At 35.1% G+C, this 68,850-nt stretch overlaps 11 protein-coding genes and 2 pseudogenes across 15 annotated transcripts; 7 read left to right on the forward strand and 6 right to left on the reverse strand.

Moving 5' to 3' along the window:
- The first annotated feature begins 13,625 nt into the window (after positions 1–13,625).
- LOC125580393 lies at positions 13,626–15,683 on the forward strand (annotated as a pseudogene).
- Positions 15,684–16,139: 456 nt separating this feature from the next.
- LOC125580390 (pectin acetylesterase 5-like) lies at positions 16,140–19,372 on the forward strand. The gene is made up of 12 exons (XM_048744784.1): positions 16,140–16,685; positions 16,757–16,839; positions 16,948–17,077; positions 17,155–17,234; positions 17,316–17,405; positions 17,516–17,640; positions 17,852–17,912; positions 18,020–18,073; positions 18,159–18,236; positions 18,403–18,508; positions 18,757–18,902; positions 18,995–19,372. The coding sequence occupies exons 1-12, from the start codon at positions 16,460–16,462 to the stop codon at positions 19,100–19,102; spliced, it is 1,287 nt and encodes a 428-aa protein (XP_048600741.1). The 5' UTR covers positions 16,140–16,459; the 3' UTR covers positions 19,103–19,372.
- A 214-nt stretch (positions 19,373–19,586) lies between these two features.
- On the forward strand, positions 19,587–21,418 carry LOC125580392 (metallothionein-like protein type 2, MT2-18). The gene is made up of 2 exons (XM_048744787.1): positions 19,587–19,835; positions 20,977–21,418. The coding sequence occupies exons 1-2, from the start codon at positions 19,771–19,773 to the stop codon at positions 21,152–21,154; spliced, it is 243 nt and encodes an 80-aa protein (XP_048600744.1). The 5' UTR covers positions 19,587–19,770; the 3' UTR covers positions 21,155–21,418.
- Positions 21,419–21,565: 147 nt separating this feature from the next.
- On the forward strand, positions 21,566–22,782 carry LOC125580391 (protein AE7-like 2). Its single transcript, XM_048744786.1, has 4 exons — positions 21,566–22,121; positions 22,204–22,303; positions 22,392–22,437; positions 22,533–22,782. The coding sequence occupies exons 1-4, from the start codon at positions 22,048–22,050 to the stop codon at positions 22,607–22,609; spliced, it is 297 nt and encodes a 98-aa protein (XP_048600743.1). The 5' UTR covers positions 21,566–22,047; the 3' UTR covers positions 22,610–22,782.
- A 25-nt stretch (positions 22,783–22,807) lies between these two features.
- On the reverse strand, positions 22,808–25,492 carry LOC125580389 (transcription factor MYB3R-3-like). Its single transcript, XM_048744783.1, has 8 exons — positions 25,315–25,492; positions 24,963–25,114; positions 24,798–24,849; positions 24,649–24,706; positions 24,336–24,430; positions 24,150–24,253; positions 23,936–24,064; positions 22,808–23,855 (listed from the first exon to the last, which is right to left on the reverse strand). Exons 1-8 carry the CDS (start codon positions 25,354–25,356, stop codon positions 23,006–23,008), a joined length of 1,482 nt encoding a protein of 493 aa, XP_048600740.1. The 5' UTR covers positions 25,357–25,492; the 3' UTR covers positions 22,808–23,005.
- Positions 25,493–27,116: 1,624 nt separating this feature from the next.
- LOC106427963 (cytosolic sulfotransferase 11-like) lies at positions 27,117–28,392 on the reverse strand. Its single transcript, XM_013868685.3, has one exon. It carries the CDS (start codon positions 28,276–28,278, stop codon positions 27,268–27,270), a length of 1,011 nt encoding a protein of 336 aa, XP_013724139.2. The 5' UTR covers positions 28,279–28,392; the 3' UTR covers positions 27,117–27,267.
- Positions 28,393–29,484: 1,092 nt separating this feature from the next.
- Positions 29,485–30,976, forward strand: LOC125580394 (kinesin-like protein KIN-5B). 2 transcript variants are annotated; one of them, XM_048744789.1, is made up of 5 exons: positions 29,485–30,146; positions 30,327–30,397; positions 30,467–30,623; positions 30,699–30,768; positions 30,847–30,976. In XM_048744789.1, exons 1-5 carry the CDS (start codon positions 29,910–29,912, stop codon positions 30,915–30,917), a joined length of 606 nt encoding a protein of 201 aa, XP_048600746.1. In that variant the 5' UTR covers positions 29,485–29,909; the 3' UTR covers positions 30,918–30,976. The 2 variants fall into 2 exon arrangements, with proteins under 2 accessions (XP_048600746.1, XP_048600745.1); XM_048744788.1 differs by having other exon boundaries at positions 29,486–30,397.
- Positions 30,977–36,757: 5,781 nt separating this feature from the next.
- Positions 36,758–37,717, reverse strand: LOC125580395. Its single transcript, XM_048744790.1, has one exon. It carries the CDS (start codon positions 37,715–37,717, stop codon positions 36,758–36,760), a length of 960 nt encoding a protein of 319 aa, XP_048600747.1.
- Positions 37,718–38,713: 996 nt separating this feature from the next.
- LOC125580396 lies at positions 38,714–40,297 on the forward strand (annotated as a pseudogene).
- Positions 40,298–43,743: 3,446 nt separating this feature from the next.
- Positions 43,744–46,016, forward strand: LOC106427961 (cytosolic sulfotransferase 11-like). Of its 2 annotated transcripts, XM_048744792.1 has the most exons (3): positions 43,744–44,908; positions 45,116–45,692; positions 45,790–46,016. In XM_048744792.1, exons 1-2 carry the CDS (start codon positions 44,568–44,570, stop codon positions 45,621–45,623), a joined length of 849 nt encoding a protein of 282 aa, XP_048600749.1. In that variant the 5' UTR covers positions 43,744–44,567; the 3' UTR covers positions 45,624–45,692; positions 45,790–46,016. The 2 variants fall into 2 exon arrangements, with proteins under 2 accessions (XP_048600749.1, XP_048600748.1); XM_048744791.1 differs by having other exon boundaries at positions 43,747–45,692.
- LOC125580397 (anaphase-promoting complex subunit 7-like) lies at positions 45,940–47,369 on the reverse strand. 3 transcript variants are annotated; one of them, XM_048744794.1, is made up of 6 exons: positions 47,080–47,362; positions 46,962–46,998; positions 46,804–46,874; positions 46,443–46,679; positions 46,276–46,371; positions 45,940–46,202 (listed from the first exon to the last, which is right to left on the reverse strand). In XM_048744794.1, exons 1-5 carry the CDS (start codon positions 47,088–47,090, stop codon positions 46,299–46,301), a joined length of 429 nt encoding a protein of 142 aa, XP_048600751.1. In that variant the 5' UTR covers positions 47,091–47,362; the 3' UTR covers positions 45,940–46,202; positions 46,276–46,298. The 3 variants fall into 3 exon arrangements, with proteins under 3 accessions (XP_048600751.1, XP_048600752.1, XP_048600750.1); XM_048744795.1 differs by lacking the exon at positions 46,276–46,371 and having other exon boundaries at positions 47,080–47,369; XM_048744793.1 differs by having other exon boundaries at positions 45,940–46,371; positions 47,080–47,361.
- A 287-nt stretch (positions 47,370–47,656) lies between these two features.
- LOC106427960 (oxysterol-binding protein-related protein 3B) lies at positions 47,657–50,157 on the reverse strand. Its single transcript, XM_013868682.3, has 9 exons — positions 49,863–50,157; positions 49,449–49,659; positions 49,284–49,356; positions 49,092–49,210; positions 48,892–49,013; positions 48,628–48,804; positions 48,394–48,538; positions 48,136–48,314; positions 47,657–48,056 (listed from the first exon to the last, which is right to left on the reverse strand). The coding sequence occupies exons 1-9, from the start codon at positions 49,973–49,975 to the stop codon at positions 47,819–47,821; spliced, it is 1,377 nt and encodes a 458-aa protein (XP_013724136.2). The 5' UTR covers positions 49,976–50,157; the 3' UTR covers positions 47,657–47,818.
- A 1,296-nt stretch (positions 50,158–51,453) lies between these two features.
- On the reverse strand, positions 51,454–52,947 carry LOC106427962 (transcriptional regulator TAC1). The gene has a single exon (XM_013868684.3). The coding sequence runs from the start codon at positions 52,458–52,460 to the stop codon at positions 51,945–51,947; it is 516 nt and encodes a 171-aa protein (XP_013724138.2). The 5' UTR covers positions 52,461–52,947; the 3' UTR covers positions 51,454–51,944.
- Positions 52,948–68,850: the final 15,903 nt, after the last annotated feature.

Consider the following 68,850-nt stretch of genomic DNA (forward strand, 5'->3'; position numbering starts at 1 on the left):
TTCCAAAATCTCATGTATGTGTCCGTAGTATACATCATCTCCTGATGCAGAACAAACGCCAGCATCATAAGTCGTACTCGAACGTCTCCTCTTCTGAGTTGTGAATGCATATCCTCGAGTACAAAATCTCGGATATGACTTCACAACAAAGTTTGGTCCAACGATCATCTCACGTATCCAATCGTCAAATGTTTCACCTCTGGCCAAACCAGCAGACACCTATTAATAGCATATATATATATATTATATCAATAAATGTGAATTAGTATAAATATGTGATAAAATATATTTTAATTTGTTTAAAGCACTCACATAAGTAAACATCCATCCAGTAAATTCTCTCTGCTTCATTTCTTCTAGTTCGTCCTCTGTGGCGTATCTATACTCGAACCGCTTTTCTGCCATGAAAATCCTGTATATGATGACAATAATGTAATTAATTAAGATTTAAATTTCAACTTGTTAAAATAAAAATTTGTAAGCTCATTTATTTACCTCTCATATTGAAGAACGTCTTCGCAGTTGGTGAGCAAATATGTTTGCAAATGACTGCGCTCCTGCTCAGTAAGTCGACGGTCCTTTGGTTTTCCGCTAAGTCGTCCAACGTCTGTGAAAATGTCTGGAACCGTAACATGATATGTTGCCCGTTCGCCTCTATCATCATGCCGAGCAGGTCTTCTGTTTTTGGTCTGAACTTCTGCTGGAAAGTAGTACTCGGCAAAGTTTGAAGTTTCTTCATTGATCATCTGTGCGACTATAGAACCTTCCACCCTACTTAATTTTTCACCATCTTCTTCAAATGGAACATATACCGCTCATACAGATACATCCATCTATACTGCACAGGACCACCAAGTTCCAATTCTCTTGCCAGGTGAATAACAAGATGCTCCATAACATCAAAAAATGAGGGAGGAAATATCTTCTCAAGGTTGCACTGAATCACGGCTATGTTAGTCTTCAAATTTTCAATACCTTCAAGAGTCACTGATCTCGTGCATAAATCGCGGAAGAAACCACTTATCCCTGCAATTGCTTCATGAACATTTCGTGGTAATATTCCTTGAAGGTGAACGGAAGGAGGCGCTGCATCATTACATGGCAATCGTGGCTTTTCAAGCCAGTAAACTTTCCTTCCTTTCTGTCGATACAGTTACGCAAATTTGATGCGTAACCGTCTGGAAATTCCACATCGTTTGAAATCCAATCAAAGAACGCATCTTTTCCCGCTGCATCAAGTCGGTATATGGGAAAAGGAGCCCTACCATTCTCATCAACATGAAGTTCTGAACGAGCACATATATCGACTAAATCCAGTCTTGACTTCAAATTATCCTTTGTTTTACCTTGAACATTAAGGATCGTGTTCATGAGATTGTCAAAAAAGTTCTTCTCAATATGCATGACATCTAAATTATGCCTTAGCAGATGATCCTCCCAGTATGGCAGATCCCAGAAAATACTTTTTTTGTGCCAGTTATGTAGTTCTCCAACAGCATCTACCCGAAAACGCTCATGTCCACCGACTTCTGGCGTCCTTACTGCACCAAAATCTCTTAGTTGTATCTTCAAATCTCTCCCACAAATTTCCGGAGGTGGACTGTCAAACACCCTCTTGTTCTTCGTAAACAAATTCCTACTCCTACGATATGGATGATCAGGTGGTAGGAATCTCCTGTGACAGTCAAACCAACACGTTTTCCTTCCGTGCTTTAGTTGGAAAGCATCAGTGTTATCTTGACAATATGGACATGATAGCCTTCCATGCGTTGTCCATCCAGACAACATACCATATGCTGGAAAATCACTTATTGTCCACATTAGTACTGCTCGCATTTGAAAGTTTTCTTTACACGAAACATCGTATGTTTCAGCACCTTGAGCCCATAGTTGTTGCAACTCATATATTAGTGGCTGAAGAAACACATCAAGTGATCTCTTAGGATGCTCTGGTCCGGGAACGAGAATCGAGAGAAACAAAAACTCTCGTCGCAAGCACAAGTTTGGGGGGAGGTTGTATGGTGTAAGAATGACGGGCCATAGAGAATACTGTCTTCCACTCTTGCCAAACGGACTGAAACCATCAGTACATAATCCAAGGTAGACATTTCTTCTCTCATACGCAAAGTCGGGATACTTTGATTGGAAATGCTTCCACGCTTTTGCATCTGAAGGATGTCTGATCTCACCATCTGTTGAGTGCTCCGCATGCCATCTCATTGGTTGCGCTGTGCGTTCAGACAGATACAACCTCTGCAACCTATCCGTCAAAGGTAAATACCACATCCTTTTATATGGCACTGGAACTCTTCCACTTGTATCTTTATAACGAGGCTTTCCACAAAATTTGCATGTAACCCGCTGTTCATCCACCCTCCAATAAATCATGCAGTTGTCGCTGCATACATCTATTACCTGATACGATAAACCAAGACCAGCTACGAGTTTCTGAACCTCGTAGTATGAACCAGGAGCTACATTATCCTCAGGTAGAATACCTTTTACAAAATCAGCAATCGAATCCACACAGTCTTCAGCCAAATTATAATCTGTTTTAATGCCCATCAATCTTGTAGCAGATGATAAAGCTGAATGACCATCTCTGCAACCTTCGTACAATGGTTGCTTTCCAGCATCCAACATATCATAAAATCTCCTAGCTTCTGCATTGGGTAAATCTTCCCCTCTAAAATGATCATTTACCATCTGCTCAGTACCTACACCATAATCTACATCCGTTCTAATTGGTTCTTTTAATCTAACCGCTGGCTGAGGTTCACTAGTACTACCATGTTCATAATCAGTTTCCCCATGATGATACCAAATTTTGTAACTTCGTGTAAACCCACTCAAATATAGATGAGTCCAAACATCCCACTCTTTAATAACCTTTCTATTTTTACAATTAGAGCAATGACATCTTAACATACCTGTTTTTGCTTCCGGTTGTCGGTGAACTAACCCCATGAATTCAGTTATACCTCGTTGGTATTCTTCCGTAAGCAATCTCGTGTTCGGATCCAAATGAGGTCGATCGATCCAAGAACGAAAATAATTTGAAGAAGACATATTTTTTATGAATCAAATTCGTGTGTAAATAGAGTAAGAGGGAGGATGAAGATATGAAGTGAATGAAGAGGAAGAGGAGTGCTTGTATTTATAGTTTAAATCCTGCCGACATACCGAGGAAATTCCGACGGAATTCCGACGGACAAAACTAGTTCGTCGGAATTTCCTCGGAATTTTGTAAAATCCCCCATCGGCTATAATATTTCCTCGGAATTCATCGGTTTTTTCCGAGGAACACAGTTTTTCTCGGAATTTCCTCGAAATATTCCGACGGACTGTAGTTTCCTCGGAATTCCGTCGGTATATTCCGAGGAAATTCCGAGGAAACCCAATTTTGTGTTTCCTCGGAATTTCCTCGGAAATTCTTCGGTATATTCCGAGGATTTCATTTTCCGTCGGAATGTCCGTCAGAATATCGCTGTTTTCTTGTAGTGGCTGCACGAACGGAGTTCTCAAGAAGAGTCGTTGTATTCAACAGGGCTAAGTTTCTTCACTCCAGAGATGATATCAGATCTTCGTTATCTATATGTTTCTTTAGTGGATGAGAGAGTAGGATAGGTCCTAGAGGTGAGGAGGGGTCATCATCAAACCAGGAGACATCCAAGAGAAATACAAGCAGTGGACAGAGGTGGACCAATGTCCTCCTTGCCGTTAACGTTATGTAATGTGTTTAGTTCTTCTCTCTGTTACATGTAACAATAGATCATGTCTTTTGGTTTGAGATGTTGCATTAGATAAATGCTTTAGGCTTATGGGTTTCATTCTTGTGTCATGACAGAATGTATATTGCACAAGTTGCATCCAATGGTAGAGTGCTGACATGGGGAGCCAAGGTATCATATTCAGAGACTTGATTAAATACAAGAGGGAAACAGTTTGATAACTGAATATCTCTGTTCCATTTCTCTTAAGTCTATCTCCAATGAATTTTTTTGGTTCTTACGATAAGCCAATTCATCTAATAGCTTTTACAGATAAAACGTTGTTTGTTCTCTTCTCACCGCTTGCTCGAAACAGGTATGTTAATTATTTTTTTTGGTCCTGTGGAATTTCAGGGCTTTGTTTTTTTTAATAAGTTACAATGTTTAGATTAAGAGTTTTGGCCTTGTGTTTGTCCGCTCGAACCTGCATAATCAGAGCTTTTTATGTGTTTTGTGTTTGTACTAATCTATATAGTGTATCAAAGGATTTTTCTTGAGAGTATCTCCATATTTAGTGGTCTGAACAAAATGTTCTTTATCGAGATTATGTAGATCCATTATTTTCATTTCTTTGGAGTTGCACAAATGAACGGAGCAATCTTTTTCTAATATATAGCTTTGTGACATGTTTCTAGATTATTGTGAAGTTGCATCCGACATTAGAGGTAGTTCTTGACTTTGAAAATATTCTGGTTTTCTTTAATGGGTATCTTCATAGTGTGGTCACTTTATTTAATGTTTTCACCATGGTTACAGGGAGAGTTTGATGCAGTGTTAAAATTTTCAGGTACCGTTAACAGATATGTGGAATATGTTCATAACTTCTTTCATGCTAGAAATTGTTGGGAGCTATCACTTATTTTTCTCTTGCATCTAGCGAGTAAACATGATCTCCGTTGATTTAAATCAAGCAGTCCAGCTGTTGGATTTCCATTGAAGAGAATAAAAGTTTGTATGGGATAAATTTTCAATTGATCAGGATCTGTGTTGTTGGATGAGTTTCAGAAAGCGGTAACGGGCATGGAAGGAGCTGATGTGCTTTCAAGTGTGAAGATGTTCTAAACGATAGAGGCCTGACCGATACAGTGATGACTGAATCAGTCTAAAGGATTTGTAAGCATCGCCAATTATAGAAATGGGTACAGCACCTTCCTCAATGACGCGAGTTATGTAATATTCATCTTACAAGCTCCAAAACGCATTTCTTGCCTTTCTAAAGGATCTATAGATCTTTTAAATTATTCTTATACTATAAATCAGGAGATCTGCCCAGATGTGTGGGTAGAGTAGAGATGGCTGAAGGCGCAGCTAGCTGATGAGATCATTTGTTTTAGCTGGGAGTATGATTATGTCAACTTCATGTTGTAACATGTATACGTTTGTGGAATAGATTTGCATTCTATTAAAATCTGGTCAAGATACTGTTTTTTTTTAGTTAGACACGAGAAACCGCAAGGTTAATAAGTTCAATTCAGCATTGTAAACAAAAGTCAAAGTTATAAATTGCACAAACCATTGTATTAAGGTTATTATTTGATTTATATAATTATTTGTGCACCCAGTTAAAAAAAGTTTGGCTTCACCCCTGCTCTCAACTATGTATAATAATTTTCAATAAGACTATGTATAATTGGCACTATCTTTAGAAATGTAATATTCAGAGAAAATAGTTTTAAATATAACGTTCCGCCGGTAGGGCAGACAAACCCCTAGATATAGAAGAAAAAGAAAAAAAATATTAAGATAAATCATTTTATTACAATTTGTCGATAGTGAATGAAAACATTAAAGAAAAATATTTCAACTTCCAAGAGAATTAGAATCCTCATTTGTAGTGAATATTTAGTTATACAAAACAAATTTGATCACGAAAAATTTCCAAAACCCTGGATATCCATTTGGTGCCCACTCTTATGTGTATGTAAAAAATATATAGAGGTAGTTTATAAATATATAAAATACTGTAATTAGTACTAAAATATATTTTTGTTTAAAATAACACATGAAAGATAATACTTTATTAAAATCATTTAAATAAAAATAAAATAAGCGTAGACAATAAGAAATTACATTCATTAAGTTAGATATCATTTTCAAAAATATACTTAATCAAAAATACTATACCGTTTGAGTTTATAGTTTAGTGATTATTGTTTAGGTTTAATATTTAGGGAATAAAATTAAGTTTACGTAGGATTTTGTTGCTCGAGAAATAATTTAACGAATATATAAATTAAATTAAATATCATACTTAAAAGTAGAATGTTAAATTCTTTATATAGTAGCGTCTTCTTCTAATTTTACTATATATACATATATACTTTAGAAAACTTTGAATCTATTAATTATTTGGTTAATAGTTGTAATTTTTAAAAGCCCAAACTATTTTTAATTATTTATTTATCAGATTATATGATATGTCATATAAAACAAAAATATTTTTAAAATAGTTTTACTATAATTAGTACTATAATTTTTTAAAAATATCAATTTAATCAAATAGAACCTAAATGCAACAAATTAAAATATATAATCCGCGCGTAGCGCGGAAAAAGACTCTAGTGTAATTATAACTTATAAAAAAACAGAAACTAGATTGATTTGGAATTAGCTGCTGTCTGGCAAGCTTATCCGCAACTTTGTTATCATTCTTTCCAATCCAAGTAAACGGGATATCTTCAATTTTTTGAACCCACCATCGGACCTCTCGGACCCAGTTATATGTATCGAAATGGGGCTTTTTGTTGTTAAGTATGTTAATAACTTTCCCGCAATCTTCTTCGATAATCACTTTCATATATATTCCTTGTTCCAACAATGTTGCATAGCCATGATAATGTTGAAAGGTAAACTTGATTTGGATCAAGTTAAGTATTGGGCTAATCATGTGTTGATCCAAAACTTAGTCCAAATTCTAGAAAAATCATCCACCTCCAATCATCCACCTCCTTAGAATAAAAATCTAGATATTCTCATAGAATTATCTAGATAATTATGATAAAAAATCTTAGATATTATGGTAGAATTCTCTAGATTTAGGATTAAAATATGTAAGATATTTTGTATTTTGGAGGCTATAAATACCTCCACTCCCCTTTCATTTTGCATCACCAAGAAATAAACAAAGCTTGTAACAAGTAATAAAAATCTTCTTCTAAGTTATAAAATCTTTATTCTTCACAAAATTTCTTTCTCTTCAAACACTTTAAACACTTTCTCCATCTTTATAAAACTTTTCATTCCAACAAAGTGGTATCAGAGCCACAAGTTTCTTTTGAAGATGGCAAATAATGGTGTTCCCTTCCAAGTTCCATTGCTCACTAAGAGCAACTATGACAATTGGAGTCTTAGGATGATGGCTATCTTAGGAGCACATGATGTGTGGGAGATAGTCGAGAAAGGCTTCGTTGAACCGGAGAATGATGGTGGTTTATCTCAAACACAAAAGGATGGTTTGAGAGATTCAAGGAAGAGAGACAAGAAGGCTCTCTGTCTAATCCATCAAGGATTAGATGAAGATACATTTGAGAAGGTTGCTGGAGCAAAGACATCCAAAGAAGCATGGGAGAAGCTTCGGACATCTTACAAGGGAGCGGAACAAGTTAAGAAGGTACGTCTTCAAACTCTAAGAGGAGAATTTGAAGCATTACAAATGAAGGAAGGAGAACTCATCTCAGATTACTTCTCAAGAGTATTGACGGTTACTAATAACCTAAAAAGAAATGGTGAGAAGTTAGATGAGGTGAGAATCATGGAGAAAGTTCTTAGATCATTGGATTCAAAATTCGAGCATATCGTCACCATTATTGAAGAGACAAAAGACTTGGAGACTATGACGATGGAGCAACTTCTTGGATCACTACAAGCTTATGAAGAAAAGAAGAAGAAGAAAGAAGATATTGTGGAGCAAGTTCTCAAGATGAGAATTGATCACAAGGAAGAAAGTGGCCGAAGCAATCTAAGACGTGGTGGCGGTCATATCCGAGGACGAGGTTGTGGTGTAAATGGACGAGGTTGGAGACCATATGAAGACAACTTCAACCAAAGAGGAGAGAATTCATCAAGAGGTCGTGGAAGAGGAAACCCAAAATCAAGGTACGATAAATCAAGCATCAAATGCTATAGTTGTGGAAAATTTGGACATTATGCTTCTGAGTGCAAAACTCCAAACAAGAATAGAATTGAAGAGAAGTCCAACTATGTTGAAGAAAGGAGTAAAGAAGAAGATATGCTATTGATGGCTTACAAGAAGGATGAACCAAATGAGGTTCACAAGTGGTACCTTGATAGTGGTGCAAGCAACCACATGTGTGGAAATAAAAGCATGTTCGTGGAGCTTGATGAATCGGTGAAAACTGATGTGGCTTTAGGAGATGAATCGAGGATGGAAGTGAAAGGTAAAGGAAATATTCTCATCCGCTTGAAGAATGGAGATCATCAATTCATTTCCAACGTTTACTACATTCCAAGCATGAAGACCAACATCTTGAGCCTAGGACAACTCTTAGAGAAAGGTTATGACATTCGACTAAAAGATAATAGCCTTTCTTTAAGAGATAATGCAAATAATCTCATCACAAAGGTGCCAATGTCAAGCAATAGAATGTTTGTCCTAAACATTCAAAATGACATTGCACGATGTCTCAAGATGTGCTACAAGGAGGAATCTTGGCTTTGGCATCTTCGATTTGGTCATCTCAACTTCGGAGGCTTAGAGCTACTTTCCAAGAAAGAAATGGTGAAAGGATTACCTTGTATCAATCATCCAAATCAAGTGTGTGAAGGTTGCTTACTTGGAAAGCAATTCAAGATGAGTTTTCCAAAGGAGTCGGAGACAAGAGCAAGAAAGCCACTAGAACTCATACATACAGATGTATGTGGGCCAATCAAACCAAGTTCACTTGGTAAGAGTAACTACTTTCTTCTCTTTATTGATGACTTTTCAAGAAAAACATGGGTTTACTTTTTGAATCAAAAATCAGAAGTGTTTGAAAATTTCAAAAAGTTCAAAGCCCATGTTGAGAAGGAAAGTGGTCTTAAGATCAAGTCCATGAGATCAGATCGAGGAGGAGAATTCATGTCCAAGGAGTTTCTGAAGTATTGTGAAGATAATGGCATTCGAAGACAGTTGACGGTGCCAAGAACCCCTCAACAAAATGGAGTAGCGGAAAGAAAGAATAGGACAATACTTGAGATGGCAAGAAGCATGCTCAAGAGTAAGAAGCTACCAAAGGAGTTGTGGGCAGAAGCAGTTGCTTGTGCGGTTTATATATCAAACCGTTCTCCAACAAAGAGTGTTTTAGAAAAAACACCACAAGAAGCTTGGAGCGGAAGGAAGCCTGGAGTCTCACACCTAAGAGTCTTTGGAAGCATTGCTCACGCTCATGTTCCAGACGAGAAGCGGAGCAAACTAGATGATAAAAGTGAGAAGTACATCTTCATTGGGTATGACGCTAACTCCAAAGGCTACAAGCTCTACAATCCTGAAACAAAGAAGACAATCATTAGTCGGAATGTCATCTTTGATGAAGAAGGAGAATGGGATTGGAGATCAAATAATGAAGACTACAACTTCTTTCCATCCTTTGAAGAAGAGAATGTGGAGCAACCGAGAGAAGAGCCAGCTACACCACCAACTTCACCAACAACAAGTTCTCAAGGAGATGAAAGCTCAAGTGAAAGGACTCCACGTTTTAGAAGTCTACAAGACATCTACGAGGTAACCGAAAATCAAGACAATCTTACTCTATTTTGTCTATTTGCGGATTGCGAGCCTATGAACTTTGAAGAAGCCCAAGAAAAGAAGTCATGGAGAAGTGCAATGGATGAGGAAATCAAGTCGATTCAAAAGAATGATACATGGGAGTTAGCTTCACTTCCAAATGGACACAAGGCAATTGGTGTGAAGTGGGTGTACAAGGCAAAGAAGAACTCTAAAGGAGAAGTTGAAAGGTACAAGGCAAGATTGGTGGCAAAAGGCTATAGTCAAAGAGCCGGGATCGACTATGATGAGGTATTTGCTCCAGTTGCTCGCTTAGAAACGGTTAGACTAATCATTTCATTGGCAGCCCAAAAGAGTTGGAGGATACATCAAATGGATGTCAAATCAGCCTTCTTAAATGGAGACCTTGAGGAAGAAGTCTACATTGAGCAACCACAAGGCTACATGGTTGAAGGAGAAGAAGACAAAGTCTTAAGGCTGAAGAAGGCGCTTTATGGATTAAAGCAAGCACCAAGAGCATGGAACACTCGGATTGATAAGTACTTCAAGGAGAAAGGCTTCATCAAGTGTCCATATGAGCATGCACTTTATATCAAAACTCAAAACAATGATATATTGATTGCATGCTTATATGTTGATGACTTGATATTCACGGGCAACAATCCGATTATGTTTGAAGATTTCAAGATGGAGATGACAAAGGAGTTCGAGATGACCGACATTGGATTGATGTCATACTACCTTGGCATTGAAGTAAAGCAAGAAGAGAATAGAATCTTCATTACTCAAGAAGGCTATGCTAAAGAGGTGCTTAAGAAGTTCAAGATGGATGACTCAAATCCAGTTTGCACGCCAATGGAATGTGGAGTCAAGTTATCAAAGGAAGAAGAAGGAGAGAGTGTGGATCCAACACTTTTTAAGAGTTTGGTTGGAAGCTTACGATATCTAACGTGCACAAGGCCCGACATCCTACACGCAGTTGGAGTTGTGAGTCGATACATGGAGCATCCAACAACAACTCATTTCAAGGCAGCCAAGAGGATCCTACGCTATATCAAAGGTACAATCAACTTTGGCTTGTATTCCTCTATTTCTGACGATTACAAGCTTGTTGGATATAGCGATAGCGATTGGGGTGGAGACGTAGATGACCGGAAAAGCACAAGTGGCTTCGTGTTTTTCATTGGAGAAACCGCTTTCACATGGATGTCAAAGAAGCAACCAATTGTCACTCTTTCTACTTGTGAAGCGGAGTATGTGGCAGCTACTTCATGTGTTTGCCATGCCATTTGGTTACGAAACTTGCTAAAGGAGTTGAACTTACCACAAGAGGAGCCAACAAAGATCTTTGTGGATAACAAGTCGGCAATAGCATTGGCGAAAAATCCAGTCTTCCATGATCGAAGTAAGCACATCGACACTCGTTATCACTACATTCGAGAATGTGTTACTAAGATGGATGTGCAATTGGAGTATGTGAAGACAAATGATCAAGTAGCTGATATCTTCACCAAGCCACTCAAGCGAGAAGACTTTATCAAGATGAGAAGCTTACTCGGAGTAACAAATCAAGTTTAAGAGGGGGTGTTGAAAGGTAAACTTGATTTGGATCAAGTTAAGTATTGGGCTAATCATGTGTTGATCCAAAACTTAGTCCAAATTCTAGAAAAATCATCCACCTCCAATCATCCACCTCCTTAGAATAAAAATCTAGATATTCTCATAGAATTATCTAGATAATTATGATAAAAAATCTTAGATATTATGGTAGAATTCTCTAGATTTAGGATTAAAATATGTAAGATATTTTGTATTTTGGAGGCTATAAATACCTCCACTCCCCTTTCATTTTGCATCACCAAGAAATAAACAAAGCTTGTAACAAGTAATAAAAATCTTCTTCTAAGTTATAAAATCTTTATTCTTCACAAAATTTCTTTCTCTTCAAACACTTTAAACACTTTCTCCATCTTTATAAAACTTTTCATTCCAACAGATAATTGCTTGAAGTTCATTTTCTCTATCTAATAGAACTTTCCTGCCAATTCCTTGTCCTGCTCCCTTATATGTCCCATATTTGTCCTCGTAAGACCCATCCAGCCTGGCTTGGTATAGCCCGCATTAATACAAGAACCATCAATGTTGCATTTTATCCAATCTCCTATATGACGTGTCTATGTGTCTGACATATCTCTTCTTTGCAAGTGCGACGGAGTATGGTTATGGGTATCCATTGTCATGACCTTGTCATGCCACTCTTTTGCATCATATCTGGCTTGCTGTAATAATTTCCTCCATGAAACTGTTTTCTTTTGAAAGATTAACATATTACGACTCTTCACAGCCTCCATATAATCCATCGAAGATCTTGTAAATGCCTTAAGAGTATTTGAATAGCTGCACAGAAGGCATTCCCTAGCTTCTATTTTCCTCCAATGTGGTAGTAGTGTCATTTATTATTGCATTTGAAATACCAAAGGCTCTCCAAACTTGTTGAGCATTTGTACATTCAAAGAAGATATGGACTTTTAACATCAATACATTGTCTTCCAATTATGGTGATGCATGTATGTATTAGAATAGTCAACACCACTTCTTTATGTTATATTATCAAAGCAAAAGTTGTGTGCATCACAAAGTGTTATTACATTCAGTTATTCCTCGTGGATCAAAATATTTGAATGGTCTGATTTTCTAAATTTCTAAAATGAGTTTCTGTAATTTGACCTTATTTTAGTATGAATGAATATGAATGATGATGATGGTCTTGTACTCGCAGACAATATACACTATGTTTGGATAACTCACTAGTTCATATAATCGTTGCAGAGCTTTACTTAGTAGTACATCTCAATGGTCTTGAAAAAAAAAGATGGGAATCACTAAAATGAATATTTATTAAAAACAGTTAAATTATAATGTATAGAAAAAAATCTATCGATATATAAATATATATTCATCAAAAATGGATTATACAAAACATATATTTAGAATTAAAAGAAAACATAGATAGACAGAATGACAACATACAGTTCTTCATCATGAAAAATGTAACAAATAACCAAATTTACTTCTCAAATAATACTATAGATAGATAAATTGGATTTTTTTTGTTACTTATTTCACATTAAATTTTGTTTACATATTGTTACATATATAGAACTGAAAATTTCACACATATCTATCTTATTATTGTTAAATCTATCTTATTATAATTAAATCAATATATTTGAAAATATATTCTATCACTCTTTATACTGTAAAATTGTTTGAAATTTTATTTTATAATTTTGAATAACATAATATTTTAGATGAATAATGTAATACTAAGTTTAAGAGGACTTAGTGGTTTGTATTACATAAAATATATTATAATATAAGATAGTATTTTTATTTTATCTAACATTGTCTAACATCATATGCAAAACTGTTTGAATGACTGGTTCTAAGGCATATATTTTGCATACTACTTTTTAAACATTTACATAAGCTTGACTTCATTTTTATGGTGATTTTGTAAAAACATGAAGAAGATATACAATGGAAAATAATTTCATGTTCAAACATGTAGAAGTTAGACCATATATTATTGGGAAATTAAGATGATTTGAAGACTTGTGTGATTTAGTGTTGCAACTTCAGATGTATAAGGGTTATGCATTTCTTTAGTGGGGGTACATTTATATAAAATGTTTGTATCCAATGGTGGTGTGAAGTAGGTATACCCATCGTGAGCTTAAATCGTGTTCGTGCCGCTGCCACTTGTTGGCACAGAGAATCAGAAAACCCTAGAAACGGAATGGAATGGAACGGGATGAAAGCCTCTTTTTTAATTTAAGGAGATAAATAAATAAAACCCTCGGGTTTTGTTAGTAGGTTTTAAAAAAGCCCATTAACTATCTGTAGACTGCTTAATGGGTCTTAAGAAGCCCAATGTTCCTATTCTTTGGGCTCTTACTAAGGGAAAATGTCGAGCTGTATATCAGAACAGAGCATTCTCGAACCTCTCAGATCGATACGCGCTTCAAAAAGCGGGTGAAGATTCGTCCCTACGACCGTCAGATTAACCACCGAAAAGATCGTACGGTTACGAATCAAACCATCGAACAACCTCTCTCAAACCCTAGCTGAGGCTCCGTATCTATAAATAGACTTCTCCTTGGAGCGAAGACAAGAGAAAGCCGCGCACTTTCCTGTTAAAAGTTTTTTTTTTGTTCATTCTTTATTAACGAACGATGGCTGCTAGTAAAGGAGAAGGTCCAGCTATTGGAATCGATCTCGGTACGACTTACTCGTGCGTCGGAGTTTGGCAACACGACCGCGTTGAGATCATCGCTAACGATCAAGGCAACAGAACGACGCCGTCTTACGTCGCGTTTACCGACAGCGAGCGTTTGATTGGTGACGCCGCGAAGAATCAGGTCGCCATGAACCCTATCAACACCGTCTTCGGTACGTAGTATGCCTTCGTTTGATCGTGATAATGTTAGGGCTTGTTTGTACGATTGTGATACTGTTGGGGTTTAATTGCAATATTGTGAAACTATTAGGTTTTGATTGTAACATTTATTATTTAATTATGTTTGACAGATGCCAAGAGGTTGATTGGTCGTAGATTCAACGACAGCTCCGTTCAAAGCGACATGAAGCTGTGGCCCTTCAAGATCATTGGTGGGCCTGCCGAGAAGCCCATGATCGTTGTGAACTACAAGGGAGAAGACAAAGAGTTTGCAGCTGAGGAAATCTCCTCCATGATTCTCATCAAGATGCGTGAGATTGCTGAAGCCTATCTCGGTTCCGCCATCAAGAACGCTGTCGTCACTGTCCCAACAAGAAGGATATTAGCGGGAGCCCGAGGGCTTTGAGGAGGTTGAGAACGGCTTGTGAGAGAGCGAAGAGGACACTGTCTTCTACTGCTCAGACCACCATTGAGATTGACTCTCTTTACGAGGGGATTGACTTCTACTCTCCAATCACACGTGCGAGGTTCGAGGAGCTTAACATGGATCTGTTCAGAAAGTGTATGGAGCCTGTTGAGAAGTGTCTCCGTGATGCTAAGATGGACAAAAGCTCTGTTGATGATGTCGTCTTAGTCGGTGGCTCAACCCGTATCCCTAAAGTCCAGCAGCTGCTTCTCGATTTCTTCAACGGCAAAGAGTTGTGCAAATCCATCAACCCTGACGAGGCCGTTGCGTACGGTGCAGCTGTTCAGGCAGCTATCCTCAGCGGTGAGGGTAACGAGAAGGTTCAAGATCTCCTCCTGCTCGACGTCACGCCGCTTTCTCTCGGTCTTGAAACCGCCGGGGGAGTCATGACTGTGTTGATCCAGAGAAACACGACCATTCCCACAAAGAAGGAACAAGTCTTTTCAACTTACTCAGACAACCAACCTGGTGTCTTGATCCAAGTATACGAAGGTGAGAGAGCGAGGACCAAGGACAACAACCTGTTGGGAAAGTTTGAGCTTTCTGGAATCCCGCCAGCTCCCAGAGGCGTTCCTCAGATCACTGTCTGCTTCGACATAGACGCCAACGGCATCCTCAACGTCTCTGCCGAGGACAAGACAACAGGACAAAAGAACAAGATCACAATCACCAACGACAAGGGAAGACTGTCAAAGGACGAGATTGAGAGAATGGTTCAAGAGGCAGAGAAGTACAAGACAGAGGACGAGGATCACAAGAAGAAGGTCGAAGCCAAGAACGCGCTCGAGAACTACGCGTACAACATGAGGAACACGATCAGGGACGAGAAGATTGGCGAGAAGCTAGCGGCTGATGACAAGAAGAAGATTGAAGACTCGATCGAAGCGGCCATTGAGTGGCTTGAAGGGAATCAGTTGGCGGAGTGTGATGAGTTTGAAGACAAGATGAAGGAGCTCGAGAGCATTTGCAACCCGATCATCGCGAAGATGTACCAAGGTGGTGAAGGTGGTCCAGCTGGTGCAGGGGGAATGGACGATGATGTTCCACCTTCTGCCGGTGGTCCAGGTCCCAAGATTGAGGAAGTCGACTAAACTTATCAATCTACCTACTCTGCCTCTGTGTTTGTATTTCAAAACATAATGATGTTTCTCTATTTTTGTCCCCTTGAGGGCCTTTTTTGCTTGAATATCGTTCCGACCCCAGGTTTTCATTTGTTTTGGTTTAGCTATAATATTTTCTTAATCAGAGCAGAAACTTTTTTGGTTAGTGTTTCTATTCATTAATAATACATTATAGTTATTATTTTCATTAATATGGTCAAATATTAAAAGGCGACTAAAATTGAAATCAACAAAATCCGCCTTTCCTTTACTAGCGTTGTTTTGTTGACTTAAACTTCGATAGATGATGTGTGCACACAAAAAACGTGCACAATTCGATAGATGATGTTACTTCATAAAATCATATTCCTCTGTTTTTTAATGTTACATATTCTAGATTTTTCACACATTTTAATAAATTTGCGTATTTTTTTATGTTTATTTTTGTTTCATAATTTTAAGCCAATAACAATTCAGTAAGTGTAAAACATGTCTTGAAAATGTAAAAAATGAATCTTTTTAAAACAAATTTTTTTCCTAAAATATGTAATATTAAATAACAGAGTGAGTAAATCATAACTTCAGCAACTAATGTTAGATCCTGTAAAATTAATGAAACCATGATGATGTTACTTCACAAACTCATAGCAATAGATGTATAAACTATAACAAACACTAATGATCGATCTTTTGATCTTGAGCAGATTCAAGAAACAAAGTTATGAACATGCAAACACAGCTTGAGATTTCAAAATTGTACACAAAATCCCCTAAATTGATTCAAACCGGTTTGCCAAACCCGTCTTTAAATTGGTTTGGTTTTCTATTTAATTTTGGTCAACGTAAGTTGGTTTTAAGCTGTTAGGAATATGATTGGTGCCTACTCATAGTGGGACCCTCGAATGTTATAAAACAGAGTTATTTCTGTCTTTCCCCTCTTCAATGGCGATTTCCACGTTTAGCTCTCTGCTTCGATACAGGAAATGGGCTAAGAGCAATTGGATTGTGGCTTCCCTCGGACTTCTATTGATCGTGTTCTCCCTCTCTTTCTTCTTATACCTCACGTCAGACTCTGTCCCTTCCGTTGACCATTATCATCCTCCCATCACATCCCCACCTGATCTGGTCAAACTCAAGCTGTCTAGTAAAGCTAAAGAGAGAGGAGCATGTAATGTCACCAGCTGCCTCCTACTATTATTATCAGAGTTTTTGTTATTGAACGTTATGTTACGTTTGCAGTTTGCTTGGATGGAAGCTTGCCTGGTTACCACTTTAGTAAGGGTTCAGGATCTGGCACCAAAAGCTGGCTTATTCATCTTGAGGTAATCTTGTGTTTGTTGATTTTTGAATGTAACTGTACTTGGAACCCCCTTTTTTTTTTTTTACTTGGGAAAAAAATAGAATATATTTGAGTGAAATGTATTAAAAAGGGTGGAAGCTGGTGCAATACAATAGCGTCATGTTCTGCTCGAGCAATGACTAGGTTAGGCTCTTCCAAATACTTTGAACATGAAGTGTCTTTTCAAGGTGTTTTAAGCAGTGACCCATCTCAAAACCCTGGTAGGAGATATCTATGTATTGTCTTTGTGAGATATGTTCAGTTTTGAATCAATATATAGTCGTCTTTGGTGTTGTAGATTTCTTTAACTGGAACAGAGTTAAGGTACGTTACTGTGATGGTGCTTCTTTTTCTGGACGTCCTGAAGCTGAACTCAAGGTAATAATATGGCTGAGCCTTTGTGTATCGACAACGAGAAAAGATCCTTAATTAGTTTCATGTTTCCCCATCTCTTCTCAGAACGAAACACGTCTTTTCTTCCGGGGGCAGCTTATTTGGGAGGCGATTATTGATGAACTGTTGTCAATGGGCATGTCTAATGCGAAACAGGTAGCAGCAGAGTCCTCTTGTTCTTATATTGGTATATATTGGTGGCCATGAAGGTCCTCTTGATCTTATATTGTGTTAATACTTCCTTTGTTTCTTAAACACAAATGTAGGGCATACTTACAGGATGTTCTGCTGGTGGCTTGGCATCTCTTATACATTGTGACTACTTTAGAGACCATCTGCCAAAAGATGCATTTGTCAAGTGTGTTTCTGACGGAGGCTTCTTTCTTAACGTGTATGTTTCCCACTCATAAGAAACTTTACAGAGTCTTGCTCTTTTGTTAAGTTCTTTGGGTCTAAGCTGGTTTAAAGAAGCAAAACCTGTAAGACTTTTCTAGAATTCTATGGAGACTATACTCCACAGAGCTAGAAAGCTAATGTGAAAGTGAAATCAGCTTAACACTGCCTCTAAGTCTCTAAGTAAAGCTATTATCCTTCTTTTTTAGGCCTGATGTCCTTGGAAACCCTACCATGAGATCTTTCTATCATGACGTTGTTAAACTGCAGGTATATTAATCGAGACCATACATTTTGGGATATTTTCTTGACTTTTTCATCGAAATGAACAAGAACATATCATGGCCTTTCTTGTTTGCATGGTTGATTCAAATTAGGGATTAGATAAGAGCTTGGATCAGAAATGTGCAGCCAGAACGGAGCCATCCAAGGTAAGTTTTATCTTTTACCTTGTTAATATCTTTCTTTCCTGATTATAATTAGTATTGAGACTTTTTTACATATTATGGTTTGCAGTGTATGTTTCCTCAAGAATTCGTTAACAACATAAGAACACCAGTCTTTCTTGTCAACGCAGCTTATGATTATTGGCAGGTTAGAGTTACTAAGCCAAACATTACAACTCTGAACTTTTCTACAGTTTCCACTTGCTTTTACTGCATTTTATATTTTTTGTGTTACTAACACCAAGCACATATTTCTTGCTTGCTTTTACTGCAATTTATATTTATTGTGTTACTAATACCAAACACATATTCAGATTCAACATGTCTTGGTACCAGCTTCTGCTAATCTAGATAAAAGTTGGGCAAAGTGTAGACTCAATATTAAAGAATGTGATGCTGAACAGATGAAAGTTCTACATGGTAATTAACTCCACTCCTTGGTCAAGGTTAATGACACTAAGCCAGAATTATCATAAAATATCTAAGTACAATCAGTAGATGTGATCTGTTTTAGTCCCTTGCATATTAGCTTTAGTTTAATATACCTTTGGCCTATATCAAAGATATGATCTATTCTAGTCCCTTGGATCCTATTATTCTTGAAAAAGATTCTCCTAATATTTACTTTCTTAAAGGGTTAGTTGTATAAATCCATATCTGACCTGCAGGTTTTCGCAGCTCTCTAATGGATGCCATTGGGAAGTTTCACCAGAACAAAGCTGGTGGGATGTTCATAGATTCTTGCTACTCTCATTCCCAGATGCTTAAGCCAGTGATGTGGCACTCCCCAACCTCGACAAGAATTAAAAATAAGGTCAAGGCATTTTGACACGCAATTGGTTGCTTTTTCCTTCTTACAAGTGAACTGATCCCGTTGGTCTCTGTTCTGTTTTGTTGTTGGAACAGACAATTGCGGAGTCTGTAGGTGACTGGTACTTCAACCGCAAACCGGTGAAGCTAATTGACCGTCCTTACCCGTGCAACCCTTATTGTTACAACATGAATTTCACCTGAACTTGCCTTATAGCTGCGCTGACCATCCCCTCTGCTTCTGTATTTCTTCATCAAGGAGCAGCCATTTCATTGAATTCTTGATCCGGTTGAGTCCTAGAGAAAGCTTTGTATTCTAATTAAGTTGATTAGTGAGACATTATTACAATGTCAACAATCCATATTGGCATATTTATATATTATTGCGGTCGTTATGTATTGTAACGAGGTTGGTTGTTGTGTAAAGAAGTTCCTCCAGTGTTATGGGAGTATGTAACCAGCTGGTTTATTCGTTTCCCATCTACTCCTAAACATAGTCAAATAGAGATGTCTGATTTGGTTTGAACCGGTCTAAACCGTTATCCGTAGATTTAGATCTGCATGTAATGCGGTGTAAATCAGAACGGTGTTGATTGTGACACACGTAACTGCGGCACGCTCTAGGACGTTCCGGAAACAAACACGCTCCACAATTGTTGACCCGACAATAATCAAACGGACGTACGAGAATCAATCTACGTTGCATGGAAGATAAGAGCGGAGAAAAATTGCGACACGTGCATGGTCAATATTCTCTCATTTAGCCTATAAATTTGGGAGCTTCATCTATCATCAAATTCATTTTCTGATAATCTCCCATCGATCGATTTTGTTAATACTTTTCTGAGATTTGTTTGAATTTTCTCTTGAAAATGTCTTGCTGCGGAGGAAACTGTGGTTGTGGATCCGGCTGCAAATGCGGCAGCGGATGCGGAGGGTAATTTTTGAGTTTTTTTCCGTAACATTGAATGCGCTATGTGTTTTGTATCTGATTATGTTGATTGGTTTCTCAAAAAAATTCTTTTCAAAAAAAAAGAAAAGAGATATTAAGAAAAGAATGCTAGAAAATTTCTGAATCCATAGATCATCCGAAAGTATTTAGGAAACATCTTTTTTGTTAATTAATGATCATTGTTTTCATTGAAACTTTTTGTTAGGATGAAGAGGGTAATTCTTGAGCTTTTCTTCCGTAACGTTGAATCCGCTACGTGTTTTGTCTCTGATTATGTTGATTGGTTTCTCAAAAAAAATTTCTTTTTTGAGATATTTATAAGAAAAGAAGGCTAGAAAATTTCTGAATCCATATATAGATCATCCGAAAATATTTAGGAAACATCTTTTTGTTAATTAATGATCTTTGTTTTCAGTGAAACTTTTTGTTAGGATGCGGAGGATAATTCTTGAGTTTTTTTCCGTAACGTTGAATCCGCTACGTGTTTTATCTCTGATTATGTTGATAATTGGTTTCTCAAAAAAAATTCCTTTTTTGAGATATTTGTAAGAAAAAAAGGCTAGAAATTTTTTGAATCCATAGATCATCCGAAAATATGTAGGAAACATCTTTTTTGTTAATTAATGATCTTTGTTTTCATTGAAACTTTTTGGTAGGATGCAGAGGGTAATTCTTGAGCTTTTTTCCCGTGACGTTGAATCCGCTACGTATTTTGTCTCTGATTATGTTGATTAGTTTCTCAAAAAAAATTCCTTTTTTGAGATATTTGTAAGAAAAGAAGGCTAGAAAATTTCTGAATCCATAGATCATCCGAAAATATTTAGGAAACATCTTTTTTGTTAATTAATGATCTTTGTTTTCATTGAAACTTTTTGTTAGGATGCGGAGGGTAATTCTTGAGTTTTTTTTTCCGTAACGTTGAATCCGCTAGTGTTTTGTCTCTCTGTCTCTCATTATGTTGATTGGTTTCTCAAAAAAAATTTCTTTTTTGAGATATTTGTAAGAAAAGAAAGCTAGAAAATTTCTGAATCCATATATCATCCGAAAATATTTAGGAAACATTTTTTTTGTTAATTAATGATCTTTGTTTTCATTGAAACTTGACGTGATTGTTGGGTTGCTGCAGCTGCAAAATGTACCCGGACTTGGGCTTTTCCGGCGAGAAGGCCACAACTGAGGCGTTTGTCTTTGGCGTTGCACCAGTGATGAAGAACCAGTACGAGGCTTCCGGCGAGGGTAACGCAGAGAACGATGCATGCAAGTGTGGATCTGACTGCAAGTGTGACCCTTGCACCTGTAAATGAATAAAAAAACCTTTTTCAAGAAGGCAGAGATAATCAGAGTCTCAATTTAAGCAATAATATAGCCCTGCCGAATTGTATTAGCTCAGCTTTTATGTGTAATGCTAAAAATGGCTGCAGCCTTGTCCTTTAAGCCCATAATGTTCTTCGTTTGTGTTTACGTTGTTCTTAGATGTCTCTGCCATATGTGACCATAGTTGTTGAGTCAGTTTGTATATATAATAATACTCAACTAATAATATAAACCTAAAAATGTTTTTAATTCTCTCTTCATCTTTAGATTTTTGGCATATTTCTTTATCCCATTTGCACTATTATTTAACATCATGGCTTAAACCTCATTTTAGGAAACTACTATATGGGTCCGATGGTCGGATATTAAAATTTCTTAAGAATTTTTGTAATTTTTCCCCCATAATATAGAAGCCTCAATCTATATAAAATGCCAAAAAAAAATTAGAGATTAAGGCTGATATTTTATTGGGCTTGTTAGTCCGATTAGGTCAAAACGTCAAAAAGCTCTTGTTGGGTAATAAACTAATAATATACTATCTTCTACCAATTTGTTTGAGCAACATCGTTTTGTCTGTGATTGTGACTACTGGTCTTTAGGGTTTCTGTGTTGAAGAGAGAAAAGATGGACTCTGGATTAAGTAATGAGAATCCAGTTGTCTATCTGAAGAAACAACAACGTCTTCGTACTGATCGAAGCAACACCGATGAGTTCTCAAGAGAACCAATAGACCAGCTCGAGATTTTTGATATCCTCTAATTTTTCTTATAATCCGTAACAAATTGCATATTCTCATCATTATCTTTATTATAGGATCAACTTCTTTTTTTTCTCTTAACAATCTACAAATCATATAAAAGATATCAAAGATCCAGAGTATCCTATGCAGTCTCTGGAAGATCTCCGTGTAGTTACAGAAGAATCAGTTGAAGTTGATGATGACAAGAGTTATGTTAGGTATAAAAAAAGCAAGAGTAGTGAGATTTTAACCCGTTTTTCTTTAGTACAAGATGCTAAACTATGCCATTTTTATTTACAGAATTACATTCAGACCAACTGTTCCACATTGTCACTTGCCAAACTTAATTGGTGTTTGCATCTACGCAAAACTTCTAAAAAGCCTTCCTGCTCGATTCAAGGTACAAGTACAAGGGTTTAATATGTTTCTCAAGAGTGATCAGAATCTTATATGGTTAAGTGATTAATTTTTCGGCATGTTTTGGTTAGGTTGATGTAAGAGTAGCACCAGGGAGTCATGCAACAGAGGCTTCAGGTACAAACTTTAAGACTTGTTGTTTGAAACAGTTTACGTTTGGAGTTGAAAATAAAAGTTATGGTCTGACTCTCAAATTGCTCTTAAAAATGCAGTCAATAAACGATTGGGAGATAAAGAGCGTATAGCGGCAGCCCTTGAGAATCCTGACTTTATGAGTCTGTTCAACTAATGCTTACAAGTTTGTGTAATTTTGGATCCGCATAGGACTGTGTCTTTACGTTCTTGATTCTTAATTTGCTAATATTTTCAGAACTAGAGAGCCTCTTGTAATCTTTCCTCTGTTTATATAAAACTTCATTCTCAAATATTTAGTCACAACTTGTCAATGCTAAACAATTAGTATGGTATGGAAAAAGTTGCAGGAAAAGAGAGGAATATATATATATATATGACTGAAACTGATATGAATCTTTGTTACAACATATTACATTTTTTTTTTTGGGTATTATTAACCTGAACCTAACTCATGTGAGGTGTTAATTAAGCACAGCTTCAACGTTATCCCCCCAAAAAAGGATTATAAAAATAACCAACAAAAAATATTCAACGTGTAAGGGAGATCATCTCATTTTTCTTGGCCTGAGAGTTGAGAATCTCCACCATCAAGCAACTTATCTTTCTCAGATGATTTGGTTTCATCATCAACCTTGTCTTCCTCTGGAGAGATGAACTCAAGCTGTCTTGACTTAAAAACAGCTGTTCTTTTGGATCTTATCCGGTACGGAGGAGATAAGTTGTAAGCATTTGATCCACTGTTCTCCTTCTCTTCACAGTCAATACCATTCACCTTTTCATCAACAACCTCTTTAGCAGCTTCTTCTTCATCTGTTTTGTTGTTATCCGGAACAACAACGACCTTGCGTCGTCTTTTCCTGAATATAGAAGGGGTGTTTGGGAATGTTCTAGCAGCTTCTCTCAAGAAAGACTCAGGACTCCTTGGAGCTGAACCGTTACTACTGTACTCTTCTCTACTAGGCGGTGGTGGAGTGAAGAAGATAACAGGTGACGATGCGCTTGGGCTGCAACCACATTCATACCCATACATCCGCTGCTTATCCGCTTCTGACGCCATGTGATGATCCTCTGATTGAGGCTTCTTGTTGTTAAGATGATAACCATTCTCTGGCGATGGCTCTGGTTTAGGCAACTGAGAAGAACGAACGTACTCTTCAAAACCAGCCATTGGTGAAGCAGCAGCTACTTCTGAGTTTAACTGGTCTTTTCCTTCTTCACCGGGCTTGTTCATCTGGGTAGTTCCACAAGAGGTTTGAGCAACTGAAACAGAAACCCTTCTCTGAAAACACGATGGAACACCGTTCGTTGCTGCTGCCGGTGGTAAGCTACCGTTAGCTAAGAGGAACTCTGACTTCTTCTTCAGTGAACTGTTCCAGTGGTTCTTTATCGAATTGTCGGTTCTGCATCAAGTTTTTTAAGCAAAACCCTTTTCAGCTAAGCCTAACTACACTGAAGCATGCACCAAGAAAGGTTTATATACCTGCCGGGTAAGACCTTAGCAATCTCAGCCCATTTGTTTCCGTGGACTCGGTGAGCATTCATGAGAGCTAGCTCTTCCTCTGGGGTCCAAGCATCCTTGTTTATACCAGGATTCAAATGGTTGTGCCACCTTCATACATATCACAAAAACAACATTGAAACTTCCAAAATAGTTTTTAAAAAATGTTTTTTTGCTCATATAATGATGATATTACCTCTCTCGACATTGCTTCCCAATTCTACCTGGTAAAGAGTCTGAGATAATAGACCATTTCGCAGGCCCGTATTTTTCAACAAGTTCAATGATCTTCTCATCCTCCTGCAAAAAAAAAAAACAATAACTTATCAAGCTCTCATATTCACAAAAAAAAATGAAAAGAAAATAAAACTATAAAAAGCACCTGTTGTGTCCAAGGTCCCTTGATAAGATCTGGATTCAAAACTTTCTGCCAACGGTGCAGGCACTGAACTTCAGTTCTATCGGGGAAAAACTCAGCTGCAAGAAAAAAAAAATACACCAATTCAAACAATAAGAACGATTCATACAACTACATAGACAAGAGTAAGGAACTAATAGACACACTGTAATTGTTTTAGAAAATGATCAACAATTTCATACAAGACTCCAAACCTCTTGAGAATGTTGTAAAACTGACAACAATATTGCCAAAGGGAACTAGAATCTAAAGAAAAAGAAGTGATAAGTCATTTTACCTATTTTCTTCCAGCTCTTGCCATTAAACTTACCAACTGCTTGTCTCAATGTCTCATCCTGCAACAAGTAAAGAAAGCTCTCATCTCAACTCCAAGAACTAGTGATCCACCAAACAAGTTTTATATAGTCAAAATTGATCAATACTAACCTCTTCCGGTGTCCACCCGCCTTTAGCTCTCCTTATAGGGCCACTCGTCCTCCTAACATAACCAAAAAAAGAGTTTTACCAAAATTAATCTCATATAGAAACTTTACAAACGAGTTCATGTGACTAAAAGTTGTAAACTTTGACAGACAATGAATCAAAAAGAACCTATGAGTTGGAGATGCTGTGGGAGGACTTGCAACAGCAGGAGGTGACTTGAGGAAACTACTACTACCACCACTGCCTTCAGATACAGAGGAGCAAGAAGCAGCAGCCCTTGGTTGCTTATTCTCTACACACTCATCCTCCATTTTCACTTCCTGCAAAAGAGACCCATCTCAATTCCATCACCAAACACAACCCAGATCTCACAAAATTCGATAATTCAATTAAAAAAAAAAAAACTGATTAACAAGAAACCCTAATTCAGACCTAAAAAACAAAACCCGTGAACTCAATTTTTTCACTACATGAAGAAAACAAAACTCTTAGAATCAGATTCAGGAACAAAAGAACAAACCTCATCTGGAGGAGAAGCAGGTGGATTCAAATCGCAGCTCATCGAGATAGATGCACGAATTCGCCAAGAAGACGAAGGGAACGTTAAAAACCGAAACTTTATTCGAAAAAACAGACTTTGCCCGTTGAACCAGAGAGAGAGGAGAGACTTGGATCGATACACGCAGTTAAAATAAAAATAAACAAATTAAATTAGTATAACGAATATACTTCTTAAGCTGACGTCACCGTTACTTGCCGTTTCTTTTTTCGCCTTAATGAGTAACCGACTCGGCCGGTTTATTCTAACTAATTAGCATCATTTATTACGTACCGAAGCGCGAATTTACCATACCGAACCGGCATTTATCAATCAGTTTAGAATTTGTTTAACCGGAAGGGAGTTTTCAGTGCTTAGTTGCTAAAAAGATGTTTAAATCTAAACCAGATTTAAACATGAGGCTTCCGTTGATTCCAAACTAATCACAAGGACCAGTGTTCTAAAAATGTTCTAAAAACTAATCATGTTTAAGCGAAATAACTTTTCTTGAGATATTTTATTTTAAAAATGTTGTAGACTTCAGAAAATAGTTTAGATCCCCCCTAATCAATAATCTACTATAAATCTCTTAATTACTGCTATTTTTAGAACATGATCTCACCGTTTTCTGGGGGCTCCCGGTCTATGTTCTCGGTTTCCTCTTCGGCCACAACCACCGTGACTCACCAATGCTCTGCAACTGCAACTCTGGTTTAACAGCTGGAAAAGCCTTAACCTTCGAGGTAGTCACATCTCAAAACCCTAGATCTATGAAGCACCATTCAGATCTACTGCCGTCCCCGCTAGTTATGGTGTCTGCTTGTTTGTTGTCTCATCGAGGAGGAGATCTGCTCCGACAAGCCTCTCCGCGGCGACTTAGATTGATTTCAAAAGACCAGAGATCAGCACCAACACTCACCCCCTCATCTGTTCCGCTCAACCGTCGCTGCTCCCTTTCCGGCGACCTGAGTTCCTGTCAACGTCAACGGAACAGCATCGCTCAAGCCTGTGAGATGGGCCTATTTGCTTGTAGATTGGGCCTGGTGAGCCTTCTAAATTTCATTCAGTCTCACAGCATAGTTTCAAAGCCCATTTGTTTATGGGGTAGGCTGGTCTACTTGGCCAGTTTGCTAAAGAATTCCGATGGGTTCATCGGGTTGTTTACCGAAACCAATATGCTTACAATGTCATACCTCTCTTTCCTGAAGAAAATACTAGTTGTCTTTTTACCGGTGGGTTCACTGGACTCGTTGTCATCTTCATCACCATACTCATCACCATCATCATCATCATCACATGCCTTCTCTCGAAGAAGTGTTTCCCCTTCTGCCCATGTGCGAAGGTGTATTTCCAAGTCTATAACCGTTTTGCTATCTTGTGGAGTGGTCCGTTCGGGGCCTGAAGATGCAGCGGATCTCGTTTCGACGATATTCCGAGGTGCGGATTGGATATCAACGTCACTTTTCAATGTGATTAAATTTCAACCTTTCGGCTCTGCCGTGAATTTGACGCATTCAAGCTTTGCTATGAATTCGTTGTCTCTTTATCTTAGAGGTTTCTATAAATCTATCGTTTGTGTTGTATGGTTTTATGTTTGTAGATCTATGAACTCTTGTAGTCCGAGACTTTAAGTTTTTAATGAAAGTGGTGTCCCAAAAAAAAAAAAAAATTGCTATTACATAAACACTATAAATTCTTTACATTGAAATGCATCTATCTTTTTTTCTGAAGATTTGAAATGTCACAAAACTAGAAATCTCCATAGTTATTTTCGGGGATTGCTCTAAAAAAAATGCACAACTTTTCCATTATCTTTAAGAATAAAAACAACACACCAAGAATAGCCAAACTGTGTTTGAGCTAGCTTTCATACAATCTTTACCATAACAAGATTTTATTGAATATCAAACATATAAAAATCATTATGAACTTGGATCAATCAAACTTCAACCCTGAACCTTCTAGTTTCTTTTCGACCATCTCATTAATTTTTCTTGCCATCTCATCGGTGAGATGATTCTTCCAGTCACCGACTCCTCCTTTACGAAAAAACGCATGGTGAGCGATTCCACAAGTAGATGTCCCAATCTTGTTAGCTTCCAAGTTACTCAAGTTACCAAGACTACAAAGTTCCAAGATCTTCTCCACCATTCCACTTTGCTTTTCTTCTTCAGAGAACGAACAACCTAAGAAATCAGCGAGCCTCATAACTTGAGCCACAGGCTTCTCTATCATTTCTTCATACCTCATGAAGAGTACCAGATTCGAATTCACCAAGCTCTCTTTCCAGTAGCTCAATACTTGTTCCTCAATCGGTCCGCAGAAGTAAGCCCCTTTAATATACTCATTGATCATATCTTCAAGCGAGTAGTTACTAACAATCTTGCTCCTGAAATGCCAACGAGAGACCAACACATCTTTTATGTTCCTACACACGTAAACAACCTTGCAAGGAGAATCTCTTAGAGATTCACGAAGCTTTTGAAAAGGCACGTGGGTTGCAAAAATCCTAGGCGAAGGAAGCTCTTCGAGGCCAGGACACTGATTCTTAACATATAAATCAACTTCAAGAAACCGGACAAGGTTGTGGGGATTGTCGGAGAGGAGAGGATGGGATACAAGATTAGGAGCATACTTGTTTCTATGGACGACGGCAAATACAAGAGCCTTGAGCCAGGTGGTTCCTGATTTGGGTAAAGAAGCTAGGATGATATCGCTGTCTCGTGCTCGGAAATGCTTTTGGAAGTTTAGGATTGCTTGGATTGTGTTGGGATAGAACCAAGATCCTTGGTAGTTGTAGAGTTTTTTCCCCGTGTAATCTTTGTCTGAAGTAGGTAAAGAAGAGATCAGATTCTTACATTCTTGGCTCACATCATCGTCCTTCATGAAATTTGCGGGTGTGTTAATGAACTTTGGGGGTGTCTTAAGATTTTGTGAAGCTTCCATTATAGGATAAACAATAAGAAAGTTGTAAAATATGGAAGATTTTGCCTTTGTATATCTGTGGGTGGATAGACGAACGAACTATTATTAAGTAACCTTGGAGAGTTGGTGAGACCAATAGATATTATTGGAACCTTGGAGAGTTGGTGAGACCAATAGATATTACTGGGATAGTGGGATGCATAAAAAACGTGCTAAGATGTGGATGGTGCAAAAGGTACAGAACTCAAAAGGTGATTATGCTTTTTTTATTGGTAAAAACCTATATAATTTGTCATATATCCTTGTTTCTTTTTAATATTTTTTATGACTATAATACTCTTATCTCTATCTCTCTTCTTTTTCTTTTTTATGTGTTCTAATCTCTTTATCTCTCGTATAGATTCTTCAAATCATCTTCTAATTCAACACAAATCTTTATTTTTTTATTCTCATTCTTTTGACATCCATAATGCTAATCTTATTATCTCACCCAAATTCCAATGTTTCTAATTTCGACTCACAATCAACTTTTAGATATATATACGTTAGTAGGTATTTTATTACTTACCTGCTATTATTTAGATTTTAATGGATTCTTAATCGATACATGAAGTGTTAGCTGTTACAAATAGTTTTGGGGCTATTTGATAGATAACTAATTAATTGTTAATAGTTTCATTAACTGATATATGATTTGTTAGTCGATACATTTGTTTGATACATAGATTGTTAGATGATACTGAAATTATTAGCTGATATGTTAGTTGATATGTAGATTGTTACCTGTTATGTAAATATTTAGCTGGTAAATCTAGAGTTACTTGTTTTCGATAAAGCATGAGGGTATTTTCGTCCGCACAGTATCAAAAAATTACTCATTTTTGGATTATCCATAATTATGGGCGTTCAGCTAATTTGGAATTTAATTAGATATATTTCACGCATTCAATCTTTTTTTTTGTCAAACCAAAAGGTGATGATGCTTATACGTACCAATTAACAGGTGAAAAGACATCAAACAGTTCTCAGTATAAGACCATCTCCATTGGAGGCTCTAACAAAGTGGTTCTTATAAAAAACACAAAAAAAGTAAATCAAAAATGCATTAAAAGATCAGAACCGGTGTTAAACATGGGACTTTAAGAATCACTAAACAACCCATACGTGGCCATTTTGTATTGGCTATCCAAGGGAAAAAAAATTCCCATCTCTCTCTCTTCTTCGTCGGTTGTTCTTTCTCTCTTCTTCTTTCTCTGTTCGTCGTGCTGCTGATGGAAGCGCTTAATTTTGAGAAATGGTACTGCTTTCACCTCTCTCTTAAACTCTTAATTTTTTTTTGATTTGTGGATTTGAGTTTTCCTATGGTTCAATATAGGAGTTGATACTCTGTTTTGCGTTCTAGTGAGGAATGTGGAGTTATGATCTCGATTGCTCTGTTTGATATGCACGAGGGCGGAGAGAAACGAAGTGAAGTGAAGAGATTCAAGTGCATTTCGAGGGAGGGGATTTACTTGCGGAGGCTGGAGTGATTCATTTATGTTGTTGTTGTTGTTGTTGTCTAGGGAGGGGATTGACCTCCGGAGGCTGGAGTGATTCCAAGAGCTGTTCGTCACATTTTCGAAACTCTCGAGTCCCAAAAAGCTGACTACAGTATGAAAGTCACGTTCTTGGAGCTGTACAACGAAGAAGTCACAGACCTGTTAGCTCAAGAAGACTCTTCAAGATCTTCTTCTGACGATAAGCAGAAGAAGCATGTTTCTCTGATGGAAGACGGGAAAGGCTGTGTGGTTCTACGCGGTCTCGAGGAAGAAGTTGTGTACAGTGCTAACGATATATACGCTCTTCTCGAACGAGGCTCATCAAAAAGACGCACGGCGGATACGTTGTTGAATAAAAGAAGCAGCCGCTCTCATTCTGTTTTTACCATCACGGTGCATATTAAGGAAGAGTCTATGGGAGATGAGGAGTTGATCAAATGTGGGAAGCTTAACCTTGTGGATCTAGCGGGCTCCGAGAATATTTTTCGGTCAGGGTCGAGGGATGGTAGGGCGAGAGAAGCTGGGGAGATTAACAAGAGCTTGCTTACGCTGGGGCGTGTGATCAATGCGCTTGTGGAACATTCTTCCCATATACCTTACAGGTACTTGCCCTTGTCCTACAAAACATTTGTGTGTTCTTGGAGTATAACGGTAGATCTTTGTCTTTGTAGGGATAGTGAGCTGACAAGGCTTTTACAAGACTCTCTAGGAGGGAAGACAAAGACTTGTATCATTGCTACAATCTCACCATCTGCTCATTCCTTGGAAGAAACTTTAAGCACTTTGGATTATGCCTATCGTGCCAAGAACATTAAGAACAAACCTGAGGTACTATCATATCTAAAATTAGCTATATTAGTATACCTTTTATTTCCATCCTTCTAACTTAACGTTTCTCTGCAGGCAAACCAGAAGTTAACCAAAGCTGTGTTGCTTAAATACCTTTACTTGGAGCTTGAGAGAACAAAAAAAGGTTTACACACGTTACTTTCTCATGTATATCATCAGATGAGCTAGTAGATTTGTTATAACTGCTGTAAAATGGATGCAGATGTAAGAGCGGCAAGGGATAGAAAAGCTTTACACACATTACTTTCTCATGTATATCATCAGATGAGCTAGTAGATTTCCAATACTGCTTCAACCATTTTCAGTTACATCTACAACCAAGCTCACACCAACACCTTGCAATTCAATTTCTCTTTGCCTATGTATGATTTTCTTTTATGTTATGAAATCTAATAACTAAATTTACAAAAAAAAAAAAAAAATTAAGAACCTCAATGAGGTTTTCCCATTTGGGATGAAAAAATTAATTACACTAACAAAGTTCTAAACTTTTCAAATTATAAAATTAATTACTAATTTATTCATTAGAGCTCATAAGGGTCTCTAACCAATGGAGCTGCTCTAAGTGTTTATATGAAGTGTTTTATATAAGATTTTTGAGACCAGATCAGACAAATAAGATAAATCCCTTTAACAACATCAACACCAATTATTTAAAGTATTCATTTGTTCAGAATCTGAAAAAATAAGACATATGTTAGAGACTAGAGTTGATCTCTTTGTCAAGATATATACGTAACTTCCAAAACTATTTGAACTCACCAGCTCATACAGAAATACTTGCATATCAACTAATCCTAAGGAACTGATTTCGGAGATGATGATCCAAATTTACAAATTTAAAACTCTAGTAAGTGTCGATCCTAAATAACCCAACTGATGTGATGTGATAGAGAATGTGGTAATTAATAATGCAATGAGCAATGGAACATGACTGGAGTAGACACTTCCTTTTGGAAACAAAATTAAGGATTATGTATTTAAGCAAAGTTGAATGCAAAGACTATCTGGAATATCATACGTGATGCATGCACCATCTAGAGTTGATGGTAGAAGGGGCCGGTCAGGTTGACTATGCGATGCAATATCAAATGTGAGGTAATTTTTGTAATATATATTGAACAAAGAATTCTAAATGAGCATTCTTATGTTTTTTTCTGGCAGGTGTAAAATAGAAACGTTTCAACCATTGATTTCGGTTTGAAGTGATTAAGTTCGAAGATGAATCGTTTAAATTATAAGTCTACCGTTCGGTTATACAATGCATCGGTTAAAATTAGTTGAGAACATTATATTATAGATATGTTCGTATGTTTGGGTTAATATAACGTTTCCTAGAAAATTAGTATTGGACTTACAAATTATTAACTCGATTCTTATACTGTCATATAAAGTAAATTGACACATCAATACAAACTATATATTACAATTTTTTTTAATGATTCTCGATTAATATATATGAGATACATACATTTGATATGTAAACTATCGATCATTTAAAGTTGACCGGAATCATTGGCTCTATCGGCCTTTAATCAGTTTAGATACTTTAAATTAAATCTACCTTTTAGTTCAAGTGTTCAACTGTATCTCTGTTAACTAAGCGACTCATGGTTAGACGGGTTTAACTAACCGGTATTTGATTTTCAAAACATTGTCTAAAACATTCAATTATTTTTCTCTATCGTATAATTTGCTAAACTAAAATGAAAAACAACTCAATTTTAGCTGTTTACTTTAGTCCACAATTACCAAAACGATCTCTCTCTTTTTTTTACTGTCACAATCTTTATATTATACACAAAATAGTTAACACAATTATTTATTTAATTAAGTCACAAAATTTGAATAAAATAAAATTAATATTTTATATTATTTTAATAAAATTTATTAAAGAATAAATCTTGTGCTTTTAAAACGCGTGTAAAAATCTAGTTTTATTTTAAAAATGAATAAAACCAATCAATGATCAATACTTACGTTATGAGATTTTCGTGAGTATTTCAATCATGTTATAAAAAGAACTGAAATTTATTTGTATCGCAGGAATTTAAATAAGGACAAAATTTTATACCCGTAGAAAGAAATAACACTGATACAGAGAGAGAATAGAAGAGAAGTGTTTTTAGGTGTGCATTATAAACGAACGCAAACGTTCGTATATATAGAAGAAAATTTACTGTGCAAATAGTGCAGCGGGACCCACATCTTTAATTATTTCAAACATTACGGTGGCCGCTTTTGTTTACTTTCGTAACACTCCCCCTTGGGGGCCGGTGTCACTATCCGCTCTCGCTTAACGTCTTTGTTGCCTCGTTAAAAACCTTTCCAGGAAAACCCAATGGGAAAAACCATAGTAAGGTAAAAAGAGTACAACTACGTAAGCTCCCCCTCGAATGAACAATCATAGATCCTTCTGATGGCGCATCCCAATGTTATGGATGTGTTTTCTGAATACCGAGGTAGGGAGTGATTTTGTGAAGAGGTCGGCTGCATTGTCGCATGATCGAACATATCTTACTTCAATCTCTTTCTTCTTCACGAGCTCTTGAGTGTATGAGAAGAACTTCGGATGAATATGCTTCGTTCTATCGCTTTTGATATATCCGTCCTTTGTTTGAGCAACACATGCTGCATTATCTTCATATAAAATAGTTGGCTCTATATTTACGTCAATTCTACTGCTTGAACAGATGTGTCGGCTTATTGATCTTAGCCATACACATTCTCTACTTGCTTCATGGAGTGCAATGATCTCAGCATGATTTGAAGAAGTAGCCACGAGCGTTTGTTTCTGAGAACGCCAAGATATAGCAGTGCCTCCGATCGTAAAAAAGTATCCTGTTTGCGATCGGGCTTTGTGTGGATCTGAAAGATATCCTGCATCTGCAAAACCAACCATTTGACCTTTTGAACTTTTAGGATAAGATAAGCCTAAATCAATGGTCCCTTGGAGGTAACGAAAAACATGTTTGATCCCATTCCAATGTCTTCGGGTTGGAGATGAGCTGAATCTTGCCAAAAGATTCACAGCAAATGATATATCAGGCCGTGTACAATTTGCAAGGTACATCAGCGCTCCAATTGCACTTAGATATGGTACTTCCGGACCAAGTATCTCTTCTTTCTCCTCAGGTGGTCGAAATGGATCACTTTCAATATTAAGTGACCTAACGACCATCGGGGTGCTAAGAGGAGTTGATTTATCCATGTTAAATCGTTTCAACACTCTTTTAGTGTATGTGGATTGATGCACAAATATACCATTTTGTGAATGTTCTATTTGTAGGCCAAGACAATACTGTGTCTGTCCTAGATCTTTCATCTCAAATTCTCCTTTGAGATAGTCTGATGCCTTTTGTATTTCCTTTTGAGTTCCGATGATGTTAAGATCATCAACATATACCGCGATTATTACAAATCCGGATATTGTTTTCTTGATGAAAACACATGGGCATATAGGATCATTCACATATCCTTCTTTTGTTAAATGATCACTGAGACGATTATACCACATACGTCCAGATTGCTTTAACCCATATAATGATCTTTGCAATTTTATTGCACATACATCTTTAGGTTTGGAACTTAATGCTTCTGGCATTTTAAATCCATCAGGAACTTTCATGTAGATATCAGTATCTAATGATCCATATAGATAAGCTGTAACAACATCCATGAGACGCATCTCTAGATTTTTATCAGCTGCTAGACTCATCAAGAATCTAAATGTAATGGCATCCATAACTGGAGAATACGTTTCTTCATAATCGATTCCAGGTCTTTGAGAAAAACCTTGAGCCACTAGACGAGCTTTGTATCTCGTAATCTCATTTTTCTCATTTCGCTTTCGAACGAAAACCCATTTGTACCCAACTGGTCTCACATCTGCAGGTGTGAGCACAATAGATCCAAATACTTTTCGTTTATTAAGCGAATCAAGTTCAGCTTGTATTGCATTTTTCCATTGTTCCCAATCATGTCTCTTTTGACATTCATAGACAGATTTTGGTTCTGGATCATCGATTTCTTCATTTATTTCACTTGACACAATATATGAGAAAGCATCGTCAAGGTCATTTTGTTTATTTCTATTCCATATCCTTTTATTATGGATGTAATTAATAGAAATCTCATGATTATCTTTCGATTCATGATGCTCTGATTCATGATGCTCTGATTCATCAGAATCCTTATCATTTATTTCTTCCAAAATATTTTCTGCTATTTTGGGTGCATCATATATTTCAGCTTTCTTCTGTTTCCTAGGATTCTTATCCTTAGAACCAACAGGTCTACCACGCTTCAGGCGTGTTTTTGGCTCTCGTGTGTCATCCTCCTTTTCTTGTTCATTTGGCATTTTGATACGAGCAGGAGCATTTGCAGCTGGTATATGAGATTTAGTTACCGTCTTGGTATCTACAAATGCATCAGGTAGCTGGTTAGCTATACTCTGTAAATGCATAATTCGTCGAACTTCTAGTTCTGACTCTTTAGTATGAGGATCAAGATATAACAATGATGGTACACTCCATTTTATATCACTTCCAACATTTTTGTTTTCTCCCCCTAGAACTGGGAATACATTTTCGTCAAAATGACAATCAGCAAAACGTGCTGTAAAGACGTCACCAGTCTGTGGTTCTAGGTATCTTATAATTGATGGGGAATCAAAACCAACATATATTCCCAATCTTCTTTGTGGTCCCATCTTTGTACGTTGTGGTGGTGCTACAGGCACATATACCGCACAACCAAAGATTCTAAAGTGGGAAATGTTTGGTTCTCGACCAAACGCTAACTGTAGTGGGGAATACTTATGGTATGCACTCGGTCTGATCCGAATGAGTGCTTCTGCATGCAAAATGGCATGTCCCCATACAGAGGTTGGAAGTTTTGATCTCATGATCAATGGTCTTGCAATCAATTGCAGACGCTTAATTAAAGATTCAGCCAAACCATTTTGCGTATGAACATGAGCAACCGAATGTTCAACTTCAATTCCCATTACCATACAATAGTCATTGAATGCTTGGGATGTGAATTCACCAGCGTTGTCTAGTCTAACTCTTTTAATAGTATAATCAGGAAACTGTGCTCGCAGTTTGATTATCTGAGTTAGAAATCTCGCAAATGCCACATTTCGAGATGATAATAGACAAACGTGTGACCATCTACTGGATGCGTCAATTAATACCATAAAATAGTGGAATGGTCCACAAGGTGGGTGTATAGGTCCACATATATCGCCTTGAATTCTTTCAAGGAACTTTGGTGATTCTTTATCGATTTTGGTTGGCGATGGCCTTACGATCAATTTTCCTAGAGAACATGCAACACATGTCATTTTATTCCCTTGAGAAATCTCCTGGATTTTCAGTGGATGACCATGTGAACTTTCTATGATTTTACGCATCATTGTAGTTCCTGGGTGGCCAAGGCGATCATGCCATAACGTGAACTCTTCTGGGTTCCGTTCTACTACAAGATTTGATTCGATCTCATCGATATAAGTATGATGTAACCCCGAAGGAAGCTCTGGAAACTTTTCCAATATGTGTTTTCTGCCACATTTCTCAGAAGTTACATACATGTATTTCTTTCCATCCTCAGTTGCAGACTGAGTATCATATCCGTGAAGATATATGTCTTTAAAACTCAACAAATTCCTTTTAGAACTTGGAGAATATAGAGCATTATTTATGGAAAATTTTGTTCCATTCGGTAAAGTAAAGTTTGCTTTACCAGTTCCTTCAATCACGTCTGCAGGACCTGATATTGTATTGACGACAATTCTTGTTGGTTTTATATCAGAGAAATATCTCTTTTGTCTCAGAATAGTGTGCGTTGTTCCACTATCTGGTATGCATATTTCACGAATCCGTTTCTTGGATTTTGCTTCATTACCATTCTGATCCATTTCTGAAATTGTCATAAATATAAAAGGAAACATAAAATTCATTCATATAAGGAAAAACACAATAATTATACATTAAGGTGATGTTAAAACATCATTATTTGTTTAAAACAAGAAATGTAATAATTATACATGGTAATACTGAAAACTATTCAATACTCTTATCATAGGCATTTCGATTCTCTTCAGGAGTAATCTAGTCCAGCTCATTAGCGAAGTCGGAGGATTCAAGGTATGAAGTCCCTTCAACATTTTCTGTGAGGTTCACCTCTTTAGCCTTTCCTTTTATGGACTCTTGATATAACTTGCACAAATGTGGGGGAGTACGACAGGTACGGGACCAATGTCCCTTACATCCACATCTGTAACATACAGTCTCACTTTTCTTTGTGGTATCCTCTTCGGTTTCTTTGCCTTTAGGAGGTTGTTCAGATCTAACCCATTTGTTAGATCTAATACTTTTAGGATAGTAAGGCTTTCCACGTTTGTTGTTGAAACGCCGACCACGACCTCGGTTGGTCTGGTTTCTCCTTCCCGAATATTCTACCGCCGTAGCATTCACTTCGGGAAATGCCTTGGCTCCCGTAGGTCGGGAATTATGGTTTTTGATTAGTAACTCATCGTTCTTTTCAGCCAACATGAGTGTTACCATCAATTCAGAAAATTTGGTGTACCCACATTTTCTGTAAATTCGGGATAAGACGTTGTGTTCTTTGTGGAAAGTATTATATGTCTTGTCAAGCATTTCTGCTTCGGTGACAGGGTTACCACAATATTTTAATTGTGCAACTATCCTCAAGATAGTGGAATTGTAATCTCTAACCCTTTGGAAATCCTGAAACCTCAGGGTTTTCCACTCTTCAAGAGCGTGAGGGAGATTGATTTCCTTTTGATTATCGAACCTATCTTTCAAGGCTTGCCATAGTACGGCTGGGTCCTCAACGTCTCCATAGTCGTGAGTTAGATTCTCATCTAAATGCTTCTTCAGGAAGATTATCGCTTCGGCTATATGCTCGGGTGGCGATTTGTTACCGACTTCTATCGCTTCAGTTATCTTTTTTATTACAAGATAAGGTTTCACATTTGTGACCCATCTGACATAATTTTCGCCGGTTACTTTCAGAGCCGGGAACTGGAGTTTCTCGATGTTTGCCATTTGTATTTCTAAAACACAAAATAATAATTTTATTAGAACTTCATAATTTAAAAAACGTTTACATTAATCATACAAGCAATTACAAGGAGAAGCGATGTAAAGAAAATTAAACCGATATTCATCTTAAATTCACTCGGAGTAAATTCTCCAACGAATAAACCATAAATAGAAACACAAATGAAAATGACACATAAAAACAAAAGTGCGCGAATCATCTTTCTTGAAATGGAAAATCGGAGGAGAGCGATTTGAAATTTTTTTTTTGAGAGAAGATGAAATGTTTTGGATGATGAAATGGAGTGAAAATGAGTTGTATTTATAGGTGAAAAACACTGTTCATAACCGTTGGAGAAAGGGGAAATTTTTGAAAAAAATTTCTTTGTGACCGTTGGGGTTAAATCGAGTGCACCAAAAATTAGTCCGAAAATATCGTATTAAACGGTCAATCAAATCTATAAAATTTCATAAAAGTAAAAAAATATGACAATAAAATATTTATGTTATGACAACAAATCATGCGACGGCTCAGCCGATCAATGCAGAGTAATAAATAAATTATACGGCGGCTCAGCCGACCAATTAGCAATAAACAAAATATAAGGCGGCTCAGCCGACCAGTTAACAACAAACATAAAATAAAGGCGGCTCGGCCGTCCAGTTAACAATAAAATAGAATATAAGGCGGCTCGGCCGACCAATAAATTAATTAAAATATTAATAAATAATATAGGCGGTATTCTGGCCATTATAACATAATATAAATAATAGTACAGGCGGTATACCGACCATTATAATAGGGTATATATGATACAATAAATTTTACCGAATTGCAGAACGATTGTGCTGATAACGTGTTATAAAAAGAACTGGAATTTATTTTGTATCGCAGGAATTTAAATAAGGGCAAAATTTTATACCCGTAGAAAGAAATAACACTGATACAGAGAGAGAATAAAAGAGAAGTGTTTTTAGGTGTGCATTATAAACGAACGCAAACGTTTGTATATATAGAAGAAAATTTACTGTGCAAATAGTGCAGCGGGACCAATATCTTTAATTATTTCAAACATTACGGTGGTAGCTTTTGTTTACTTTAGTAACAAATCAAAGATTACCCGCTCGTTTTCCTTTTTTATCTTTTATTTTTAGTAAAAAAAATCACTCTCCAAATTTTCAATTTAAGAAAGTCAACAAAAAATCAATAATGATGCTCACTCAGTTGAACCATCCACATGTTAGCACATTTTTTATTCATCCCACTATTCCAATAATGTTTACGGGTCTCACCAACTCATCATTAATAATAGATGTTTAAGTGTGTTCAATTTTCTTTTTGCATCTTGTTTTCGTTTTATATGTTCGTTCGTCTATACGCTCATTATTACACAAATCAAAGTCTTCTAAAATTTGTATTCTCTTACCTTTTCTCCTAAAATGGAAGCTTCACGAAATCTTCAGACAACCCCAAAGTACATTAATGACGATGATGTGAGCCAAGAATGTCAGAATCTGATCTTTTCTTTACTTTCAGAGAAAGATTTCACGGGAAAAAAACCTCTACAACTACCAAGGATCTTGGTACTATCCCAACACACTCCAAGCAATCCTAAACTTCCAAACACATTTCCAAGCGCGAGACAGCGATATCATCCTAGCTTCTTTACCCAAATCAGGAACCACCTGGCTCAAGGCTCTTGCATTCGCTGTCGTCCATAGAAACAAGTATGCTCCTAATCTTGAATCACATCCTCTCCTCTCCGACAATCCCCACAACCTCGTCCGGTTTCTTGAACTTGATTTATATGTCAAGAATCAATGTCCTGGCCTCGAAGAGCTTCCTTCGCCTCGGATTTTTGCAACCCACATGCCTTTTCAAACCCTTCATGAATCTCTAAGAGATTCTCCTTGCAAGGTTGTTTACGTGTGCAGGGACATAAAAGATGTGTTGGTCTCTCGTTGGCATTTCAGGAGCAAGCTTGTTAGTAACTACTCGCTAGAAGATATAATTGACGAGTATATTAAAGGGGTTTGCTTCTTCGGGCCGTTTCAGGAACAAGTATTAAGTTACTGGAAAGAGAGCTTGGTGAATTCTAATCCGGTACTCTTCATGAGGTACGAAGAAATGATAGAGAATCCTGATGCTCAAGTTATAAGGCTCGCTGATTTCTTAGGTTGTTCGTTCTCTGAAGAAGAAAAGCAAAGTGGAATGGTAGAGAAGATCTTGGAACTGTGTAGTTTCGGTAACTTGAGTAACTTGGAGACCAACAAGACTGGGACATCTGTTTGTGGAGTTGCTCCCCATGCGTTTTTTCGTAAAGGAGGAGTTGGTGACTGGAAGAATCATCTCACTGATGATATGGCAAGAAAACTCGATGAGATGGTTAAAAAGAAACTAGAAGGTTCAGGGTTGAAGTTTGAGTGATCCAAGTTCATAATAATTTTTATATGTTTGATATTCAATAAGAAAATCTTGTTATGATATATAAAGATTATATGAAAGCTAAGCTCATTTACCGTTTGCATATCTTTTGGTGTGTTGTTTTTAAAAAAATATATTGGAAAAGATGTGCGTTTTCTTTTGTTTTCCTTTGTCATGTACACAATACACCTAAACCGGCTAAAGATGGAGAACTTCTATATGGAGTAGCCACTAGGCAAATCTTTGTAACCCAAAAGTCGTCAAAAAGGTGAAGGAAGTTATGTTGTGGATCTTAACATCTTAACCCAAAAAAAAAGTTATGTTGTGGATACAGAACTCAAAAGGTGATTATGCTTATACGTACCAGTTAAAAGATGAGAAGACATTTTTGTAAGATAACTGAAGGATCTTATCAGAATAGAGTAGTTTTTTTCTTGAAACTTTGATAGAATCATTGTCAGCATGGGTGTTTATATTGAGAGTTTTATAGTTCATAAGGAAGCTCTTTGTTTCTTGGATTTCATAAGAAGAAAAAGTTTGAAACCAAATTGGACAAAGAAAGCCAGAGAGAAAGATGAAGAGCTCTTTCCAACATGAAAACCAATTATTTAACGTATTTGTTTGTTAAGAATTTGAAAGAAAAGACACCTGTTAGAGTATTTTTTTTTTATAAAACAAGAGAATGATTTTTTTCTCACCCACAATAAAATAAATAAATTCATAGTTTAAGATATTTTGTTTCTTAGGCTAATTTTTATCATCTAAATAAAAATCGGAACTAAAACCGACGGTTCCCAAACCTGCAAAGATACAAAACCACAGGGGTGGGCACTTTACCCGATACCCGAAGCCGCACCCGAATCCGGTCCGAAAAATCCGAACCGAAATCCGAACCGAAGTAGCAAAATATCTGAACGGGTAATAAGTTAGGAGAGATTAGATATCCGAACCCGAACGGGTAATATCCGAACCCGAATAGATATCCGAAGATAACCAAACATATATATACTTACCCTTATATTTCTAGTTTACATTTCTTATTTTTTTTTAAATATTTATATTGATGTTACACATACTTTAAGATCATAAGCATATATATAATTATGGAAAAAATGATTTGTGATTCATTTAAAATGCATATAAAACTTTTTGTTTCATGTATTAACAAAAGTTACATTCAAAGTTTAAAAACAATACCTAAATTAATATCTATTTGTTTTTGAAATATTATCTCCAAACCTATTAATCATCCAATCTATAAAAAATAAAAACATCAGTTAAGTCAAATCTATATTTTTAAATACAAGAAACTTAAAAAATAAAAAAATAATTTTTTTTCTTTTAAAATCTAAATATCCAAACCCGATTCAAAATAACCGAACCCGAACTAAAAATACCCGAACCCGATCCGAAGTACAGAAATACCCGAACGGGTTCTCTATTCCTATACCGAAATACCCAAAAATCTAAAATACCCGATCCGAACCCGAACGGATATCCGAACGTCCACCCCTACAAAACCAAAAGAGTTTTTTTTTTAAACAAAACAAAAGAGGAAACATATTCTGAAAAGATGGAGAGACTAACTATAGCCAATTTCAATGTATTTTACAATTTTTTCTTTTAAAACAAATGAACTCTATAATAAAGAGCAAAATATAGGAAAAGGCAAAATACAGAAGAATATTATTTCTCCAAAATAACGATCTCTAAATATATAACTAATTGTAGAAGAATGTTATTTCTTTCTTTATAAATAATAGAAATATAACAATATCTACTTTATAGGAAAATATAGTAGGGTTGAAATAGTTTTGGTTTTCAATACTACTAAGAGTTAACCCGTGTTACACGGGGATATTTTGATTTTCAAATGTTAACTGTATAGTTATTATTTTGGACGTTGTATTCTCAACAACAACAAAATTTTGAATTGTATATTTGTGTGAATACTTAGAAAAAAAACTAAAAAGCTATACATTTTTCATATAGATTTTTAATATAGTTTTCTATTTCTTATATTGTATATTTACTTATTATTTAATTTTTCTTATATTATAGGGCAATTATCTCAAATAGATTTTTTAATATTTTTTTTCTAAAATGGCATTCAATAAGGAAAATGACCAAAATAGCCCTTTTTATTTTGAAAAATTTAATTTTAATTTTTTATTTTTAAAATTTGAAATTTGAAACCCTATCCTCAAAACTCTACCCCTTAACTTTAAACCCTAAGTCTAGATTAGTTAACCCTAGGATATAAATATATTTTTACTCTTAATAAAATTTATTTTGGTCATTTTTTCATTGAGAGCTATTTTTGTGATAAAAAATAAAAAATGACTATCCTAGGGAATTTTCTATATTGTATATTTATTTATTCTAATTTTCTTGCTTTTATATCAAATGGTAATTTTACGATAGATGTTAAATGTAATATTTCAGTTTCTTATATTGTATATTTGCTTATTACTTAGTTAACTCTACATTTTTCCATTTAATTATACATTTTTCAGATAGATGTTTAATTTAGTTTTTCTATTTTTCTATTGTATATTTACTTACTGTTTATCTTTTCTTATTTTATATATTTACTTATTCAAATTTTTTTTCTTTTATATCAATGATAATATTACTATATATATTTAATGTAATATTTTTATTTTTTATATATTATATTTACTTATTATTTATTTTTCTTATATTTACTTATTATAATATATAACATTTCTATTTTTATATAGTATATTTAATTATTTTTTATTTCTTCTTATATTGTATATATATTTACTTATAAAAATATTTGTAAATAATAAAAATTAAAACAATACATTTTCACGTAGAATTTTAATGTAGTTTTCCATTTCTTATATGATATATTTATTTATTATTTATTTTTCTTATATTGTATATTTACTTATTATTTTTTTTTGCTTTTTTATCAAATGATAATATTATTTATACATGTTTAATGTGATATTTATATTTATTATATAGTATATTTACTTATTATTTATTTTTATTCTAATATTATGATAGATGTTTAATGTAATATTTTTTATTTTTTATACTTTATATTTACTTATTACTTATTTTACTTTACATTTTTCGAGATAGATGTCTAATTTAGCTTTTCTATTTCTCATATTGTATATTTACTTATTGTGTATTTTTCCTTATATTATATATTTACTTATTCTAATATTACGATAAATGTTTAATATAATAATTTTATTTGTTATATTGTATATTTACTTATTATTTATTTTACTATATATTTTTTAGAGAGATGTTTAATTTAGTTTTTTCATTTCTCTATTGTATTTTACCTATTGTTTATTTTTTCTTATATTGTATATTTACTTTTTTTTAATTTTCTTGCTTTTCTATCAAAAGATAATATTATGATAGATTTTTAATGTAATATTTCTATTTCTTATATTGTATGTTTGTTTTTTTTATATTGTATATTTACTTATAAAAATATTTAGAAATAATAAATATGTAAAACTATACATTTTTCAGATAGATGTTTAATTTAATTTTTCCATTTCTTATATTGTATATATATTTTTATTGTTTACTTACTTATCTAATTGTTTTGCTTTTATTTCAAATTGTAATATTACAATAGATGTTTAATGTAATATTACAATAGATGTTTAATCATATATTAAATATATGTAACTCCATGAATCAAAGCAAAAATAATATGCAATATCAGTAAAAAAAACAAAGCAAATTATAAATACTAATATTTAAAGAATTTTAAATAATTTTATATATAAGTTATATATATATAATTTTATTTAAGTTTTACACTATTTTTATTTACTAAATTTATTATATTAGTTATTAGAATTTTTAAAAGTTAATAATTTTTATTTTTTAATAAACCATTATTACTTTATATTATTTTGATTTTTGATTTTTGATTTGTACTGTTCGAATCAGATATCCGATTAAAAATCTAAAAAAACCATATATCCGAGACGTCAAATATCCGAATGCCAAAGATACCAAATATCCGGATGCCTAAAGATGAAATCGGATCAAATAATTAATTATCCAAATGAAATTGATTGGACCACAAATACCTCCAAAAAAACTTGATATTTTATCCGTGCCCACCCCTGTGCCCACCCCTAGACCATGTTGAACCAACGACATCTTGGACTTTATTTATTCATCTCACTACCCAATAATGATTCCTCCTCACACCAACTCTCCATGTCTCTAATTAATTAATAGTGGATGTTAGGTGTGTTCGTTTTATGTGTCCATTTGTCTATCCGCAAATAATGTTTACAGGTCTCACCAACTCTCTGTGACTCCAAGTCTCCAGCAAATTAATAAAACATGTGAAATGTACTTTCAAATTATTTTTAGTATCATGTTACCGTTTTATATGATCGTTCCTCTTATCACCCCATGATTATACAAAGTCAAAGTCTTCTTTACTTTCCTACCGTTTCTCCTATTATGGAAGCTTCAAAAAATCTTCTTCAAACACCTGCAAATTTCATGAAGGTCGATAGTTTGAGCCAAGAATGTGAAAATCTGATCTCTTCTTTACCTTCAGAGAAAGATTTCATGGGAAAAAACCTCTATAGTTATCAAGGATCTTGGTACTATCCCAGCACACTCCAAGCAATCCTATACTTCCAAAAACATTTCCGAGCACGAGACAGCGATATCATCCTAGCTTCTTTCCCCAAATCAGGAACCACCTGGCTCAAGGCTCTTGCATTTGCCGTCGTCCATAGAAACAAGTACGCTCCTAATCTTGTATCACATCCCCTCCTCTCCGACAATCCCCACAACCTCGTTCGGTTTATTGAACTTGATTTATATGTTAAGAGCCAACGTCCTGACCTAGAAGAGCTTCCTTCGCCTAGGCTTTTTGCAACCCACATGCCGTTTCAAACGCTTCATGATTCTCTAAGAGATTCTCCATGCAAAGTGGTTTACATGTGCAGGAACATAAAAGATGTGTTGGTCTCTCGTTGGCATTTCAGGAGCAATGTTGTTAGAAAAGAGTTATATAGTAACTATTCACTCGAAGATATGGTTGACGAATTTATCAAAGGGGTTTACTCGTTGGGACCGTTTGATGATCAAGTCTTACGTTATTGGAAAGAGAGTTTGGTGAACTCGAATCAGGTACTCTTCATGAGGTATGAAGAAATGATAGAGAATCCTGAGGCTCAAGTTATGAGGCTCGCAGATTTCTTGGGTTGTTCGTTCACTGAAGAAGAAAAGCAAAGTGGAACGGTGGAGAAGATCTTGGAACTGTGTAGTTTTGGTAACTTGAGTAACTTGGAGACCAACAAGACTGGGACATCTGTTTGTGGAGTTGCTCCCCATGCGTTTTTTCGTAGAGGAGGAGTTGGTGACTGGAAGAATCATCTCACTCATGAGATGGCAAGAAAACTCGATGAGATGGTTGAGAAGAAATTAGGAGGTTCAGGGTTGAAGTTTGAATGATCCAAGTTCGCTTGATGTTTGATATTCAAGAAAAGAACTTGTTATGATAAAGATTGTATGAAAGCTAAGGTACGTAGCTTATTTACAGTTTGTGGTTATCTTTTGGTGTGTTGTTTTTTCTTAAAGATAATGGAGAAGATGTGCATTTTGTTGTGTTGTCTCCTAGGTCGAATCTTGTACGCCAAAGTGGTCAAGAGGATTGGGACTTTGGAGAATTTCTATGAACTAGGAGTCATTAGAGCATCATTAACCTGGAGACCCATTTAAGGTCTCTTAATTTTTTTTAATAGTAATTGTGAGCTAAGAGACTCCGATAAGAGACGACAACATTTATATGTCCAATGCAAGTTTCTTAATTAAGGTTTCTTAAAAAAATTTTAAACATTCTCAACACTTATCTGTCCATAATGATGAAACAAGCAGCTTCAGACCTATTTACTCAAACCTAACAACTTGATTGATACAAACTATAGACTTAGTATCACATCAGGAAAATTGGGTTAACCTGACACCAACATACCGTTCCTGATTAGCCTTAATTTGAGGCTGCAAAGACTTCATAGCTATTGCAGATTCGACCTGTAAAGAAACAAACTACAATTTCAACAATAAGACCAACAGCAATTGACAGTGAGTAGAACGATAGCGAAACCATCATGTGCTATTTTAAAACAATCAGAAAAGTGATAGGGTGGTTTCTATGTTCTTCGGTCCATCAGCTATGGCTGCCTCATTATGTGGATTTATCCTGTATTTTTACAATGTTAACAAAGAGAATTACGCACTAAAATGGTTTAGAATCCTATATATATTATATACCTTAATGCAGCTTGATAGTGCGATAAAGAATCTTGTAGCATATTCGTTGCAGCAAACACTTGAGCTAGCTTGGCATAGAGAGATTCATCAGCCCAGTCTTTTAGATATCGTTCAAGTAGTGATACAGCATCTCCATTCCTCCCTTCCATTAGATGTAGGTCAGCTAGAGCTATGGCTGCTCCAAGGTATACAACGCTTCTTTGGTTTTGCCAAATGCCAAATAAGAATGTACTAAGCCTGAAATGACCTCAACATTTCAAGCTTGTTAAAGATTAATACCACCAAAACAATACAACAATGGAAGTGAATATCAGTTTTTTGTCACTTGTTAACCAAACCTTGATATGAACGAAGATCAGACCTCAAATTCTGGGCAGCCCTGAAGGCAATCGCTGCAGCTTCTGGTCGTTTTGCTAGTAAAAGGAAGTTTTCCTGTAACATAGAATAAGATAGTGGATACACACACAAAACGTTTTTACAAAATAATTATAAAAAAAAATCTTCTTTAAACAAATGTACCTTCACTATGTAGCCGGGTATGTGCCTCTCATCTACCCTGATACTCTGATTGCATAGTGAAACTCATCAGATATCACACAAAGATTTTAGCACACAATTTAAGTTGCAGCAAGCTAACCTTCTCAGCATAAGACAGTGCCGTCCTTCAACCAGGAAGTCGATCTGATCTCCGATTACGACAACACTCGGAGAACGGGAATTGAAGAAACCTAAGGCTATGGACTCGTATCAACGGGAATTGAGACGCATCGCCGGTTGTTTGAAGATGCCGATGAGACTGTGGATTGAAGAGAAAGGAGAGGAGATCGAAGGATTGGCGAGAGAGGAGAGGAGATTGAAGGATAAGAGACGTCTCTTCTGAGACTTGATTAAGAAACGTCTCTTCTGAAAATAGCTAATTTTCTTTTTTTTTTTAAATCATAATTACATTAAAAACGCAGACTGCGTTAAAGATGCTCTTAGCCTCGAGCTCATATGACTTATGTTTAAGCTCTTTAAGACATTCTGGCCCTTTATGGTGGCCCAATATGCTAACGGTTACTCTAAACGATGTCGTCTCCCATTCCAAGCATAGGTAGTGGAGAGAAAAAGAGTTTTGCTTTAGTACTTGAAGCCCAATGTGCTAATGCTCGATCTCCAAGATGGTTTGGTGAGACTGAGATTAAGCCTCAAGGAGGAAAAGATAACTATGGCAGTGAGGATGAAAGATTGATTTGAATAAAATGAAAAAAGAACAATAGAAGTTGTAAACTATAACTAGAGAAAGCAAGAGTTTGCTGGAACTACTAGAGAATAAGTATTACAACACATGATACCAAAAGTTTTGAACTTCTTTTGTCTTTTTTGGAGCAGTACACTTAAGTCGACATGTCTTGGAATTGCCATGGGTTGAATGGGATTGACTTAGGGTCGGTGTTATCTTCAGATTTATCAGCAGCTTCCCGGTGTTCTAAGTACTTTCCGTTGAACTGGTAAACTTCGAGATCACCCCATGGTGTAGGAGTGACTTCCTCTGTTATATCAAACCACTTGGGAGTAAAGCTTCGGCCTTTCTCTTCACGGGTTCTCTTTTCAGCTCTCTGTCTCTCTTCCATGCTGTGTAACAAGACGAGAGGATGAGTATTAGCTTTACTTTTAACTTCAGATCCTAAAGGATAAGCTTTTGTAACCATACCTGCTCTTCTCATTGCCAGATTTGGACATGTCGCCCATCTCTAGTGCGTATCTATCAGGGCGTAACCGTGAATCAGACGGCAAGAGCTTCTTTGGAGCAGTGTCGAAGCTATTGATCTTGTGAGCAAAGTGTGTGTATTGGTACTTGTCATCCTTTGGAGCATCAGCGAGTTTCCAGACCTATGAACACATAAGATAGCATTAGAATTGTCATCAAAATGAGAATAGAGTTAATGACACAAAGAGAGAAGTCACCAACCTCCTTTAGTTCAGTGCCCGGGAGAGGTTCACCTTCACCATCACACTGCTGATAGCTCATGGACTCGTTCCATTTACCAGTCATTAGTATCTTGGGCTCCTCATTGGCGTTATAGACGTATCCGTCCACTTCATATCGACCAGATCTGTTCAGACCGTGAATGCAAATGTCTTAAAACTTATTATGGAAAGGAAAAAATAAAGGAAGATGAGGTTGCATTGAAGGTTAACTGACCCGAACCAACCACATGGTTGAAAGTAAAGCACAACTTTGTCACCAGTGGTCATGTTGGTCATGATCATTTCCCCAGGAGAATCAACCCAAGTTCGTCCAAAGATTAGGTTGTGAACTTTGGTCAGTGGAGGTACCAAGTCAAGAACCACTCCGTCTCTTTTGAGTGTCACACGTGTCCTGCCCCAAAGAATCATCACATTTAAGGTTCAGGATAAAGAATGTTAATTCAGCAGCCTATGCTGCGGTTTTGTTTTGCGGAATCACCTTCCTACTGGGTAAACGTCAATGGAATTGCCGAGAAACTTTGTTTTAAGTTTCGAAGTACAATCATAAGTGAAATGCTCGTTTTCAGCATGACCTGCACTCATCGGCGGGTGATGGCTGACCTGTGAAACAAGAATATTGGTGTCAACAATCTGGAAGCTAAAGCGCTAATGTGAGTTCTAAAAAGAAATGGCTGTGACCTGTTCGGATATGAAGTTGACACCATTGTAATTAGCCATCTCATAAGTCTCACCAAGGATTGGATTAAACGGTTTCCACGTACGTTGGAAAGCGAAGTACACAGATATAGCCCATGATGCTGTTAAAGGTTACACGATTCAGCCACACATGAACACATAAACTACAAGAAGGAAGGGAAGAGAAGTGCTTACAGGCATACACCATGCGCATATAAGGATCCTCTGTTTCATCTGCCATGTCTAGTAGATGCGAGTACTCCATCAACTGTTCAGAAACAGAGCACATATCATCAAAAATTCCAAAAACCATCAGACAAGTAAAAAAAAACACGAGATGCTGTTGTAATGAACACAAACCTCAGCCATTTTCTGAAGCATTGTCATTGGTTCAAAAATAATAACGGGAAGCGTCACCATCGATGTGACATCAGACCCTATGTACTTCTGCATCATCTTCCAATAACCATCTCTATCCTCTTGCTTCCATCTTCCTCTGTTAGCTTCCTCAGCTGCATCCTCTGTGCTCCCTTCAGGGTTAATAACTTCAAGTCCCTCATAGCCAACCAAACTGAGAAATCAAAATCAAAACCCATTAAGCCTATTCCGACAAAGACTCAAACTTTAAGCAAACCCAAAATGTGAATTGAGCTCTCATCTAAAAATCAATTCCAATACAAAAAATAAAGTTATCGACTTTATACGAAGATCTGAAACAGAGGATACACCAAATCACAACATTGATATATAAAAGGGGGATCTCAAAAGCCTTACCCGTTAACTGATTTGGTCATGGCGGATCCCAAACTGGAGATCGAGGAAGCGAGAGACGCGAAGAAACCACTCCCTCCGCCGCCGCCGCCATTTTTAGGATCGTTAGGAGCCATCTCTCCGCCGCGGACCACGAGCTCCGGCGATGAACAAATCGAGAGAGAGAGAGAGAGAGAGAGAGAGAGAGAGAGAGAGGTGGGAATCTAAAGGGGGTGTGTGTTTATTAAGAAGGAAAGAGATTCGTCAATAATGGAAGAACAGCTATGGAGACGATGCAGAGGATTTTTTTTGGGATCGTGTGCTGGACCTGCGTTGGCACTTGTTCAATTTTTAACATGATCAAACCGGCTCCGAATCGAAATTAAGTTTAAACATAAACCGAACCGGTTCGATTAAAGTGGTCGTCTTGTTGGTTCTCACCGTTATAATTATTGGTTTAGCATAAACTAAGGTGCTTAGAGCAGGATTATCGGGGAGGGGGTTGGGGTTTTTAGTGTGGTTTTTAGGTTGGGGGGGGCCAGAAAAAAGGGAAAAACGGTCACAAAAAAGCCGAAATAAGGATCGATGTTAGGTGGGTTTTTGGACTGTTTGCGGGCTCCACTGACACGTGGCGGCCCGCAATTGGGTGGTCTTTAATTTTTTTTTTTTTTTTACTCAGACAAAACAAATAAAAAAAAATAAAAAACCCCATGTGGGGTTTCAGCGTTAATGATGGTCTTAGAGCATTATCCGGGGTCCTTAGTGGATTTCTTAGTGCGTGGATCCCCCACAAAATCCTTAAGGATCGGTTATAAAAACTACTATTTAAGAACCGATTTTAGTGAGTTTCTTACACTGTTCGCGGGCTCCACTGACTCGTGGCGGCCCGCGATTGGTTTGCCTTTTAATTTTTTTTTTTTTTTTTTTTAAACTAAGAAATCCTAGGGATAATCATGGTCTTAGTCATTGATGGCGTCACCATCATGATTCATGCATGCTCCTTCAAATTGAACTCGCTCGATGGCGATGGTCTCGTGCTCTTTTATGATCATAGCTATGTGTATCCAATAGCTTTTTCACAGTCATCACCGTCGCAAATCGGCAAATGGCTAGTTGAGTCAGCTTCGTATAAAATTTAAGTTGCTGGTAGCCTGGTATACATGTTATCAAGCATATTATGGAGACTATGTGGAGATTAATAAATTTTGGGTCTTAATCTCTAAGGACTATGTGTAAGAATATATTTTTTTACATTGAAAGTTTCGATGAGACATAACTAATATATTAGATATTTGGATCAAATTGCTATCATAAAGCATGGTATCATAACAATTAAATCTAACTAATAAAAAAATTTAGAATTGATCAATACATTCTTATAATCTGGTCAAAAGTGGCTTGTGCTCTTGGATCTGATAATTATGTTCTGAAAAATTAATGGCTAGAAAAACATTATTATCTCAAAAAAGGGTATTGAGATTATGTAAAGATTAATGGGATATGAGCCTTAATCTCTAGTCGTCTCTACATATACAATCTCAATAATTCAAATGACTTTATTAATTTACAGTTCATATAGTTTTACTCCATTTACCTCTACATAATCTCGATACTTCAAATGACTTTATCAACTTACGTTTCATAAAGTTTTGACTTGTGTTAGGTTTTATTTTCTTTTGGGTTATACTCATAAACGGAATGTAAAGTTAGTTTAGTTCCTAACTTCATATACATGTATTGTTAGAATGTGATTCAAATTCACTATCAGAATGATCTCTACCATTAATATGAAGAGATAAAAAAAAATTGAAACCTAAAGTTATTTGTTTTTCAATAACAATCATTAAGCAAACTCAAAATCTTTATTTCATGTATATGCTTGTTTGGACGTGTAGACATCATTTACAAAAGTTAGTGAAATTAACCAAAGCAGGGAAAGCACACAACAAGGATAGTATTAGCAATAATATATATACATGCATACCTTCAATACAAATTGTTCCACGAATCCATTTGTAATAGATGGATTCAAGAGTTTGATGTTTCCAGATTTTTTTGATATAAACAAATAGTCACTGGCATCAATATATCATGCTCATTGAGAGATTATGTTGTCTTCTTCTCCACGGTGCGTTGGCCTAACCGGAGCTCAAGATCCAATCCTTCAATCTCGAGATGATGAGTACTCGAACTCGAACCATCTATGCCAACCTCCATGACTTTTCCTTCATCATTAGTATCAAGCTTGCTTTCTTGAACCCAAAACCCTAATTTCTGACCAGGAGTTATGTCCTTTTCCACATCTTGATCTCGATCATCATCTTCACATACCAAAGCGTCTTGTTCTTGCTTTTCATTAAGGTTTAGAGAGACAACGTCTGATGAATCACTCTCGCCGACAACATCATCCTTGTTATCTTCCATAAGTTTTTGTCTGAGATTTGCTCTGTCTCTTCTGTGGATGTTCATATGACCTCCTAGTGCTTGAGCATTCGAGAAGCCCCTTACGCAGAAACTGCATATGTAAGATCTTGACATAGAATTATCAACGCTTTGATGACTGTTTCTTGGTATGCGATCGGAATTATCATCCACGTTTTTAGGGTTTTTGAAGTTTTCCATAGAATATATGGATCTCTTCCGCAGAATAAACAGAAATATGAAAAAGGTGAAAGTTTAGCATCGAGAGAAAGAAAGAACAGACGAGAAGAGTGATATGAAATTGGTCAACTCGAACTTCTTGGCAAAAAATTAATTAACTAATCAATGCTTACCGTTCCAAGAGGACAAATCAAGAAAGGTGAAAACAACTAGTTTCTATGTCGTTACGTGAATAATTTATTCGTTGATAATTAAGATATTATTTATTTGCACATATAAATTCATGGGATAGAATAAAATAGAAACACTTGTTGCAAAATATTATCTCAACTAACACTCCGAAAAGAAAATGTTCAAATCTAACAACTTTTGGTATGACTCAAAACACTTCAGTCTCTACTCTCTACAATTATTCTTTCGTCAATACTAATATAGGTTGAATTATTTATGCAAGAAAATACTTTTATAAATGATATATAGATGTTTAAATATATGTTTTTCTAAGATATGGGGTATTTCGCGCCAACATGAAACCTCTTATATATATATATATATATATATATATATATATATATATTAATAATTCAGTTTACTTATAGAGAATATCAAGATATGTAACATATATAAAACTCACTAACATAAATATACATATCAAGATATGTAACATATATAAAACTCACTAACATAAATTTTAAGTGTGGTTTTTGCCACAAGTGCGTGGTTGTTGTTAGAGAGCATTTTTGTAAACCGATTATATATAAACTCAGTTTGATTTCTAAGATTAGTCTTTGGTATTTCTGTTTAATTTTACAATATACATGAATTTTTTGTTATAAAAAATAATATACATGTATTCTGAGAACGCATATACATTTCTATCTCGGCTAAAAGAGTCGAATGGCCTCCATACAGCATTTTTTCCAATATGGTTTCATGTAAAATATGTGGACTCAGGATATGTATACCAGTATATATAATTTCGTGTTTTTTTTTGTAAAAAAAGCTTTTAAATTAAAATACTAAAAACATACAATGTATGGTTGAAACAATCATAAGTTTGAAAGAGTATGATGAGACATGCCTCATATTCAACCAAGCATTAACTTACAATGAAAAAAACTTATGATTCATAAGCTTAATGAAACAAGAGAAGGATGAAACTATTAGGAAGATGGAAGGTAGTTTCCGCAGCCTCGAAGATCCTTTTTACCCCTTCGAAGATGGAAGGATGAAACTATTAGGAAGACTTATAATTTCGTGTATTTTGTAAGATGGGATTAGGTGAATCTGGTTGCTAAAGTAAAATGTCCAATGCATAGTCGGATGTATATATTACTCAATGTTAACCACTTATATCACAATTACAAAGATCAGCAGCCTTTCAAATTTAATTAGCAAAACGACACAAAACTTTAATGTAGAATGCATAGTCGGATTATATATTACTCAATATTAACCCTTTATTTAATGTAACGAAAGCTTTATTATTGCTTAATTTAGTTACTCTAAGTTTTCTTAACAAAATAACAGATACGCAGTTGACAAAACAAATGGTCCAACCAAGCAGTTTGGCGTTTTCTATTTGTCTTTGCACAATTAGTAGTTTAATACACAACACTAGTGTTGTTTTGTTACATATTAGCATTTTTTAATATGTGATTTCCTGAAGTAAACAACAATTGGACCTGTGTTACAAAAGATAAAAACAACAATTGGTCCAGAATTGGACTTTATATGAAGAGTGAATTGATATAAAACAGTTGCACAATTAATTAAAGTATTCACATAATTGATTTTTGTTTCTCGATAAAAGCTACAAGTTGAGACAAAAAATACTATGATTTTACGACTGTCACGAAATATTTTGAATTAATTACGTTCATTTTGTACTAATGATTAACCTTTTCACAAGAACAAGGTTTACAGTGGGTATTGATCGTAAATATATGCTTTCTGTAATGAGTCACTTAATTGAATGTCAAATCACAAGTCCAAACATTTTTTTTCTGAAGGCATGCAATGAACGACCCTTGAGCAATAGATAAGTATATGCTGTGTTTCTATATATATGTTCATTTTTTTTATTTGCGTATAGTTTTATAAGTTAGCCAAAATAAAAATATATTAGTTAAGTAGAGTTACATGTTTGTATAAATATATCAACTATATACCACTAATTCAAAGGGCACACGAGTCGTGTTCTAGACTAACTGATCAGACAACTCTGTTGTTATTTAAATTAACTAACCGTTACTGTCAAGCATTCGTGCAATGAGTCACTAATTGAACTTTTCTTAGTTAAAAAGCGTTTATTATTATGACGCCAGTCACCCTTTTGTTCCAACTAGTACGGGCTAGTTATTATTTAATCGTTTTTGTTTGGGTTTAGCTCAATTATATAACATTCTGAGTTTTTCCTGAGTAAGATTATGATATATCCAAGTTATATTTGTGTTAATTTCAAACAGGGATATATATCTCATATTAGCTTTGGAGATCAGATTTACACCCTATAGGCTATATACCCCATATAACCACCCTAAAATTACATAATTGCAATAATACTTGGGAATTGATTTAAACTTGAATTCACATATCTATTACTATTGAATAAAGATGAGTTAGTATTAAGAAGAATTTATAATGTTTGAATTGAGTGATCTAATCTCACAAGAAGAATTTCAAATTACGACAGCTGATATTATTTTGAATTATAAGAATCGTTGAAAAAGGCAATATGGTAGTTATGCAAGTACATCCATGGCTATGGTGGTATATGCATGCTACGGACAAAATCTATAATATTTTTATCTAAAATTTTATGCTAGTTTTTGGTCGGCAATTAAATAGTATTCTACGTTGGACTAGCATCTGCACTTGTTAATGACACTCTTATCACCTCATGCAAAAATCTAATGCCAGAAAAATGGTTTTAGAGTTCAATGTTGACGAGTAACATGTAGTTCTAATTTTGAAAACTAAAAAAAAACTTATTTCGTCAATTTTTTGGTTATATATTAGACAAAAAAATTGGTAGTTTACGTAGTATATAATAATAGTGCATCCATATGCACGTACACAAGCTTTAAATGTACATAGACTTACGAATACACATGGATACTACACGTACGTCTTGTGTATCTGAAGAATACTCGTCTTGATATCTAGTAACGATATTAAAAAGAAAAGAACTAACCTCTCGGTACGTAATCGTCTAACCTTGTAGCTGAAAAAATAGCTTTTTGGAAAAAAAGAGTAATCCTCTAACCGTGTTCGTATTGTAAGGAAGAGGTAATCCGCATCCTGAGGTCTAAAAGCTTTACTAACACACATACATATGCATACGCACACTTTGTGTGTTCTTAAACCGTAAACCCCAGGATGCAGATTACCCGGTCCTCACCAATACTCGTCATCTGTAGATGCATATTCTTAGCTTCTTATGTTGTAAGATCTCGTTTTTCTGGTTTTATGGTTTGTTGTTGTTTTAGTTGTTGAGGAGTTGCAAGGAAAATGTGAGAATTTATAAGCCTCGTGATGCTAAATAGTAAGGAGAAGATCCTTATTCGAAAGGTTTAATGCTATGAGAACATATGCTCTAATGGAAAACGAAATCTTTTTGTTCAAGTTTTATGGTGCATTGATATGTCTTAGTCTTAGCTTTGTTTCAATAAACGTTAAAGCTATAGTCTCATTGTAGATTTTGTACTCTAGGCATTATAGCGTTTTTAAGAGAATACTTATATGGTGTCTGGTTTCGTAGATCTAAATTCACAATTATTTTGAGGTATGCATTACAATCTGAATTACGTGGTGTCTAGTTTTGGATATGGAACCTAATCTTCATTTCAATCCACCAATACGAAACTAATAAATTTCAATAATTTATCGCATATATGTGGATATAATCTGATTTAACAAGCGTTTTTGTTTTGGTTTTGGTTAGTATTATTCAAAGCTAAATCTAGGTATAGCTAAGGTAGATGGGAGGTGGTCGAAAGGAGAGGAAAAATAAACGATAGAAGGGGAATGGAACTTATTAAAGATAAGTTTTGAATTCAAAACCAATTTGAGAACGTATAGGTTACGTCTGTAGCTTTATTTTTTTTCTGTTAAATTTAAGCTTTTTTTTTTTTTAACGCTGATTGTATTCAATAACAAATAGTTTAACAAATGAGCCCCCTGAAGCGCACACACCTCACAAACAGAGGATTGAGGGAAAACAAGAAACATAATATAGAAAGTAAAAAGAATACACCATTAGGTGTCATATCAAATCGCAGTGGACTGAAGAAGCGAAGGATAACTGCATGGAGAACATAATATCCACAGCGCCACATCCATGTAACTATACGCCATCATTGGATGCCTCTTCTCAGATAGTGAGGTCAAGCCATTGAGGACCACATGTCGCAAGATACGCATGATAACGGTGACTACTTGTGACACTATTAGCGATGAACTAAAAATTCATGTCATGTTTTAAGTATTAAGCATGAACAATGCAACATGTACAAGATAGCATCTGAAGCATGAACAAATGAGATCACGGAGATGACACAGTTATGTGCCATTTGTCTTTGATATCGAAGATCCAAAATTAGGGTCCAGATTGTTAAAGCACAAACTCATATCTTTTAAACTGGCTCCTTTTTTATCCACAGTAGTGGCTTGAAAATAACACAAAATTTTGAGATCTTTCTCTAAAAGAACAATTCTCACTAATTATGGCTTATGATAACCTAACAGTGGCCGCTGAAAATGTAACCAACCTGCCATCAGAAAGTCGCAGGAGATAGAGCAAGTCAACAAATACACAAAGACCGTAGCTCCATTAGGAACCGGAAACGAACGACAAAACCATCTCTCCACTAGGAGCCAGAAACTCCCGGAGAACCAACAAAGGAACCTCAAACCAATAGAGAGCACAAATCTTACACGAATGGTGAAACCTAGAACCCCAACCCATCGCGAGACCCACGAAGCACCAGCTGGAACAGAGAGAACCAATCGCAGAGTCTGCAACAAGAATAGAGGACGAACACGACAGAGAGAGAGGTCATCCTCAAGCAACTCCAAACGCCGGAAACTTCCAGATCTGAAGAGAGCAACACCGGAACTGAACTTCAAGCAAAAACTCATTCACTACGACACTACTGCAGAAAAACGAAGGGGACAGAGAAGAGATTGAGAGAAACACATAGACACACTAGAGGACGAAAGGCGGATCCAGCGACCGCACGAGGCGGCGGCCGCCGAAAAAGAAGCAGGAAATTTAAGCTAAGCTGTGAGATTTAATGATGTAGCGTTTTAGTTGTGAGTTTTTTAAAAGAAAAACATGATTGATAAATATTATTTCTACATTTAGATTAATTTAACTATGATTAAACATTTTATGAACTGATTAGTTATTATAAAATTATGAAAATTTTCTTTTAAGTAAATGAATACAATTGTTAAGTATCATATATAATCAACATAAGTAAGATTTACATAGATTATGAAAACGTTTTGAACAAAAAGAAAGAAAGAAAGGGAAACATTTTGTAGGAACGATCGAGTGATATTATCCAGAGCATTCGAAGTAGTGCTCTGAAAAACTTGCTCTCTAAAGTAATAAAATGAAATAAAAGTTAGTTATGGCTGTGAATTTTAAAATGTAAAGTAAAGTTTAATTGCTTTGATAATTTGGCTGTGGAGAGAAATAGAGTTGTGTACACCTCTCACCAATCATCACCATAGATTAGTCTTTTTTGTAACACATATATTAGTATTTTTATCTTATATATTATCTTCTTATTTTAAATGTGAATTTCCTAACAAATACTAATAAGCAAAAGAATGCGGGAACATGTTACGGTCTGTTAATTTCATGGACCTGAACTCATTCTAGATTTTAGACTGGCAACTTTTCGCATACAATATATTAAAATTCCGTTTTGATGTCGCCAATCTTACAAAACGATAAATTATATCATTTCCAATTTTTATTCTAAAATAAAATTTGGAATAATTTTTTTCCATCTTACTTTATTTGTTAACTATAATAAAATAAAGGGAAAATTGGGGTCCATAGCAACGAAAAAACTTAATTCACAGACTACCTATTTCTCCTAACAGTTCTATACACACCGTTACATATACGTATTAATACGATATTACCTTTTCATTCAACCGGCTGAACCTGATAAAAAGTAAATCGTGTTTTACCCATGTTCACATCTTTTCTTTTTCACTTCTTTTGGTAACTTATATTCCATTTGCAAGGACGGTATAGTTAAATGCGTATATACATGGAATAGACTCGATGTGTTAATCTCTATTACTTTGTTTATGTAAATTTATAAATAAAATATAGAATATATATGGGTAAATAAAGTAGTATATATGTCTATTGCATAATATATAAATTTTATTGTGGTGGTGACTATGTTGTATATAAATTAAATAGTACATATATATGTTGACATAGTATAGTAATTATTATGTTAATAGTATAGTATATAATATGGAAATTGTTTCCGTTTAAAGCTAATGTGAATTATGATTGTCACATAATTGATAATCATACTCTAATAGATGTTTTTTTCTGTAGGTAATGATGAGGAGTAACTACAGTAGGCCAGATGAATCTGTTTCTTCTCAGATCTATGAGATTATTAATGAAATCATTTGATGGTACATGTTTTTAATTTTCTTAAGTTCTCATTATCGGTACATGTTTGTAAGCCTCTACAAATCATACTATGATCTATATTATATAGTTTAATACTACATAATATAATTTAATATTACATAATATTATGTATTTTTTAGATTTTAAAATTTAGGTTTATTGTTTATACTTGGATTATGATTTAGTGATTAAAGATTAGAGTTTTGTATTTAGAAGGTGAAAAAATATGGTTGGGGTCAACATTAACTTCTTCCATACAATCATAGACATTTAATAATTTCACCAATATGCACTATTTCATTTATTTTGTTCCCTTCTATTTGAGTTTATGATTTATATTTGGGTTTAGAGTTTATATTTGATTAAGAGTTTAGTGATTAGAGTTTAGGGTTTAGTATTTAGAAAATGAGAGATCTGGTTGGGATCATCGTTAACTTCTTCCATGTTATAATAGACATTTCATGATTTCATTAATATGTACTATGTTATTTATTTTGTTCCATTTTATTTGGATTTTGGGTTTATATTTAAGTTTATGGTTTATATTTGATATTAAAGTTTAGTGATTAGAATTGAGGGGTTTAGTATTTTGGGGTTGGGGTAATATTTAGTATTAAGGGGTTGCGAATGTAGTTATAATTTATATTTGAATTTATGTTTAGTGATTGAAATTTAAAATTTAGTATTTATGTGTTGGGATTGGGGTATTTAGAGATTGTATAGTGACTGAGATTTAGGATTGACTATATAGTGGTTGGGATAATGTTTAGTATTTAGGGTTGTGAGTTGAGTTATAATCCTATACTATTTGGTCGATATGGAATAGAATATTTGATATACATTTATGTGGTTAAAAAATATGTGACGTGGATATGTTAGTAAATACACCACAAAAAGAACGATATCACCTGCTTTCGTACTTGCAAATTGAAACCTGTTAATCTAAAGGACATAACCGGATGATTTATGGTATAAATGTCTGAGTTTAAATTATGTCAAAATCATTGTCATTCACCTAATTTACCTTCTAGATATGGCTATTAGACAAATAAACCCAAAAATAAAAGATGATATTATTTCAAAAATAGGATAGGATTGGAGTAAAACTCAGTCTATTTTTTTAAAAGTAATACATCGATGCGTTAGTAATTACAGCCTCTTAAGAACTATAGGCATATAAAGCGGGAAAAGTTAAAAGAGGGAGTCAGAGCGGTGCTCACCTTATCAATTTTGGGGCATTAGTCCCAGGCTCCCTCTCACATTAGTACATTTTGGGGCTTCCATATTCATAAATCATATAATCAATATATGATAATATGATAAAAACTATAATTATCTCTTAATACTTTTCAATAATATGATCCTTTCTGCTTAGTTGTTGTGAATATTAATTTCACTGTATATTTTTTATTTTGAATGTTAAAAACATTTTCCTGCATATAATTTGAGTTTGTATATACAATTTTCGGTTGCAACCAAAATATAATTTTTGCCATTAATTTTCATAAGATTAATTTTTCTTAAAAATAATTTTAAAATATAAGATAAGAAAACAATTTATTTTCTGGTTCATATTAAAAATAATTAATACGCATATTTGATATAAAATAAATTATTTTTGCCCTAGGCCCCTAATAGCCTTCGCACGACACTGGAGGGAATATGAGACATCAAATCAAATCATTAGAGAAAAGATTTTTGTTCTCTATGAGCCAAATTCCAATGATGGGAACTTATATAAGGATTATGCTTTTTTTTATAGACAAGAGATATTCGACTTCTTTTGACTACATTTCTTGCTTATTCTTATTGTTTGTGCATACTAAAGAGATCTTCCCTCGGATCATTATTTGAACCGATTCTCCACAATCATTGATTTAATTAGTTTGTGTATCTATATAGAGAGCACTTTTTGGGGTCTTAGGGTTATAATCTTTTTTTTTGTCACAGAGGGTTTAGGGCCGTCTCAAATTAATTTTAGACTCTGTTCAAAAAAAAAAAATTGTACATTTAACGATTTTATCAAGTAATTTTAAAATTTAATAACTTCATTTGATTTTTTTAATTATAAACTCTAAATTTAGAACATTGTATCTAAAATTTTAAAGTTTCTTACCATAATTTATCTATATATTTTAAAAAAACTCTTAAGATTTTAATTTTTATATTTGGGGTCCTGTTCGACCGCTATACTTGCACTTGCTATTAGACGGCCTTGGAGGGTTATAATCTTAACTCCAAAAATATAGGATAGTGTATTGTTTTAATTGCATGAGATGCGTAATAGATTTATAGTATCGACAAATAAGATAGTCTTAAGGTCGAAATTTCTGTCGAAATTCCAACGGCAAAGTTCAACTTTTTTAACTTTATAAACCCTGATTTTTGTTTGTTCCAGACTAATAAATAGTAAGCATCTCTCATTTGAGAATCAACATTCCATAGCGAGATGATTTGGTGAATGACATGCATGATGTATATCATTTTTGTTAAAGATTTTAATATTTTACTAGGTGTTTACCCGCAATTTTGCGGATAGTTATATTATATAAAAAAAATATTATCTTTACACTGTGAATTTTTAAATAAAAATTTAAAATTTAAAATTTTAATTTTTAATTTCTAATATTTGAATAATCAAAAATTTCAATATATATTTTTAGAAGATATATGAGATTTAAAATAGTTCAAAAACATAAACTTTAGTCATTAAAAATCTTTCTCTTACAGAAAAGAATATTATAATTAATTCAGATAATTGGTTGTAGCATTACTATATATTTTAGTTTAACACATGAAAAACCAAAAATGCTCTAGCTCTTAAGAGAAAAAAAAGAGTGTTTTTTCTTCTGTGACTCCAATATGACCAATACAATGATCGAATGATTTTATCATGAAAGATCTTTTTGTAAACCATTTTGTGTGGGCTTTAAAACTATCAAAATTTATAATAATTCCTTACCTATAAATATAATTCCTTTATATAATAATATACAACCATTAAATTTATTTCTATAAAAAAATGCTAAAGTATTTTATTTAATTATATATAACTAATTGATAAAAAATAAAGAAATTGATAAAACATATATATTCTTTCCATAATTCTACAATTAGTTACCATAAATCATTATTTGTAATATCATTTGTGTTCTTTGGTAATTTGAATTAATTAGTTCTAGAGTTGCCTTTTATTTTTAGATCAGATTAAAATAATAACTAATAAATGTTAACAACCAATAAAATTATAACTATTTTTAAAAATTAACCTATTAAAGACACATAATCAAAAGTCAATTAAGTAGCTTCTCAATTAATTCATAGTAGGATTTATCTCTTTAAAAATAAGGATAAATTTGGTCAAGGTTAACATAAAAATATGTATTAGGAAAATGGTAGTTTAAGCAATTTTTCTCATAATTTGTTTCAAATCACACTTTCTCACTTATTTTTTTTTTTTCAATTTAGTGTTTAACATAAAACTCAAATGAGTTAAGCTAACAAATTCTTCCTTAAATTATCTCTAATCATCACACTATTTTATCAAACACTAACTCATTCAACCAAATGGTTTTAATTAAAACTAATCATAGTTTACGTATCTTTTAAAATTATTGTTTTAATTTACTTAAAATTAAATTAAAACATACCTATAATAATTAAATCTGATTAACTAATAAGAAAAAAAAATATTTCAATTTTTAAATAACCAAATGTCGTATTTTTAGGCATATATACTTAATATTAATGTGAGATCCAATATTATATGAAATAGAATGTTTTTATTTGTATATATGTTTTTTAAAATTTTATTATCATACATTTTAGAAATTTATTATAGGGTAAAAAATACATCTCATTAATTTTTAAATAATTTTTTCTTCCTTTCAATTTACATTATATTTTTCATCTTTGACTTTAACAATTGTAGAGATTGTCATTTTTATTGAACTTCCTTACTAAATTTATCTTAACATTTTAAAAACACATAAAACTAATTAGTTCACATTTATAGTAACATGAAAAAGTACATGTACCTCTCGACAAACAAATAAATATTAAATACATAAGAATATAAAAATACCAAGAACGCAACAAACATATTTTATTATTCTTCCATCTTGTTCTTTTATTTATGTCTGCTTTTTTTCCTATTAAAAATAAGCATGCTAATTTTACTATAATCCAAACTATATGAATTATATTAATAGAGTATTAACTCTAAAAAAATCCAGTGAAAAATACTTTGATTAATATAATTAAATGACTTACCATATAATAAATTAAATGAATTACCAAATAATATAATTTTAAATGACTTACCATTTAATAATGTTAATTCATCTGTTTATATTAATAGATGAATTAAATAAACTTTTTCTTGATTAATATACCTTTAAATAACTTACCATATAATTTTTATTTTTTAAAATATAAAATTATTTTAATCATTTCAAAAAATGATAACACATATCTGATATCACATTTTCATTGGAAAATGATTGGAATTTTTTAGAATTATATATTTGACTATTTTGCATTCATTTGAAATATTTTTATACTATATATAGTGAATGAGTGAATTTAATTAATATTATTAAGTTTAGATTAATTAGTTTTGTAAAATCTATGATTTATTTTATTCACTACTAATATAAACATAATAAAAATCGTTTTTATAATTGTTTCTATAGAATCATATGTATTTATATGTATCTTATCAATTTATATAATGTAATCTAGATATTTAAATATTTCTATAAGCAAATTATGTTAATTTATTTATATTTAAGATGCTTAATTGTATGGTTGGAAACATAGATTAATTTAGGTAATTCTATGAATAGTTTTCTTTTAAAAACTTTAATTAAATAAATGAAAAATGAAAAACCATCAACCAATCAAATTATAATAATTAATTGGAGAGTTTTTCTATGAGCGACACGTCAGCATAAATGAATAAAGTGACTTCTCTATTAATATATTGGAAGATCTCATTGTAAGATTTTGTCTACTTGTGTATTTTTTCTATTAGAGATCGAGCTCACGGAGTCAAGAGAAAGTTTGTTACAGAGAAAAGTCTTTTGTATTATCCAACTAACATGTTTTCTACATACAGTTCATGTATTTATACTCACTATTCTACAGGTTTATACATTAAACCACCGGTTCAATCAATCTTCTAATCTGATACACTCTAATACCCTCCCCTCAAGATGGAAGACACAAGCTGTGTATTCCAATCTTGCCAAGCAATGATTTGAATAGAGTCGGTTGAACAGCTTTTGTCAAAATATCAGCAAGTTGAAGTGCAGACTAAACATGTAGAGTCTTCAAGAACCCGCTCTGTAGCTTCTCACGTACCACATGGCAATCAATCTCAACGTGATTCGTACGCTCATGATACACTGGGTTGGAAGCAATGTAAAGAGCAGATTGATTATCACAAAAAAAGAGTAGCAGGGACTGAAGGAGGACAATGAATCTCAGTCAAGATCGTAGATAGCCATATAAGCTCACAAGTTGTGTCGGCCATAGCTATGTATTCAGCTTCAGAACTACTCCGAGATACTGTCTGTTGCTTCTTAGACCGCCACGAGATCAAAGAGTCACCAAGAAAGACACAGTACCTGGTGATAGACTACCGTGAGTCAGGACAAGCAGCCCAGTCAGCGTCATAGTAAGAAGTAAGCTTCAGTGCCGAGTTCGCAGAGTAAAACAGACCTTGGCCTGGATCATTCTTCAAGTAACGAAGTACTCTATATGCCGCTTGCAGATGAGTATCAGTAGGGACAGACATGTATTGACTCAGTTTGTGGACTGCATACGTGATGTCAGGACGCGTATGTGTCAAGTATAGAAGGCAACCCACAAGTCTCCTATAGACAACTGCATCAGGAAGAACAGTTCCATATGTAACATACATCTTCAAGTTTGGTTCCATAGGAACAGAGAGAGGTTTACATCCCAAATAACCCCCTTCTTCAAGTAATTCAAGTGTGTACTTGCGCTGATTCAGAGATATTCCAGTCTTATTCCGAGCAATCTCAAATCCCAAGAAGTATTTAGCCGGTCTAAGATCACAGAGCTTAAAGGCAGACTGCAAGACTTCTTTAAACCTCACACTGGCAGCGTCATTATTCGCAACAATGAGGATGTCATCGACATAGACAAGCACTGCCAAGAACACATTGTCAACATATTTGATGAACAATGAGTGATCTGAGTGTGTCCTAGTAAAACCATCACCAAGAATCACACTAGAGAGCTTCTGGTTCCATTGTCGAGACGCCTGTTTAAGTTCATATAAAGACTTGTGAAGCTTGCATACTGAATTAGGAGGAACCTTCTTGCCAGTGATCTCTTCATACCCTTGAGTTAAGCGCATATAAATCTCCTCATCCAAATCGCCATTGAGAAAAGCATTGCTGATGTCCAGTTGTGTAATGGACCCGTCTTTGGAAGCATCTAAGCTTAGAAGTAAACGGAGAGTTCCAATCTTAGCCACGGGAGAGAAGGTATCCAAGTAGTCGAGCCCTTAAAGTTGTGTATAGCCTTTCGCAACAAGGCGTGATTTATGGCGCTCAATCGTGCCATCTAGATTATACTTGATCGTATGAATCCATTTACAACCAACAGGATGCTTCCCGGGAGGCAATTCACGCACCGTCCAAGTACTAATATCTTCTAGAGAACCCATTTCAGACTTCATAGCAAGCTTGAACTCATCAGACAGAACAGCCTCAGCATATGTTTTGGGTAGTTTATGGGTAGTGATCGAAAGGATAAAGTTTTTGGGTTAAGGATCAAACTTTTCATAGCATAAGAAAGATGATATGGGGTACGAGGTTGTATGTGTGGAATGGGTAAGGGAATTAGAAGAATGATCTAAAAGATAACAATGATACTTATCAAGATATGCGGGTGCTTTTGTCTGCCTCTTTGACCTTGTTTCAATATCAGAAGATGTACTAGGCAAAGAAAAATTTATAATAGGAATGTTAGCACTAGAAGGATGATAAATGTTTGATGTGTTAGATGGTATGATGAAAGTATCAGCGTTATTAGGAACATAAGAAGTATGAGGAGCTGAAGATGAAGTAGAAGACATATGACTAGGATCAGGAAACGTTGTAGATTCATCAACAAAAACAGAGGAAGGAACGTCGGTGCCTAAATCAAAGAAAGCAGGAAAAGAAGAATCTGGAACATGCATTGGAAGAACATCCTAATCAAACAGTGATTTTTCTAAATCTAGAGAATGAGGATCAGTGGCATAAGGAAAGATTGTTTCATGAAACACAACATTACGGGAAATTATGATTTTGTTAGTCGTGGTATCTAAAATTCTGTAACCTTTGTAGCCGTGTGGATATCCTAGAAAGACACCTGGATTAGCACGAGGAGTGAACTTATTTCGATCTTTCTGAAGAGTAGATGAATAACACAAGCAGCCAAAAACACGAAGATGATCATAAGAAGGAATCTTTGTAGTTCGAAGTTCATATGGCGACTTGTTTTGTAACAGTGGAGAAGGTGTTCTATTTATCAAGTAGATAGCTGTTTGTATGCATTCTCCCCAATATAGCAAAGGGACTTTAGATTGAAAAAGATGTGCTCTAGTTACATTCAAAATGTGTTGATGTTTTCGTTCTACAACTGAGTTTTGTTGAGGAGTATATGGACAAGAAAAATAATATTCAATGCCATTAGCTTTTAAAAGATCTGTGAAAGCGAGTTCAGGTGCATTGTTTGTTCTAATTGCTTTAATATTGCACTTATATTGAGTTTGAATGAAACGTAAAAACTCAGGAAAAACAGTAGTCACAGAACTTTTATTTTTAAGCAAGTAAATCCAAGTCAGTCTTGTACAATCATCTACTATTGTGAAAAAATATTTGTATCCTTCATGAGTTGGAGTCTGAAAAGGACCCCAAACATCAAGATGGATCAAATCAAAAGGTGATTGTGAAATATGAGGATTAGAAGGAAAAGACATGCGTTTTTGCTTAGTTAAAGGACATACATGATACTGACTGTGATGATCAATTTTACAAGTAGACAAATGAAGGAGCTTAGAAAGAATTTGAATTTTATTGAAAGATGGATGACCGAGTCTTTGATGCCAAATGTCAAGTGAATTTTGTAAAACCGAGTGAGATTCAAAGTGATTTGTAGAAGAGACGCTTTCAGAAATGTGATGATCCAGGACATATAGATTCTGGTAAATGTTACCCTTCCCAATCATGTAGTCCTGAATATGCTCCTGAATAGGAAATGGGTTATCAGGAAAAATGTAGCATGATTTAGATGAAAAAAACCCATAGATTGTGCTATCTTTTGTTAGTGCACTAATACTGAGAAGATTGAATTTGAACTGAGGAATGTATAAGACGTCAACAAGTGTTAGCTTTGGTGATAGAACTACCGTGCAAGAGACAGTTACGAGAATTTCAGAACCATCAGGAAGAGTCACAATCATGTCAGTTATGTTTTTAGTGTTATGAAACAAAGTTAAATCAGCACAAACATGACAGCTAGCACCCGTATCAATTATCCAAGCATCATGTATTAAAGTAAGGCCATTCTTCATTCCCGCAGAAATAAAATAAGGGTGATTAGTGTTACCTGAAGGTGGGATATTGAAGGATGTTTGGGGAATGAGATGAGGCTGTGGTTAGGGTGTTGAAGCTGTTCCATCTGGGAGACAAATTGTGCTGCCTGAAATCTGAGAAAACTTGTCTTTGATAGGTGATATATGGTGTTTTATACATCTTGTATATACGCGTTTCAATTGGTTTTCAAGTCTTTATCAAGTCTTCCTAGTCCTTTTCGAGTCATTACAGGTCTGGAATTGCATTGGATGGGAGATGGACCAGATGGAACAAAAGAGGCAGAAAACAGTGCAATTTGGTGATTTTCACGCAGAACAGTCTTGATGACTGTTCCGGATAGCGGAGCAACCCGAGTGACTGTTCCGGATAGCGGAGCAACCCGAGTGACTGTTCCGGATAGCGGAACAACCTGAGTGCCTGTTCCAGCGGCAGAGATTTTTAAGGAAACTACAACCTATTTTGGGATTTGCCCTAATCTCTCTATTTTTCTCTCCCAGCCGCCTGTGGCTTTGATATATCTTCTTTTTCTGTTTCTCCTGACTATTCTACGCTTTTTTTTTCTTTGAGAAGAAACCAGACCTTAGAGTTGGAGACTTGAGATTTTGCTACTTTGTAAAGGGAGAAGGCCATCTCTCTCGATTTTGAGAAGAACCCCCTTAACCCTATTACTTTATTTCAGTCATATTTCATGTTGCTTTATATCTCTGTCTCTGTGTTTTCTCTGTTCATGGCTGAGTAGTCAACTTGCTTAGTCTAGGGTGTTAGGGTGATCTGTGAGCTTGACATAAATAAGTTATAAATCGATTGTCTTCATTCACTGTTGTTCTTAAGGCTTGCATCAAGTTAACCACTCAGTGCATGATTCTAGGTTTAATCTATTCATCAAAAGTGTTATAGGTTGCTAGACATAACTTGAATGAGCATCATATCCCTAACCAGCGAAAGTAGATGTTAGGGTGTTTTGTGAACAGATCGGACTTGATCTTAATGTTTGTCATCGCATCTCAGTCCAAACGAAAGTTTAGGTACTGAGATCGATTGACAAAAGGTGAAGCACCACGACAGTGGGCTGATCTATCTTAAGTGATTCGAGTTCTAGACTGGTCTTTAATCGAACTTG

The sequence above is a fragment of the Brassica napus genome, chromosome C1, assembly GCF_020379485.1.
Source record: "Brassica napus cultivar Da-Ae chromosome C1, Da-Ae, whole genome shotgun sequence".
NCBI classification, from domain to species: Eukaryota; Viridiplantae; Streptophyta; class Magnoliopsida; order Brassicales; family Brassicaceae; genus Brassica; species Brassica napus.

What these genes read in the sequence shown, in the direction of transcription:
- LOC125580390 (XM_048744784.1), top strand. Translation starts at nt 16,460, where the DNA reads ATGGCGATTTCCACGTTTAGCTCTCTGCTTCGATACAGGAAATGGGCT. An exon ending in GGAGGCTTCTTTCTTAACGT is followed by an intron (nt 17,641 to 17,851) that starts GTATGTTTCCCA and finishes CTTCTTTTTTAG; the next exon opens with GCCTGATGTCCTTGGAAACC. An exon ending in CGACAAGAATTAAAAATAAG is followed by an intron (nt 18,903 to 18,994) that starts GTCAAGGCATTT and finishes TTGTTGGAACAG; the next exon opens with ACAATTGCGGAGTCTGTAGG.
- LOC125580392 (XM_048744787.1), top strand. Translation starts at nt 19,771, where the DNA reads ATGTCTTGCTGCGGAGGAAACTGTGGTTGTGGATCCGGCTGCAAATGC. An exon ending in TGCGGCAGCGGATGCGGAGG is followed by an intron (nt 19,836 to 20,976) that starts GTAATTTTTGAG and finishes GGGTTGCTGCAG; the next exon opens with CTGCAAAATGTACCCGGACT.
- LOC125580391 (XM_048744786.1), top strand. Translation starts at nt 22,048, where the DNA reads ATGCAGTCTCTGGAAGATCTCCGTGTAGTTACAGAAGAATCAGTTGAA. An exon ending in GATGACAAGAGTTATGTTAG is followed by an intron (nt 22,122 to 22,203) that starts GTATAAAAAAAG and finishes TTTTATTTACAG; the next exon opens with AATTACATTCAGACCAACTG. An exon ending in GCCTTCCTGCTCGATTCAAG is followed by an intron (nt 22,304 to 22,391) that starts GTACAAGTACAA and finishes TGTTTTGGTTAG; the next exon opens with GTTGATGTAAGAGTAGCACC.
- LOC125580389 (XM_048744783.1), bottom strand. Translation starts at nt 25,356, where the DNA reads ATGAGCTGCGATTTGAATCCACCTGCTTCTCCTCCAGATGAG. An exon ending in GCGGGTGGACACCGGAAGAG is followed by an intron (nt 24,707 to 24,797) that starts GTTAGTATTGAT and finishes TACTTGTTGCAG; the next exon opens with GATGAGACATTGAGACAAGC. An exon ending in CAAGAGCTGGAAGAAAATAG is followed by an intron (nt 24,431 to 24,648) that starts GTAAAATGACTT and finishes TTTTTCTTGCAG; the next exon opens with CTGAGTTTTTCCCCGATAGA.
- LOC106427963 (XM_013868685.3), bottom strand. Translation starts at nt 28,278, where the DNA reads ATGGAAGCTTCACAAAATCTTAAGACACCCCCAAAGTTCATTAACACA.
- LOC125580394 (XM_048744788.1), top strand. Translation starts at nt 29,910, where the DNA reads ATGAAAGTCACGTTCTTGGAGCTGTACAACGAAGAAGTCACAGACCTG. An exon ending in TCTTCCCATATACCTTACAG is followed by an intron (nt 30,398 to 30,466) that starts GTACTTGCCCTT and finishes TTGTCTTTGTAG; the next exon opens with GGATAGTGAGCTGACAAGGC. An exon ending in ACATTAAGAACAAACCTGAG is followed by an intron (nt 30,624 to 30,698) that starts GTACTATCATAT and finishes GTTTCTCTGCAG; the next exon opens with GCAAACCAGAAGTTAACCAA.
- LOC125580395 (XM_048744790.1), bottom strand. Translation starts at nt 37,717, where the DNA reads ATGGCAAACATCGAGAAACTCCAGTTCCCGGCTCTGAAAGTAACCGGC.
- LOC106427961 (XM_048744791.1), top strand. Translation starts at nt 44,568, where the DNA reads ATGATTATACAAAGTCAAAGTCTTCTTTACTTTCCTACCGTTTCTCCT.
- LOC125580397 (XM_048744794.1), bottom strand. An exon ending in TACCCGGCTACATAGTGAAG is followed by an intron (nt 46,875 to 46,961) that starts GTACATTTGTTT and finishes TCTATGTTACAG; the next exon opens with GAAAACTTCCTTTTACTAGC. An exon ending in AGGGCTGCCCAGAATTTGAG is followed by an intron (nt 46,680 to 46,803) that starts GTCTGATCTTCG and finishes AGGTCATTTCAG; the next exon opens with GCTTAGTACATTCTTATTTG.
- LOC106427960 (XM_013868682.3), bottom strand. Translation starts at nt 49,975, where the DNA reads ATGGCTCCTAACGATCCTAAAAATGGCGGCGGCGGCGGAGGGAGTGGT. An exon ending in ATGACCAAATCAGTTAACGG is followed by an intron (nt 49,660 to 49,862) that starts GTAAGGCTTTTG and finishes TTGATTTCTCAG; the next exon opens with TTTGGTTGGCTATGAGGGAC. An exon ending in GACGTTTACCCAGTAGGAAG is followed by an intron (nt 48,805 to 48,891) that starts GTGATTCCGCAA and finishes TCTTTGGGGCAG; the next exon opens with GACACGTGTGACACTCAAAA.
- LOC106427962 (XM_013868684.3), bottom strand. Translation starts at nt 52,460, where the DNA reads ATGGAAAACTTCAAAAACCCTAAAAACGTGGATGATAATTCCGATCGC.